The 53,725-nt window shown below is 31.5% G+C and overlaps 4 protein-coding genes across 5 annotated transcripts; 2 read left to right on the top strand and 2 right to left on the bottom strand.

Moving 5' to 3' along the window:
* Nucleotides 1-7,175: 7,175 nt before the first annotated feature.
* On the top strand, nt 7,176-8,003 carry LOC150025768 (uncharacterized). The gene has a single exon (XM_090304725.1). The coding sequence runs from the start codon at nt 7,176-7,178 to the stop codon at nt 8,001-8,003; it is 828 nt and encodes a 275-aa protein (XP_090160851.1).
* Nucleotides 8,004-9,976: 1,973 nt separating this feature from the next.
* Nucleotides 9,977-10,809, bottom strand: LOC137829020 (uncharacterized). Its single transcript, XM_068635816.2, has 2 exons — nt 10,777-10,809; nt 9,977-10,729 (listed from the first exon to the last, which is right to left on the bottom strand). The coding sequence occupies exons 1-2, from the start codon at nt 10,807-10,809 to the stop codon at nt 9,977-9,979; spliced, it is 786 nt and encodes a 261-aa protein (XP_068491917.2).
* An 8,890-nt stretch (nt 10,810-19,699) lies between these two features.
* Nucleotides 19,700-25,423, top strand: PLP6 (PATATIN-like protein 6). 2 transcript variants are annotated; one of them, XM_068637661.2, is made up of 4 exons: nt 19,700-20,623; nt 20,728-22,021; nt 22,886-23,195; nt 24,904-25,423. In XM_068637661.2, the coding sequence occupies exons 2-3, from the start codon at nt 20,915-20,917 to the stop codon at nt 23,153-23,155; spliced, it is 1,377 nt and encodes a 458-aa protein (XP_068493762.1). In that variant the 5' UTR covers nt 19,700-20,623; nt 20,728-20,914; the 3' UTR covers nt 23,156-23,195; nt 24,904-25,423. The 2 variants fall into 2 exon arrangements, 1 of the variants encoding a protein (XP_068493762.1); XR_011084209.2 differs by having other exon boundaries at nt 20,000-20,623; nt 20,728-22,254; nt 24,904-25,273.
* A 19,266-nt stretch (nt 25,424-44,689) lies between these two features.
* Nucleotides 44,690-53,500, bottom strand: EMB1144 (chorismate synthase, putative / 5-enolpyruvylshikimate-3-phosphate phospholyase). The gene is made up of 13 exons (XM_068633923.2): nt 53,079-53,500; nt 52,246-52,396; nt 51,978-52,054; nt 51,835-51,893; nt 51,653-51,736; nt 51,467-51,559; nt 49,501-49,581; nt 48,314-48,445; nt 46,222-46,324; nt 46,024-46,118; nt 45,852-45,917; nt 45,532-45,616; nt 44,690-45,203 (listed from the first exon to the last, which is right to left on the bottom strand). Exons 1-13 carry the CDS (start codon nt 53,212-53,214, stop codon nt 45,058-45,060), a joined length of 1,308 nt encoding a protein of 435 aa, XP_068490024.2. The 5' UTR covers nt 53,215-53,500; the 3' UTR covers nt 44,690-45,057.
* Nucleotides 53,501-53,725: the final 225 nt, after the last annotated feature.

Raw genomic sequence — 53,725 nt, 5'->3', positions numbered from 1 at the left:
AATTTTAAAAACTTAATCCAATTTAAAAAAAAAACAAGAACTTGTTTAAATAATTAATAAAGTTAAAATTATAATAAAAGGTCCATTTTATTTTTTTTGCTTATCTTTAATTTATAATTTGTGATTTAAGTAACAAATTTAAAAAACGTTTCATTTTAAAGTACACATCACTTACTCAATAAAGACAATAAAAAAGCATTTGGTGAAAATCTAATAAATTAGATTTATTAAAATATAATTAAGATTAATATAGTTAGAGATGACTGTATAACACTACAGCAACCCCTATTTTTAGGTACCGCTTGAAATATATAGTTGCATATTTATAGACACTTTTTAATTTTAAATAAGATTTTTTAAAAACTATTCATTAAAAAATATAAACTCAAATAATAAAACTAATCTTAAAGTATAATCTAAACTTGGCTTTTCATAAGAGAATTCTAATAAGTCACACTGAATTTAAATAAAACTAATATTTTTAAAAGTAAATTTAATTTTATAATTATAAATAAAAAATATAAATATATAAAATTAAATTATAAATAATTTTTTAAATCTTAATGACTTATTTACCAATATAATTTTACTTTGATCACTTTATTTTTTTTAAAAAAAATTCAAATAAAAATTATTGAGAACTAATAGTGAGTATTGTAACATCATAATCAACACATGCTCTCAAAACAATCTAGCAATCTAGTTTCCTATTTATAGGTACTTATATACATCACAAAAAGTGAAACAAAACATATAACTCAAAAAAATCTAATATTTGTTCTCTGTGTATGAGTATTGTAAACAGTAGAGTCAGAATAATTTCTTTAAAGACATCACAAATTTAATGCATATAACACTACTCAAAACAAATTGTTACCTTCTCAGTAGACAAAATGTCCACATTTTATCATCAACCATCAATTTACATTCCACAATTCATCATTCATAATATATTTTCTATACAACAATTAACTTAAAGTAAAATAAACCAATTAACCATACAAGTCAATATTTCCATACAAATATATACAATAAACATATTTATTTAATTTAAAATATATTTTTAAAATCAAATAACTTGTTTTACAAATCCATTGAACAAAATTTGGACCTCAAGCACCAAATTATTGTCCAAATTTTATAAATTTTTTTTGCATCAGACTAATTTCATCATGCAAAATTATCCAGTAAAACTCACTTCTTTTGTCTCAAGATAGTTGCACGTATTATGTGGAAAATTTTGATGTTTATATATTCTCAAACTGATTAAATACTTCAAATTAAAACATTTAACAATCTACAATTATTAAAGAATATGGATACAAGACTTATAAAAGAAAGTTAATATCAATTGTATCTTTTCTAATTCTTATATTTCTCTTTGTAGATGTGTATAACCTTTATTTTGTCTTTTCTGATTCTAGTCTTTATTGATTGAATCTTTGATTTTCATTCTCTCTTTAGCTAGACCTATAATATACTACTTGTATATGTTCAGACCATTTGCTTTGATTTTAATAGAAAAATAGAAGAGATATTCCTTATCATATTTGTTGTCTTCATTTTTCTTTTTTGTTTTTCTTTATTCTATTTTATAATAACAACAAATTTTAAACTATCTATGCATCTAATTCAAATATCATGCGATAAAATATATAACTTCATATGACGAATTCATATCCGAATTAATAAAATTATATTCAACTTAATCAAAATTTATGTTAAGCATTTAAAATTCATTTTGACATAACTTGATCAAACAAAGTTAAATAGACATTTTTTTTTTCATTTTATATTCAAGTTCAACATATTCAACATTTTCAAAGTACAACATTCCAATAATGCAACAATATAAATCAACATTTTTTACTAACCTTTACAAAACCGAAACATAATTGTCCAACAATTTCATATAAATACAAACTTCTTATAATCTTTATATTATTAATGTACTATAAATCTTAATTAACTTTTCTAACTTGAAAAATGTAGTCACTCCAAGCCAAAATCTTAGCAAATGCTGAATTCCCACAAGAAGATCAAACATAACCACAAAAAATCATAAACATCAAATCACAGGTACAAGTATGATCATAAGCTAGCATAGATTCATCTTTACCCATCAAAACCTATATGCAAACACATAACCTTAGACATGCAAACTCCTGACATGTGAACAACCTAAAGAAAAAATTACTTTAAACATAATTTTGATCGCAATGATACCTTATACTCTTTGTTAGCATGACTAACATAAACTCAAATTTTGAAGAAAGAGCAACGGTCAATTCACAATCTTATAGTGGAGATAGATACACAAAAAATCATAAACATCAAATCATAGATACAAGTACGATCTTAAGCTAGTAGAGATTCATCTTTACCCATCAAAACCTATATGCAAACACATAATCTTAGGCCTACAAACTCCCGACATGCGAACAACCCAAAGAAAAAATTACTTAAAACAAAATTTTGATCGTAAGGATACCTTATACTCTTTGTTAGAATCACTAACGTAGACTCAAATTTTGAAAAAATATGAACGATCAATTTACAATCTTACAGTGGAGACAGATACAAAAAAAATCATAAACATCAAATCATAGGTACAAGTACGATCCTAAGCTAGCATAGATTCATCTTTACCCATCAAAACCTATATGCAAACACGTAACCATAGGCGTGCAAACTCGCGACAATTATTTTAAACAAAATTTTGATCGCAAGAATACCTTATACTCTTTGTTAGTGTCACTAACGTAAACTAATTTAACCGTCAATTCACAATCTTATAATGTAAACTAATTTAACCGTCAATTCACAATCTTATAACGTAAACTAATTTAACCGTCAATTCACAATCTTACAATGAAGACAAAGAAGTTTGATTTTAAAGATGATTTTTGTGAAATAAAATTTGAATAACTAAATTTATCTATTTATAAACTATTTAACTTACCTAATATATGTATTTCATTACATTTAACTACCAACTTTATAATCTAAATAATTGATAGTTAAAACCTTGATATTTAATTATATATCAATTTAAAAATTATTTATTAATAATAGAAACTAACTTATATACTAATAATTTTTTTAATTTATAAAATAATATCTAATTTAGTCAATATAACCATTAATTATTATTGGTCTTTAAAATTAATTTTTATTTAATAATTTTCTAGTTAAGTGTTAGATTAATAGAAGTTATGAGAAATTGAGATCTCGAACTTAATACTCCTTTACCCAACTGAACAAGTATCTAAGGTAATTAGATACTTACCTTAACCAACCGAATCAATATGTAAGATAATTACCACTTAATACATGGAAGATAAGTGAGTCACAAATTCAATACTCTTATTAAATACTAGTTAAATTTAATTGAGAGAATCCATACCCATATGCATAAACAAGGTAACAACGAAATCCTTTCCCAATATTTTATCATATAAGGTGGAGGTTTTAACAACACAGTTTACATGGGATATATTGGTCACTACCCCAACTTAATTGATTATGATTTGAATTAGTCATAACCATTTCATGAGCCACGCATTGCACGCCAAATTTTATACTATTGCTTTTGTTTGTGAACATGCACTATCTCATCTTATAGAATATTACTTGCAGTGGTGATCCACACGTAAGTCACCTTTAAACAAAAGAGAGAGAGAGAGGAGTTAAATGATGGGTGATGAGAAGATATTGATTAAAAATTATAGTTAATTATAAGAGTTAATTACTTAAGAGTTAAGTTATAATAAAAATGACTTTAAAAAAGTTGTAAGAAAAGTAATTTCAAGTTAAGTTCTGAAAATAACAGCTTTTATTCTAATGTTTTCTATTGTCATCAATCAAAAACTTCAAATAAATTGGTTATTCAAGAAACTCCTAAGAAGTAAGGCAATGCCACGTTGAAAGAAAACAACAAAGGTCGGAATAATTTTCATTAATACAGTTTTTTGAAGAGGTGATATTTACTATTAGATATAGCCTTATTATTATAAATTAAATTTTAAGATTGAATTAAGTACAGACTCAGTTTTAAGGCAATACTTATTCAGTAAAAAAAGATATAATTAATATACACATTGTTAATTTATATTGACAATGCAATATATACTAATACACAATTTTGTGGTACATAGTATTGATACATTTTTGGTGTTAAAATAAATAGTAATAAATTTCTTGCAAAAAGTATTAATTTATATTACAAATTTTGTAAAATATTAATATAATATATGATAATATTATTGTAAATCACAAATGCCTATTTTAATAATTTATTTTTTAATAATATATAGTACATATTATTAAGATAAAACTTTAAACTTTATTAAATAATAATACTAAGAGTAAAACTCCAAATTTGATTCAGGAATAAACACTAACAGTATACACTACTGTGTATAAGTTTTGTCCTAAAAAATACCCAAAAAAATGTACCTTTTATGTGCGAAGTATATAAAAGACCAGAAAACAATGCAATAACACTTTCTATTTTCCAATAAAAAAAGTGAAAGTCAATTATTTTTGTTTCTTCTTCCCCTACTTTTAATCAACTAAACTAACGCTCTTTTATTGTAATAATTAATACACACAGAGATTAATAATTCAAAGCTTTTATATTTGTACACTTCTTAGGAATCTATAAGTATTTTTCATCTTTAAATCAATTTTTTTGTCTCCATTAATTGGGATTTATACAGGTTGAAACGCTTAGTAAAGTTATTCCCCTCTATACAAAAACGGTAGAAATATGGTGGATATTTACAAGACACTTTTTCAGTAAGTTCAAATTGTGTATAAATGGAGAATCTCTAGAATATCATAAGTTTTTATAAATATTTTAAAATGGATTATAATAAAGTATATTATTTGAATAAATAATTTTAAAAGAAGTTGAAATATTAAAATATAATTAAATATTTTTTTTAATTTATAAACTCTACTTATTGTAGTTAGGAAATCTTCGATTTAATGTTAATTAATATTTGCTTTATGTGCCAAGAGTTTGTTTTTAGAATAATATAACTATTTTTCAATCGCTATAATTAATATTTTTAAATCGATATAAAGTATTATTTCTTAAATTTTTTTTTATAAAGTTTTCAATGTTAAGTATTATTATGTAACTTGACATCTCAGTTAAGCTGACACCTGCAAGTAACAACAATCATTTATTATCACATGAAAAAACTATTATTAAAAGAAAAAAAGAAAAAGAAAAAGAAAATATAGGAGATTAGACCAAAACCTATATGTTAACAAAAAAAATATATAGGTAAATTATACCTATTCATAGAAAACTCTAAGAATAAACTATATGAAGCCTATTATACCCAATGAAATGAATCTCTATGAATAAATCTTAAGTTACTCACCTTATCCGCTTTCTTCACTAAAAATAAGTAACTTTATTTTTCCACAATAATTAAGACAAGTGTTTCTCCCATTACGAAGCATCCATGGAACCTTAGTCCTAATAGTAAATAATATTATTTCTTAGTTAACATTGACTATTGTTATTTTAATATTATCTTTTTCTGTTAACATTAATATAAATTGGCAATTAAGATTAATAAAGAATTTTCTCTATTAATAATGATAAAACTATTTTTTTATGTATGAAAGTATTTTTTACTTATATAAATTATTATTTTTTTCAATCAACTATTGATATAAACTAATTTTAATTAACATGATCAAGATTATTCATGTATTGATGCATATAATAATTATTTTTTAATTGATATTTGTTAAAAAAAATTAACTAATATAGTTGTCAACAAGGTTTATTTTTGGAGTCTGTAATAATTATTTTTAATTTAAAATAAAATTTTGTATTTGATAATAATTAAAATATCTTATTCGAGCAATAAAATAAAATTCAATAAATGGTTTTTGTCTAAGGTATTTAAAAATTTAAACTAACAAAAGTTAAACTTCAATATATTTAAATGTGAGAAAGATAAGAAGAGAAGGAAAGATATTGAATGCAAATAATGTATATTATTTATATAAGAAGATTATACATTATCAACACATAAGAGGGCATATCCCTTACATGCATACGTAAAATAACATTCTACCTAACATTCCCCATCTCCCAATCAACTATTGATTGATTGGATTGTGTACAACCATTATTTTATACTTGAACAAGTGAAAAATGAATCAAATAATAATTTTGTGAGAATCTCAGACAAATTATAAATCTAGATTAAAGTGTTTTGTATTGGAATGCATTATGGGATTAGAGGCAAGGACCACAACACCTAAGTTATTATATAAGATTGTTTGTTTTGAGGAATAAAATCATAGTTCATAAAGAAGATTCATTCTCTACTTGATTTCAACAAGAACCAACTACAACATTGTGATACTCAATCTCTGTTGAACTCCTTGATACAACCTTTTGTTTGTTTGATGTTCAAGGTGTTGAAATAAGCTAAATAAAAAGAGTTAGGTTGTTAACTCTAACTATCCAAAACTTAAAGCTAGATATTTCTGTTATCAGAATGTTCTTAATTCATTCTGTTTTTAACAGCTATAAATAGCATTGCTTGTATTGTATCAATACAGTTTTCTAATAAAGAGATTTTAGTTTCAATTCCAATTATCAATTAATTCCCAACAGATTGGTATCAAGAGCATAGGGAGGGGACTTGTGTGGTTTCCTGGCAGTGAGGGTAAGACTGCTGTTGGAACTTTGAGTAGAGGAGGATCTGCTGTTTTGCAAGCCAAGAGTTAGAGGTTGATTGCTGTAGGTGATAGCTGTCATGGTTGCATTTGGTGTGGTTTCAGGGAGTCTTCCGGTGTTTGATGGGAAGGATTATGATGATTGGATTGTGAAGATGGAAGCCATTCTTGGTTTTCAAGAATTAGAAGAAGCTGTCAAGATTGGGTTTCAAGATTCAACCAAGCTTGAAACAGAGGAGAAGAAGAAAAAGTCTGAGAAGCAACCAAAAGAAAATAAAAAGATTGATTGCAAGGCACGGATGTTACTGCATCAGTGTGTCTCAGCTGCCATTTTCCAGAAAATCTCAAAAACTGAATCTGCCAAGCATATTTGGGACATACTGGAAAAAACCTATGGAAATACTGGTAGGGTTAAGAAGGTGAGGCTTCAATAACTCAGAAGACAATTTGAATTGCTGTCCATGACTGATCAAGAATCAGTGTGTGATTACTTTGGTAAAATCCAAGCAATTGCAAATTCCATGCGAGGCTGTGATGAGCAGTTGCCTGATTCAAAGGTGGTTGAGAAGATTCTTAGAACTTTGACTCTTGCTTTTGATCACATTGTAGTGGCAATTGAAGAATCCAAGGATCTTGATGAAATGACAGTAGAAGAACTCCAAAATTCTCTTGAAGCACATGAGCAACGGTTACTTTCAAGAAAAGGTAAAGAAAAGGTAGTAGAGCAAGTTTTCCAGGCTCAAACTGCTAGTAGAGGCAGAAGAAGAAGTGGCTGGAAAAAGAAAGGAAGAGGAAGAGGAAGAGGAGGTCAATCAAGTGACTGGCCTGCTTCAAGCAGTCAGAACCAGAGTCAAAATAGTGTGCAGAAGCAGAAATTGGCTGCTGGTAGAGGGAGTCAAGATCATGGATCTAAGAAATTCCAGGATAAAAGAAAACTGCAGTGTTATAATTGTGGAAAGTATGGTCATTTTGCAGCTGAATGTTGGGGAGCTGATAACAGTAACAACATTGGACAATTTTTCAAGAAAGATGAGGCACATCTAGCTCAAGAAGATGAAGATTCTGATTTAGATCAAGTGTTATTAATGGCCACTACAAATCAGGATGAAGATGCTTCAAGTTGGTACTTAGACACAGGCTGTTCCAATCATATGACTGGCAACAGGGAGTGGATTATTGATTTTGATTTTAATGTCAAAAACAGTGTGAGATTTGCAGATAATAGTATGATCTCTGCTGAAGGAATTGGCAAGGTCAGATTCACTTGTAAAGATGGAAGAGTTGGCTGATGAATGATGTCCTATATGTGCCATCAATGAAGAATAATCTTCTCAGCTTAGGCCAACTACTGAAAAAGGGATTCAAAATGTCAATGGAGCAAAATTCTATCAAGATCTATGATCGGAAATCAAGGTTAGTTCTTAAGGCACCTTTGTCTAAAAATAGGACTTTTAAGACTAACCTTAATACATCAACTACACAATGCTTGTCTTCAATTGGGGATAAGGAGGAAACAAATCTGGTGTGGCACTACAGATTTGGCCATTTGAATTTCAAGAGTTTGAACAAACTGAGCAGTAAACAAATGGTCACAGGGTTGCCACCAATCAACCTATCTCATAAGACTTGTGAAGGTTGCCTATTTGGGAAGCAATCAAGGAAGAATTTCAAGAAATCAGTACTGCAAAGAGCAAAGAAGCCTTTGGAGGTTGTATATTCAGATGTATGTGGCCCTCTTGATAGCAATTCACTTGGAGGTAATAGGTATTTTCTTACTTTTGTGGATGAATTTACCAGAAAAATCTGGATTTACCTATTAAAGGAGAAAGGTGAGGTGTTTGGAAGATTTGTAAAATTTTGTGCTAAGGTTGAAAGGCAATCAGGCTATGCCTTAACCATTTTCAGAACTGATAGAGGTGGAGAATTTAATTCCAAAGAGCTGGAAGAATTTTGTGCTGCAAAAGGAATTGAACATGAAGTTACAGCTCCTTACACTCCACAACATAATGGAATTGCATAGAGAATAAATAGAACTTTGCTTGATATGACAAGGTGCATGCTCAAAGGCAAGAGGTTGCCTCATAGCTTTTGGGGAGAGGTTGTCACCACTGCAGCCTATATTCTCAATAGGTGTCCTACAAAAAAATTAGAGGTAGCTGTACCAGAAACAGTTTGGTCTGGACTTAAACCAACTGTTAGTCATTTGAAAATATTTGGTTCCTTGTGCTATAGGCATATTCAAGATGAGAAGAGGAAGAAGTTGGAAGATAAGAGTGAAGCTCTTATCTTAATTGGATACATCCAACAGGTGCTTACAGGTTGTTCAACCCAGTAAAGCAGCAAATTGTCGTCAGCAAAGATGTTGTTGTAGATGAGAATGCATCCTGGAATTGGAGTAAATCTGTAAAACAGATTCATTGTTTTTTAGAAGACAACGGACAACAACAAGATGAAGAACATGAAAATATAGTTGAGCCAGAATCTAGAAGATCACAAAGGCAAAGATTTCCTTCATCTAGATTAACAGGTCATGAAGTTTACAATGATAATTTGATCACTGATGATGGAGAGTTGGTTCACTTAGCATTTGGGGCAGACATTGAGCCAATCACTTGGAAGGAGGCAATAGTTGATAGAAAGTGGAAGAGTGCAGTGATTGAAGAGCTGGAATCACTGGAGAGAAATGAAACCTGGGAATTAGTGGCTTTGCCAAAGGGAAAAAGACCAATTGATGTCAAATGGGTTTTCAAGATAAAACTCAAGTCTGATTGCGGCATAGCCAAGCATAAAGCAAGATTAGTTGCTAAGGGTTTTCTGCAGAAACATGGAATAGACTACATTGAAGTCTATGCACCAGTGGCCAGATTGGAAACCATTAGATTGGTGATTGTTGTGGCCAATTCTAGAAACTGGAAAATCTATCAAATGGATGTTAAATCTGCATTCTTGAATGGAATTTTAGAAGAGGAGGTTTATGTGACTCAGCCACCAGGTTTTGAAGCAAAGGATGCCAGCCACAAAGTGTTCAAACTTAAGAAAGCACTTTATGGACTTAAACAAGCTCCTTTTTTTTTATCGGCAATAAAAAATAAATAAATGGGAACTACTTCAGGGATGGTTCAACCCTTATACATAAAGAGCAAAACACCTTACCATACTCCTACCACGAAACGCCTACCTGATTATCTAAGGAACAACCAAACTAACCATAGGAAAACATTAAAATACCATCCTCATACAATCCACTGGGTTCAAAACCCAATTAGAGTCCCCGAAGGAAGCACAATGGGACTTTGCGTAAATCCACGACCAAATCTTTACCTGTACTAAGGCGAATACTTCGAGCGCATCTACCACCCCTATCGAAGGACACGCAATTCCTATGATTCCAAATACCACTCACAACTCCAACCCAAATTGCACCCCAAACGTCATTAACTGAATTTGAAACCTGATTTAACCTGAATTGTAGAAAGTTTGCCAAAGGATCCTTATGAATAACGAAGGACACGCCTAGCCACTTAAAATAAAGACACCAAACACGCCAAGCGAAGTCACAGACGGAAAACAGATGATTGGACGACTCTTCCACCATCCCACACAAGGGATTCTCAATCACCACCCCACGTCTTTCCAGATTTACCTTAGTAGCAACCTTATTCTCTATCACCCTCCACGATGTCAACAAAGCAGAAGGCAAGGCTTTGCACCTCCACAACTTACTGTAAACTGGAGGGACCTCCCCAACTGTATCCTTCCTAACTTGAACATAGGCTGAGTTAACCGTAAAAGTTTGGAACCCCTCAGCCTTCCAAATCCAACAATCTTCCTTCCTCGGTTCCAACTTCGTCCCTTGCAACAGCTGAACCAACTGCTCCTCCAGAGGCTTCTTCCATTCGAAAAAGGATCTACGCAAAACAAAGTGCCACACCCAAACACCATCAATCCAATTCCTAAGCTCAACCACCTTTGCATCTTTAGCCAAACTAAGGGAAAACAGTCTCGGGAAAACAACCTTCAAAGATCCACAACTCAACCAACTGTCCTCCCAGAAAGAGATACCCTTCCCATCACCAACATCCCACTAAAAACCATCCCACTCAAACAAGCTCCTAGAGTGTGGAATAAATTGATAGATTCGTTTTTGCTCAAGCTAGGCTTCACATAGTGTTCAGTAGAATATGGAGTGTATGTAAGAGAGTCACAAAGTCAAAGCTTAATCTATTTATTTCTATATGTGGATGATTTGTTAATCACAGGGAGTTCAATGACAGAGATTGAGCAATTCAAAAATAGATTGAAGGCTGTTTTTGAAATGACAGATTTGGGAATGCTTAGCTATTTTCTGGGAATGGAATTTGTATACACAGATCAAGGTATTATCCTGCATCAAAGGAAGTATATTAATGAAGTGCTCAACAGATTCAATATGAATCAATGCAATGGAGTTAGGGTGCCTGCTGCTGGAAATTTGAAACTGACAGAAGCCTTGGAGGAGATTGCAGTAGATAGTACTTTGTTTAAACAGATTGTTGGAAGTTTGAGGTTCATCTGCAACAGCAGGCCTGACATAAGCTATGCAGTTGGACTAATAAACAGATTCATGTGTAATCCAAGAGCCCCTCATATGGCAGCAGCAAAGCACATATTGAGGTTTCTTAAGGAGACAACAGGGTATGGCTTACTGTTTCCAGTAAGCTTGAATGAAGTTGAAGACTGTTTGGAGGCTTGGAGTGATTCAGATTGGTGTGGTGATAAAGTGGGAAGGAAGAGCACCTATGGATATTTTTTCAAATATCTGAAAGCACCAATTTCTTGGTGTTCTAAGAAGCAAATTGTAGTTGCTCTCTCATCTTGTGAGGCAGAGTATATAGCTGCAGCAGAGGCAGCTTGTCAATGTGTTTGGCTTAAGTCTATGCTTGATGATTTGAAGCTGGATCATGTGAAGCCTGTGCAACTTTATGTGGACAACCAATCAGCCATCAACCTTGCAAAGAAGCCAATCTCACATGGGAGGAGTAAACACATAGAGACCAAGTTCCATTTCTTAAGGGAACAAGTTGGAAAAGGAAAGCTAGAAGTGAAGCATTGCAACACCAAGGAGCAAGTGGCTGATATTTTCACCAAACCACTTAGACTAGACAGATTTGAAGAACTAAGAGAGTGGTTAGGAGTTAGAAGTGTTGCAAAATTTAGCTTAAGGAAGAGTGTTGAAATAAGCTAAATAAAAAGAGTTAGGTTGTTAACTCTAACTATCTAAAACTTAAAGCTAGATATTTATGTTATCAGAATGTTTTTAATTCATTCTGTTTTTAATAGCTATAAATAGCATTGCTTGTATTGTATCAATACAGTTTTCTAATAAAGAGATTTTAGTTTCAATTCCAATTATCAATTAATTCCCAACACAAGGTACGTGCCAAGAAAAATAGTTTAGCTAGTTTTAGACTTGTAGTCATCAGGATTTGAGCCCCAACCCACATTAGAAAAAACAGTGATGTTGAAAGGAAATGCACTTGCGCAGAAGAAGGCCATAAGATTGGGTACTAGTAAGATAACATAGTATGCATTTGATAAATTTCCAATGATGTTGTTCTGGATTATGCATGAACCAACACACTTTGTTGACATTGTAAGACAATTCTGATCTTGTGATGAGAAAATATTAAAGAGAGCCAACAATAGAACGATAGAGAGATTGATCACCACTGGTGTCATCACATATAAGCCATAAAGAATAAATCATTGGTGTTGGTTATGGTTTGGTGGTGAACATATTAAATTTCTGCAAGAGATCTTTTATATACTTTGTTTGAGATAGATGAAGATGACCATCATCTGTCAATGAGGTTTCTATTCCAAGAAAATAACGAAGTCGTCCAAAATTCTTTAATCCAAAATGTTGACGAAGGGAGTTGATAAAAGATTAAATAGCAAGTGAAGAGCTTCTTGTGATAATGATATTGTCAACATAAATAAGGATAAATAAAACAATGTTTGTATAAAATTTTACAAATAATGATGAATCACTCTTAGTAGATGAAAAATCAAATGAGATTAAGGTTGTATTTAGCTTTTGAAACCATAACCTGAGGACTTGTTTAAGCTTGTATATAACCTTGTGAAGTTGACAAATGAGATTAGGAGCATCAGTTCCCAAACCTGGAGGTTGCATCATGTAAATAGTCTCCTTGAGGTCCCCATACAATAACATGTTATTGAGGTTAATTAGGTTAATATGCCATTGATGAAATAGGGCAAGAGTGAGAATGATGCAAATATTCGTTGGTTTAATTATTGGATTGAGCGTTTATGAGTAATCAAAACCTTCTTGTTGATGTCCTTTGGCCACAAGTCTTGATTGGTTCCTTTGAAAATAACCATCAACGTTGTATTTATTTTTGAAAACCCACTTGCAGCCAATTGGTTTAGGAAAGTTGTAAGAAACCATGTATGATTTTCTCGTAAAGCACTGAGTTCATCTTGCATGGTAGCTAATCAATGAGGATTTTGCAGAGCCTCTCTGGTGGAATTTGGAACGGTAGAAATATCAATGGAAATAGTGAAAATGCGTGGTTTGAAAATACCAAGTTTGCCTTGAGTGATCATTGGATACTCATTATGAACATGGTTAAATAAAATTGGATCTGCTGAAGAACTTACAAGAGAACTAGTAGAGGAGTGACATATATTTTGATTATTAGGAAATGGAGTATTGATAATAACAATATCATGTTGAGGTGATTGTATAAGAGTTAACTTACTAGAGAGTGAGGGAGGTGTAGTATAATTATGTGAGTCAGAAATAAAAGGATTTGAATTTGAAGAAAATGGAAAACAAATTCATTGAAAACTACATGACGAAATATATATCCCTTACAAGTTGTGGACATACATACGTAGCCTCTGTGAGTGGAACTATAACCAAGAAACAAACAAATTGAGGAACAAAAATATAGTTTGTGTTTGTTATATGGTCTTAACAGCAGATAACATGCACACCCAACCGTTCTATAAAAATTTTACTCTAGCGATTTGTGAAAGATCAAATTATATGGTATGTCATGATTTAAGACTTTAGAGGGTAAGACATTAATAATAGAAACAACCAAGGCGAATGTTTCTCCCCAAAATGACATATGAAGAGATGCACTTGTAAGAAGAGAAAGTCCTACGTATACTATATGTTTGTGTTTACACTCAATGGACCCATTTTGTTCATGGGTACAGGGACGTGTTAAATGGTACTGAATTCCATTTTCATTCAAAAAGGATTTGAGACACAAAAACTCGTGAACGTTGTCAATTTGAATGCTCTTAAGAGAGAACTCATTTTTGTTTTGCAGCATATGTTTTAAAATATTTAAAAAGAAAAGGTGCTTGTGATTTGTTGTGAATAGGATAAAACCATACATATTTGGAATATGCATCAAGAAACTCAATATAATAATAAGAACCATTAAATGCACGTATTGGATATGGATCCCAAATATCTATAAAATAAAGCTACAATGGTTCAGAATATACAACAATAGAATCTTTGAAATGCAACTGATGTATTTTTCCTATAACACAAGATTAACATAAACTTGATTTAGCAGTATATGTCACATTCCATTGGTGCATTACTTAATGAATTACATTAGCATTAACATGTCCAACACGAGAGTGCCATAGGTTATATGAAGTTAGCATTGGTATAAAAGAGGAATTGTTAACAGAGAAAGCAAAAACAGTAACAACTTTTGGAAAAATGTATAAATCATTCATAAGATTTCCTTGTAGAATGATCTCATTTGTTGTCTACTTTTTAACATAACATTTGTCAGGATGAAATTAAAAAAAAAATATACATGATTATCCTTAGCAAATTTAGACACATTTAATATGTTTATAGTAATGTTGGGCACAAACAACACTTGATTCAAAGCAAAAAAATTAGGAGAATGAGAATAAGTGAACGTGGGCATAACCTATATGGTGATTCGTACACCATAATCATTACCTAATTTTACCATTTCAGATTTTGTGTAAAAGGCTTTTGAAGAAAGATTGGATTCATCATGTGTAAGGTGGTGTGATGCACTACTATCTGGATACCACAAGTGGATCATCAAGGGTGGATGGTGTACCAAGAATAGAAGGCACATCATCATCACCAACTGAGAAAACAAAATGAGAAGAATTAGCACTGATAATAAATTGAGGACAATCATACCTATGTCAGCAGTTTACAACAAAATGTCCATTCTATCCTCAAATTGAAAACGAGGATAATGGCTTGGTGTAATAGAAGAAGATGAAAGATTTTTGTTATTATATTTGGCACCAGAAAAATGGTTTTGTTGTTTTGGAAATGGTGGACGTGGTTGGCCATGATCATTTTTTTTGGAGTTCAAAAATAGGCACGAACGTGAGAGAGATGAAACAAATGAAGATGATCGAACAAATATATTTGCTTGAATAAGATGATCAACAAAAGATCTAATCTTTTCAAATGTTTCTTCTTGAGCCAACAAAATAGTTTCTATCTCTTCGACCGTGTATGGATCTAGTCATGATGTTACATAAGTGACAAAAAGATCATAATTCTCAAACAAGCATCAAGAATGGCTTCAATGTGATATTTTGAAGTAATAGGACATCCGACGACAACTAATGAGTCGACGATCTTCTTGTTAAGAAGAAAAGTAGTGACAATGAGTTCACATTTTGGAATGCAAAGTTGGAGCTTGAACTTCTTGACGCGAGCCCATATGTGAGAGACATAATATGTATGAAGAGTAGCCATGTTTGATTAGAAGACGAGAGTCCTACCATTTTAGTGAGATCCAAAGGAGACATAGAAGCAAGAAATCATACAACAATTGCTTGATCTTATCGTTCATACAAAAGAAATTAAAGTTTAAGTGCATATACGTTCATCATCAACAAACACAGATCTGGAAGGAGTAGATGATCCATACAAGAAACACGAGGTTGAGGCTGCGAAGGGTGACATGAAATTGTTGTTTTTCAAATAAGGTAATTGTCGTCGTCCAATTCAAAATTGATTGGAGTGGTGAAGATGTGAGGAATGAAAGAGGCGAAAGCAAAAACAATTTTGGTGTGGATTGCAATAGAAGAAGATGAATGCATGATGACTCTAAATATTATGTAAGAAGATAAGAAAGAAAACACAAAAATAGGTATAAAAAGAGTTTAAGAAACAATAAATATATATATATATATATATATATATATATATATATATTGTTCCGTCCGATTGACCTGGGACGTCTTCGTGCGCGGCCTCAACCGTCAGCTAGGGACTCCTTCCCACTGGTTACCTGTGAAATCCTGCAAAGAAGGACAAAGGGCGCCCTAGCGGCCGTTTGCACTCCAACGCTCAAGTCAGCCAGCAAGAAACACCAAAAACTATGCACCTCCGTATCGGAGCACCGCGTATGGCACTCTGAAGGTGGTAAAAAGGAAACTGTGTCTAGTGTATATTTCTCCTTCTAGCAAAATTCTTTCCCTAGTCCCTTGTGCGTAACCTCAAGGCTCGAGCAAGCAACTAGAGAGTTTCTGGGAAATTTGCCAAAAGTTCGAACCCCGTTCCCAACATTCAAAGCACTATTTAAGCTCTTCACACATTCAAAGCGCCTTAAAGCGCATTTAATTATAAAAACGCTCAGCGCATTTAAGACGTTCGAAACGTTCGGGAGCATTTATAGTACCTTAAACGCTCGAAACGGAAAACTGTATTAAATGACTTTAATTACCTGGTACCTGACTAGATGATGTTTCTATTCTGACCTGGCTGTGGTACACGTGGAGGGCCTCACAGCGCCATGACCCCATCTGGGGACGTTTCTGCGTGTGAGTCCTCCTGCTTGGGAGTGCTACTGCGCAAGGGGTGACTTTTTTGGGTGCCAACTCATGCCCCCAGTCATCTAGTCACTCACTTTGAGAGCGTATCTGCCTTCCTCTCGTACCCTGCGCCTGGCTACCCTGGGCGTGACCCCCCCCCTTGAGTCGTATCTGTCCCAAAGGCGTCTCTGGGGCGGCAGGGGTACTTCACGAGTCAGGCTGCCCTACACTGGTGCTATCACTATGGCCTTGAAGCCACCTTTTCCTTCTCTTTATCACTATTCCCTGGTTATCAGGGGTCTAAGGCCTTCCCACGGCGTCGCCCCCTCCATGGTCTTTCCTACCCATGGGTGTCGGGGAGCGGCGCTGTGGTCACCTTGCTTTTGTGTCATTCCACCTTGGCGACACCCTGCTAGGCGACGCCTTATCTTGGCGATGCTTCCTCTTGGCGACGCTTCCTCTTGGCGACGCCTGCGCTTGGCGTCACCTTGCTTTTGGGCGACGCCTTACGTTGATTTTGACCTCGATGTTGACTTTGACCTTGACTTCGTCAACGCCCGGGTATGGGACGGTATATATATATATATATATATATATATATATATATATCATATAAAAAGATTACACATTATCAACATCTAATAGGTATATAAAGCATGTCCAGTACATATATCTAACATTAATTTTTTTAAAATATAAAAAATTATCTATTCAAATACATGTAAAATTGAATTTTCGTGACAAAATAAACAATGAGAGAATAAAGAAGCCTTATAAATATAATTACGAAGATCAAATAAAAAGAAGATCAATGTGAGTTAAAATTTACACTTAAATCGGTTATTTTCCTGAATTTTGATGATTATATTTTAAATTAATTTTGAGAACAACGATTTAAAGAGCCCGATGCGTATAACCAAGCTGCACTCATGGCTTGTAATTGCTCCATCTCGTGTATTGGACCTTAATGAATACGGAGTAATAAACAAGTCGAAATTTCTTATTTTTATTTTAATTTTTGTAGGAGTTTCATAAATAAATTTTAATGTCACCTTTTATTTTCCACAGTCCTTTATTTTAGGATTTCCAGGAAATACATATTGCGTTTTTTTATCATGGGTTTGTCAGCAAATTCCCTAACCACATAATAAGTACTATCTAATAACACCTCTATAATTATAATAAATTTAAGACTAAGTAATTAGAATGCATTTAGCTTAAAAATAGAACCTCGGGTAATTTAGAAGGGAGTTTTTGGATGATTAATGAAAATTTGAGCATTCTCCAATATTTCTGAGTTAAGAATGTTTTTTTTACGTTGTTAGTTCTAGTGGTAATGTTGTAATTAGAGTTGCACTTTAATTGATATTTTTGGTTCCACTAGCATATAAGGTCAACTTCATCTTATCTTTTGCATGCTTTCAAAATAAATCCCGAGTGCTATTGTACTAAATATTCCTAAAATTAGTGGAAATTTCTCTAAAATTTCATTCTCATGAAAGTTATGTATACTTAAATTCTTTTTTGTTGTTGATAAGCATGTATACTTAGACTGATTAAGATATCAAGATGTACAAGATTAGAGTCCCGGTGATTATAGGGAGATGACATGCATTAAATTTTATAATATTTTTAGTTGTTTAGAAGATGCAAGAGAGTCTTCAATAAAGTCCTTAATGGAAATTAGTAATACATTTTAAATTTGTTGATAAAATATACAATATATTTTTCATTTTTTTTTGCAACCGTCAGATTATAAAAATGTTAAGATGAAATATTAATTATTTTGAAAATATATTCTTTCTAAAAATATTTAAAACTTATTAAAAAAAGAGTTACAACTCTTATTTTATGTATAATTTATATGTAAGAATTTTTTTTATTATAACTGTTTTTTTATACAAATTTCTTTATATTTTATCCTTATATCAATATCTTATTTTATTATTTAATTTTGATTATTTTTTTATTTTTTAATTATTTAAATTTAAAACTGTTAAATTTAAAACTAAGAAAAGAGAGTCAATATTAAATTTGTAAGAAAACTTGCATTACATTTATTATTTGAAAGGAATGAGTGAAATTGAATTTTGAATTGAAATGTGGTTTCCACACTAAATTTCACATATCAAATAAAATAGTTTTCATTTTCAATCACTCTTTTCACTTCATTTCAAGTAACTATATTCTTTGGTAAAATCATTATTATTTTGTATTTACCATCAAGTTAATCTTAGCTTTAATGTGAACATTATCATACTCTGCACGATCCCAAAACTTCCAAAGAAAGAAGAGAATTTTTTTTTGAAGAAGTCAAACCGGAGTAAAAGAAAAAAGAGGTTAATTCATCATTTTTTTACATGTTATTTTTGTTTTTCAATTTTGAATCATCCAAAATTACTTCTATACATATGTTAAATTTTTATCATCGTAAAAGTTGAGTAAAAGAGAAAAATGTGTATACTATGTTTTCACTAGTAATAATAAATTAGATAAGAAATTACTAAAATAAATTAGATAAGAAATTACTAAAACTTACTCTGATGACAAGAAATATTGAAATTGTGTTTGATTAGCTTTGAAAATCTATTTATCTAAAATAGAATAAATTCTTGTAGTCACATTTGCTCTTTAGAAACGAGTGCAATACATGGCCAAATATTAATCAAAGTACATGCTAAGAAAACACTCTCATAAATACTCTTTTATTATTATTATTTGAAATTTATTAAAAATATTTTTTTTAAATCATAAATTAATTATAATTATAGTATATAAAAGAATAGTTTAATTGAGTTTAGTGATGAATGGATATGAAATTTGATGAATAATCTTAAGAAAATTGTAAATTGGAGCTAAATAAGCGAATATGCATAAGATAAGATTAAAGAGAAGTTGAGAAGATTGAAATTAAGAAAAGGAAATGTTTTTTGATTTATTTGTTGGTAGTGCAATTTTTGCACCTGATGACCAGAAACTGTCCCCCTGTCCCTGCTGTCTTTGGTCCATTGTCCTTCCTCTCCTCTCCTGTATGCCCAAAACAAAGCGAAGTGGTCCCCATATCCCTTCCCAAGGGCAATGCCCTAATGCAAAATTTATTATTTAATACAAAATTAGTTGAGTAATTTCTTTTGTAGATAATGGATCATTAAGTTTTTAATTAATAATAAGAAAGATGTTAGTAAATGGTGAAAGTGCATAGTGAGAATGAAGGTGAAGAGTAGACGTTAGAAATTGGGGGGAATTGCAACGTTGATCACGGAGCAATAGTGTTGGTGCAATCTGAGCCATGGATGGCGAGTAGCAAGATTGACGGTGTACAAGTGTCGGTGGCTCATTGGTGGTGACGCTGAATTGCTCCAACACAATTCCTACTGTGGGACCCATCACCTGTCCCACTTCTCTAATTCTCTGTAGTTGAGTTGAGGAGGCCACAAACACCAACATTACATTACACCTCTCTCTCTATCTCTACCTTTCTCTTTCTGGTTTCTTATTATTTGTATTTGTTTTTTACATGATCAGAAAGACTAAACTGTGGAAGCCTGGAGAACAGTGAATAGGTGGTGTAGTGGTAAAAGAATAAAAAAGGTAAAAGAATGAATGGGTATATATATGTGTGGGAGTATACAGATATAGATATAGATATGGTGGTGCAGCTGTGGTGATTTGGCATTTTCTGGTTTTTGTTCGGTGCTTGTTGGTTGGATGGTTTGTTGGTTCCATTTGATGTTTACATAGAGGAGCTAGCTTAGCTACTTTGGGCAAAAGAAACCCAGAGAAACGCAGACCCAACTGCACCCTGCTGCTCATAAACTCAGAAAGAAGAACCCCCTTTACGCTTTAGACACCAAACCCCTGCTTTTTCTACTACGGAATCATTACTCTCACTTGGAGTTTCTGTTTCAGTTTCTCACTCATAGCGAGAGTGTTGCAGACAAATAATATAATTTGCGTTTGGGGTGATTGGAGAAGGAACACGAGAAGGGCGATTGCCAAATCAGAATGTTGTTTTCCAATTCTCATCTTGGTTGGTTGATCATTCTTCTCAAATGAGGTATGTGTTTTCGAATGTTCTAATTCGTAGCACGCCTTCGACTTTTCAACTCCCAAACCCCTTCTAAAAGGAAATTCATTTTTCCCTCTGTATTTCTTTTACAGGCTTCCAAGGTGATTTTTTTTCGACGCGCAGATTAAATTGCATGCAATAGACGCACGAGATGTTTTAAATAGCATGCCGGCGAACCTCCCTGTGTTGGTTTGAAAGAGAAAACAAGAGAAAAAGCGTTGCGTTCTTGTTTCATAAAAAAAATCCTGTAAAATTTTTGAAGGAAAAAGAAGAGGGAAAATGGACTGCGCTAATGAGCTTGAAATGCAGGAGCCGAGCATTGAGACAGATAAGCTAAGCTACGAAATCTTCTCCATTCTCGAAAGCAAGTTCCTCTTCGGCTACGACGATCCCAAGCTGTGGTTCCCCAAACAAATACCTCCCAAGCCGGAATCTGAGACCCCGCCCAACGTCACCGCTGTGGACGGCGTCTCCTCCGTCAAGAACCAGCGCGGCAAGATATGCATTCTTGCCATCGACGGCGGCGGCATGCGCGGGATTCTCGCCGGTAAAGCCCTCGCCTACCTGGAATCAGCTCTCAAGAAGAAATCCGGCGACCAGAACGCCACCATCGCGGACTACTTCGACGTTGCTGCCGGTGCCGGTGTAGGTGGCATCTTCACGGCGATGCTCTTCGCAACGAAGGACCACCAACGGCCGATTTTCGCCGCCGAAGACACCTGGCGGTTTCTCGCGGAGAAAGGAAGCAAGTTCTACCGCACGGGCGGCAGTGGGGGCTTTCTGAAGAGGTTGCTTTCAGGCGGGTCCGGTCCGGTGGCGGCGGCGACGGCCGGTTTGGAGAAGGCTGTGAAAGAAGCGTTTACGGCGGAGCAGGGTGGGAGTTTGACGCTGAAGGACACGATAAAACCGGTATTGATTCCGTGCTACGACTTATCGAGTACGGCGCCGTTTTTGTTCTCACGTGCGGATGCGTTGGAAACGGATAGCTTCGATTTCCGGTTGTGGGAGGTGTGTCGAGCGACTTCGGCGGAACCGGGTTTGTTTGAACCGGTTCAGATGCGTTCCGTGGACGGTCAGACAAAGTGCTTGGCGGTGGACGGAGGGTTGGCGATGAGCAACCCAACAGGCGCCGCAATCACGCACGTGCTGCACAACAAGCAAGAGTTTCCGTTTGTGCGAGGCGTGGAGGACCTTCTGGTTCTGTCTCTCGGAACGGGTCAACTCTTGGAGGTGAGTTACGACTTTGACCGCGTCAAACGCTGGAAGGCCAAGGATTGGGCCCGACCCATGGCCCGCATTTCTGGCGACGGTTCATCGGAACTGGTCGACCAGGCCGTCGCCATGGCCTTTGGTCATAGCCGCAGCACCAATTATGTCCGCATTCAGGTATTTTTAATTTTTAATTTTTTCTGGTGGGGTCAGTTACTGAATTTTGTGCTTAGTCAAATTGTCAATTGTCAGAATGTCACAATTAGGCTTTGAATAATTTGAGTAAACGGAAATGAAAACTGTTAATGGGTGTCAATTTTTTTTTCTCTTTTCCGGTACCTGGTTGAGTTTGTGAACTCCATAAACGTCAAGGGGGTATTAAATGGAGTCAATTTCACACCAGCCGGAGGGTAAGGGGTGTGGGGTTTCCGTAGGGATCTGTTGTGTGTTGTCTGGATGTAGCAAGTTGATGAGTGTGTATGGGATAGCATAGCTGGATTTGGACTTGTTATGGGATATCTATTGATGGATGGGTGTTAATTAATGCTGTGCTTTTTGTTCGTTTTTATCTGTGTTTCCATGTTAAGGAAACCTTCCCATTCTTGAGCAACTTGGATTTGATCATGAAATGGATACACATACACATACAAGTTGGTATTTTTGATAATTGAATTGCATTTTGTCAGTTGGATTCATTGAAGGAAAGCCCAATTCAGACTCTTCCTTAAATAGAGCCGTGTCGTGTGAAGTAGAAAACCTTTTTAATTGTAGTTATAACTATTAATAAACCATTCCTTATTAGTTGGGATTGTGATCACCAAAAGTTTTTTATTTTAATTTGAATTTATGTGTGTATCTCGTCATTTAATTTCCTTTTTATGGTCGTTCATTCTGTCCTTTTCATTTGAGTGTATGATGCTGGTGGCTGGCATTGAAATCTTACTGACACCGTCCATGATGTAGAGATGAATGAATGTAATATTTAGCAGGGTATTTTTCGGTTTTACATGATGGATGTTCTGAGGGATTCTTATGTGACAGGCAAATGGATCCAGTATGGGGCGTTGTGGACCCAACGTGGATACAGATTCAAGTCCCGGCAACGTAAAGATGCTGGTTGGAATAGCAGAGGAGATGTTGAAGCAGGAGAATGTAGAGTCAGTGCTGTTTGGAGGAAAGAGAATAGGGGAGCACAGTAACTTCGAGAAACTTGACTGGTTTGCCGGAGAACTTGTCCAGGAGCATCAGAGGAGGAGCTGCAGAATAGCTCCCACTGTTGCTTTCAAGCAAGCTACCCCAAAAGCGACTTAGGCCATGGCCAAAACTACAAAGAATCAACCTAAAGAAAAAGGTAACCGCTGCTTGTCTTGTTTTGTTTTGTTTTGTGTTTACCTCAATAATTTATAAACATCCTTTCAAAGAAAGGGTTTTAGGGGACCCGCCGAATAAATTACCAAAGGGAAGGCATCCTAATTAAATTAATATGGTGCCAATTAATCTCTATTCGGGTGTTTTTGTTTTCACTTTTAATAAAACAAACATACCCAACATTGCATTGTCCAACTAATCCATTTAATCAAATCAAACAAGCATTTATGTGGATGTTATGACAGAATAACATTGTTAAGTTCTTTTTCCTGTTGAGTCATTTTGTTAGGTACTTGAAAGCTTGTTTACCGAATGAACCCTCCCCTTCCTATTTTTTTTTAATCTTTTATCTCGCTGATCTCTTGGGAAACGGTAGTGATGGGTGAACTGTTGTACATAGTATTTGTAAAATGAATTGGTGGGGGATGATGACCTACTTGTGGATGTCTTGTAGCGAAGTATATATGACACAGGTTCATCCTAACTACCCCTATTGAATTTCATTGACTAACATTGAATTGTTATCAAGAACAGGTGCTGAATTTGTCAGCTTCTGTATAGGCGTGGACGTGAACTTGTCTAAGTTGTGTCCTTATTAGCTCAGTATATTATGAAATCTTATAACAGGCAATATGTCGTATAGAAGGAAGATGAAAGAACACAGGTGATGTCGGGCCACCGACACTTGTTGTTAGTATTGGGAAAGGGCATTATGGTCAATTTAATTCAAAAGGGAGAAAAGCAGGATGGGAAGTTGGAAGATGTTAATAGGGTATTTTGATCATAAAGAATGAGATCATGGCGGGACACCCTTAAAAGTATTTCCGTAGTCCTGAAAAGGTGCTTCTCATGTCATGATGCCAAGGCCGGTTGGGTGGGGTGGTTGACTATTAACCTTGCGCTTCAGGGTAAATCAAATTAACTATGGACATTCTAAACTAATTAGAGAGGGCATAGAGGTCATTTTATTCAAATTCTGATATTCACTAGTAGTAGGTCATACCCTAATTAAGTAGGCTCCTTTTTTTCCTGTGCTTTGTCGTTTCTTGTTTCCTCCTTCTATCCGTATATTATTTGGTTGCATATCTTCAATATCTTTTCCAGCAAAAGATGGTAGTGTTCTATGCCATGGAATAAACGACCGGGCCTAATACATTTTTGTAAATTACTGTATTATTCTGAGATTTCACAGAAACCAATTTTCATACTTTAATGGAGTAGGGGCTCTCTTTTCATAAGTATGTTTCTGGGGTTCATATGGGAAATTAACTTTATTACATAATTTTGACCAAATAAAGAACATTTGGGCAGTCAGAGAGAAATTGGTTGGTTTGCGAGATTCGGGGAATTATGACTATTAAGGGAGCAATGAAAATGGAGACAACATTACCAGGCATGAGCACTTGATCAGATTTTCTTTTAAAAAAAGAAAATAACTGAACAAAAGGTATTCACTATTCGCTCACTGCTCACTGCTCACATGTCCCCTATAAAGGGAGAATGTTCAATAGATGCTCAAAAATCCAAACGTTTTCTGTTTTTTCTTTTCCTTTCAAACTCTGGAATGATTATGTTTGCCAAACAAGCAATATGATTACTTTCATTTCACCCCTGTCTAATTCTTGAAGAGTAAAGAATTTGATGTTGTGAATTGCAAAATCCTTGTTGACGTGGGGTTTGATTTGTTGCAGGGAAAAACCGAAATAGGAGGAAGCAGGAGGAAGGGAAAAAATGAAAAATGAAAAATGAAAAAAGAAAAGAAAAGAAAAAAGGCAGATAGTAGTAGTAGTATAGCAGCTTTACTTTTGAGGATTAGACAAAGAAGGTTAGGGAGTCGAGTGAAAAGGACAAGTGGTGTAAAAAGGGTGGAAAATCTTTGTGGGATACTTTGCTCTCTGGAGGACAGACATTGTGGTGTCCACTCTACCTTTCTATTTGGGTAAGAAACCAAGAAAGAAAAGGCCAAGTGTCTGAGTTTAAGCTTTTTAGGGTCAAACATGAATCAAGTGTGATTTTTTTTTTAATTTTAAAAATCAAAATTCAGGGTGCTAAATTGCCTCACATTCTTCCATTCTAGTTTACTTTTTTTATTCAAGCTTGTTTTGTAAATCTCTTTTATATTTTCATCCCTGCTTCAAAGAAACTATGAAGGTTCACCGGCTACATTCTCATTTTTAATTTTAAATATGTGGCCATACTTGTCTCCGACCACAGATTGATTTTTTTGTTCTTAAGCTTTTTTAGTTTCTTACCATGTTTATTTTCATTATCATCAGCCTCGCCAGTCATGTTCATAGCTTCGTACTATTGGATTTAATATTGATTATGAAATTAAAAGTAATAAAGTTATCTCATCTTTTATAGATTTATTTAATATTGATTTGTCTACATCGAATCTGTTATTCATTTCGTTGCTTAATTAAATAAGATAATGTAACTTGAAAACAAGAGACTATCCTGTCAATAAATAAGATATGGACCAACCAACATAAATAAACTTAACAACTAAAGGTATAATTAATTAGCTCATCATGAAATTTAAATCGTGGCTTCTACATTCTGCAATTGTAAATGCATACATTGCAATTTCATCTTGTTAGAATATAAATATGAATGTGAATAGTAAGTGTTCTGTGGGGGCAGTTTGCATTGGGTGTTATGAATCTCCTTTCCTTTGTGGAACCTAACCCAAGCGCATGCTCAACTCATACAACATCATCGTCAAAATATCGCATGCTAAGTTAAAATAACAATATTATAAACAGAAATATATTCAATGTTTACTTGTATTATGATTAAAAAAATCATGTTTTAATAGGTTGTGGTAATAATAATAAAATAATGGTTACTATGATGAAAATATAATACACAATTCTCGATAATAATGAGGACAATTTTTTTTAAAATAATTATAATAGTAGTAATTGTTATAGTAATATGGGTGAGAGAAACAACTACACAAACTATATGGTAATAGCTGTTATAATAAAAATGAGGATAAAATGTAGTGCAGGTTGTTTATATAAGTGAAGACAACAACAAAAAGATAAAAGTAATAATAATAATAATTTTAGAGGAGGTTAAGATGAAAGAATAAAAACAATGAGATTACTCTATCCTAATGACACTTAACTCAACTTAAAGAAATATTATAGTAGGATATGTAATGAAGCTTTGACACTTTACTTAAAAGGTGGGTATGTCCGTATCGAACACATGTATTAGATACCGATACTCGTAGGATACATATTGGTGAAATGTCGTTGAATTTCTGACAATTCTAGCATGGGTCTAACACAATTTTAAGTAAGAGAAATACATTAATTTTCTAAAAACTCAAACTTATTGTATAAATTTTTATTATGATTATAAAAATAAGGAGTAAATCCTTTTGAACCAGCCATGAAAAACATATGTCTGTTCCAAACAAAAACTGAAACATACTTAGTGCACATAAATCTTTATTGTCAAATTATATAATTCATAATTATATAATATATAAATCCATGTTCCCGTGTCCTACATTTTAAAGATTACACTACAAGAAAATCATGAAATAAAAACCAATTATTAGAGACCAAAATAATTAGTTGCAATAGTAACTAAATTAGAGACCATTTTAGAAACTAAAAAAAATTGGTTTCTAAATTAGTTTATATTATTGTTAAATAGTTTCTAAATTGGTATCTAATTAGCAACCAAAGTTTTTGCTACCAAATTTAAAAACTAAATAATTGGTAGTTAAAACCTTGGTTGCAGATACCAATTTAGAAACTATTTAAGAATAATAGAAACTAATTTAGAAACCAAAATTGTTTTTAGTTTCTAAAATAGTCTCTAATTTAGTTACTATTGTAACTAATTATTTTTGTATCTAAAAATTAGTTTCTATTTTATGATTTTCTTGTAGTGTTATACATATCTCTATGTTCGTGTCGTATCAATGTCCAAATGAGTGTTTCACATATTGTTTATTGTCCGCACTACTTTTAATGTTTATAAATTAAAAATAAAAATATTATTGTAATAAACTTAAATTGATATCAAGGTTAATGATTACATGAAAAAGGTCTAATTTTAAAGCTAATAGTTTTATTTTAGCAACATTCTCTTGAAATTAATGAATAATTACGTGTGTATTTAATATAAAACTGAAATATTTTTAATTATAGTGATAGTTAAAAAAATTACAGGAAAAATATTTTTTTAAAATTGTGATAATTTTTAAATGCTAATGTATTTACATTATTAATTTTGTTAATTTTAAATTATTGCTTGAATTTTTTTGACTTATTTTTAAAATATTAAGTACTAAAATAGTATTTTACAGATAATTAATCAAACTTAAATAAATCTAAACAATGTTTATAGTATTTCGATGTACACCAAATTAGTTTTACATCAATTTTTTTTTTTTTTAAAAAAACTGTAAGGAAAGTTATCTTAAATTGTCCTATTGGGATAAGAAATTGCTAACCCATTGGTAATTTCTTAATTGTTATTTCATCAAATTCATTAAAATTATATATTTTTATGCCTTTATTTAAAAAGAGATACATGCTTTTGATGTTAAGTTTGAAAGGATTAAAAAAAATATATATTTAAATTGTTATTAACCTTAATTTCTAACTAAAAAAAGTAAATAATTTCTTATTCTAATTATATAAGAGCATTATTTTCTTAGTCGTATATTGACAAAATTCAATAATCATAACATGGCAGTCGGCACAAACTTTTTGAATTACTATTCAATCTTTTTGTCAAATCCTCTAGATTTTCTGATGCTTTCCTTTCATTTTCACTTGTATAAACACAGCATGAAAATTGTAAATTCAGGAAAATTTTTAAAATAATATATATATTTATTTATATATATAATGGTGAAAATTCTAGAAGTGTATAAATATCTAATTTAGATGAAGAATTTTTTTTTTTTTTTATAAATACGAATCACTTTAGAGTTTAGAGGTACAACAACTTATATGTAAAGAAAACATAATCTAACGTCAATTAAAAACATTAAATAACCAAACGCATAGATTCTACAAACTCCAAACATTAAATAGAAATGAGACCGAATTAGTGCTGGATTTTACATCATATTACATGTAAAGTTAAAAAATGTAAAAAAATAATTTAATATAATTTTGAGCAATAGTGTTGAAAGCCTAACTAGCAGATAAGAAAGGAAGAAGTGAAAGCATGAGAGACTGAGAAGATGATCTGGTGGGCATTACTTTCCATTCCCCGTAATTGAGGGTAACCTACCCTACCTTTTAACTTTTAGGGACTTCTTGGCCATTTTCATTCTTTTCCATACAATTTTTGCTTTATACTTTGGGAGGCTTTTAATTTACAAACCATGTAGAGACTTGATTTTGAGATAATGATCCATGAACCACAGATTACAAAATATACTTTAATTCAATGCCATTTGTAGATATGTTGGATCATCCTAGTCAATTAGTTGAACCACCAATTCTACATACCCTAACTAAGTAAACTCAATTCAAAATCCTTCCAAAGAAAATGACAATAACCAATTTACCTCATGCATGTGTCATCATCATCATCCAAGAGAATCATAATTTCTCTCAAGATATCAATGACGTGGTAACACATGATTCATCATTTACCTCTAAGATGAACTACTCTCTAAGATTCAATTTGGACCAATATGAATCCATCTAATAAGATGGTGTAAAAGACTAAAGCATGACCCTACCATTGTTTCACATGCATGAGCAGACAACAAATATGTTCAACTGTTCCAGTGAAAAAGTTAACGTTGACAGTGTTTATACCAACTATTCAACAGTTTTTTTTGCAGTTCTTAAGTAATCATGCAGCAAAATCCTACACCCCTACTGTTTCATCCTTTACCTCCAATCTTTCAGAAAGATACTTTTCCCACCTAATTAAATTCCCTTCTGCTAATCAAACAGACATAAAGATAAATTCATGGATTTTTGTCAATTGTTGCTTTTTTTGACATTTTTGTCTTGCTTTGATCGCATTTAGCATCTCATAATTAAGAGGATGCTTTCTCCATCTCCTCCACTATTCAACGTCAAAGATACCTTGTATTGGGCTAAAGCACCTTCTCTACACAACCATAGATTTCAAGAAAGACAGCCTCAACAATATTTTTCATACATCATTACAACAAGGTCACCATCTTATTAATCAATCGGTGGAGCTATAAGTCTTAAAAAATAAATGGTTAAATACTATTATATAAAGTTTTCCATGATCTAAATCTTAAACCTAAATTTGATTCAGACAAAACTCCTTTCTTGTTTGATATGAAACAGTATCAAACTACCCAACAAGCATGAGCTCTTTCTAAAAAGGAGGTGATCCAGACGCACCTTCCAGTATGGCTACCTTGTTACGACTTTACTCCAGACACTAGCCCGACCTTCGACATCCCCTCCTTGATACTTGTAATAAGAAATCTCTCAATATTTGTAATAAGAAAATTATTAAAATAAATTCTTACTAATATTTTTTTCTAAATTACAAAGTATGAATTGTATTATATAATTATAACATCTACAAACATATCCTAATTCATACTGAAAATCTGTTTATTTCTCATAACACATTTTAATAATTTTCTTACTATAAATATTCAAAAATTTCTGAAATTTAGATTAAGAATGAAAACTATTTTGGCATACGGATAAAAAACATATTTAACACATAAATAAATTATCAATTGGTGGCAGTTCGTACTTAATTTCCCGTTTGGAAATAGCTTAAAGGAGTTCAATGTATTGATAAAATAAGGGAGTTTTAAAGTGATTGTAGCTGGTGCAGAGTCGTTGTTTCAAGAAAAATAAAAGTGGGTACGTTGCTTTTTGTCATGTTCATTGGGGCTATTCATCTTTTTCGTGTATATCCCATTTGTCTTCATAATCTACTAATATCATCTGCATATATGTATTTATTTATTAATATTGATGCTTTTTTGTTTCGTAGTGGCTTCAACCACAGGGCTACTTATCTTTAATATGGCTAATTTGGCATAAGGTATCGTATAAATTTAATACTATTCTGGTCTTTATGTTATGGATCACCAAACTTCTTAATGGAATCTTTCTTATATAATTGAAAATTATTGGTTTATCCTCTTCCATTTGCCCATTTTCCCTATCTTTGTTCCCACCCCTTTTCATAGGGCCCCAAACACGACTTCCTACTAAACTCCATTAATATAATTAGATTACAATAACACACAGAATGATGACAACGATAACGACAAATTCCACTAAATGATAAAGCTAATATATAATTTACGTCACTAATTGCTTGGTCTCGCTTTTTTTTTCTCTTGAGTTATCATGTGTGAGCTGAAATACCATGAAAAAACTCAATCAATCATATATATATATATATGGCTCTAGTTGTTGCTATTGGATTAGAAGGATTGCTAACTTAAAGTGATAAAGTGATTACACCAAAAACAGTTGGAAATTTCTTATCGACTAGAGATGAGAATATTTCATTGTATATAAATGGGTGTAAACTTCATTCCATGAGTCGGTTTTATGAGGTTGAGTTAAGTTTAAAGTTCACTTCGTAATATGATATCAGAGTCATTTAAAGTCTATCATAGCAAATGTTTATTGGGTTTATTCTCACTCTCAACTTGAGAAGTTATTTCATTGTATATAAATGTGTGTAAATCTCACCTATAAGCTGATTTTATGGGGTTGAATTAGGTTTAAAGTTTATATTGTAATAAAAATAACAATACACAAATACACAAATAAATGATGCAAATGAGAGAGATTAAGACCCTATTTAGGTGCCGTGCTTACAATAACTTGTTATTTTTGGTTTATTATTAGAGAGTTCAACTTCAACATCAATTTTGCCTCTGTACCATCTATCTTTTTCCTGTATTCTATAAAATATGATACAGTGATATTTCGTTTTCGTAACACATACCACCATGAATTGAAATGAGAATGATGTGTACCTCCATTTCGTAAGGTGCTTGATTAATTTACCAATAATTGATGGAGCCTCTTAATTCCGATTAACAGACAAGGACCAAACTGATTAAGTACTAATTGAAGGACTTGCATGAGACCATTGTGGTTTAGAATTTAAACTTTATGATTAGTTGTACATGCGTTTATTCATTTTATATATGAAACTCTTTCTTCAATTTCTTGCTTTTATGTGCTAATTAAGATGTGTATAACATCTGGTTGTTGTGTTAATTAGGCTCGTAATATGTTAGAGGTCCACTTTTCTTGAAAATAAAATATTTTAGAATATATAAGTAATTACAAATCTTACTTTATGAATTAATTTTTATAAAACTAAATTAAATTTAAAGTTCATGAAGAAAATTTCAACATACACCACATAAATAATATTAACGTTAATACATGTTTGTGTATAATATAACCTTAATATATATAGTATTAGTCGTTTTAAAAAATATAAAAAAAAATCCAGAATTTTTAGATTTATGAGCAGAATTACAATTTATAAATTTAAGTGGCATGAGAGATTCATTAGTTTGGTTGTTGATCAAGTCAACATATTGGTCAAATTGAATATTCACACAGTTCTTTCTTTACCGTTGTTCGATATGTTAATTATTAGATTATGACTAAGAATTACTTTTTTACTAAAATATTATTTTACTCTCATCCCATTTTTTATATATATACTCACAAATATTCTTGATTGTGATTAAAAATACAAAATAATATCTACTCGAAAATATTTGAAGATAAAAATATTTGTGGATGATATATACGAATATTTTACTCATCCGTTTGTTAAAAATATGTTATGAGTACTACGCAATCTTACCAGCAAATATTTACGTGAGTGGTTTTTATTACATATTTTATTAAGAATCAAATTATCAAAATTAAAAAAAAAATTATGTTTTTTATTAAGATCTATTAAACTAAATGGAAATTGTTTTTACTTAAATTACTTTTTTGAACAAATTATTTGAAATAACTATTTAGAAAAACAAATTTTAATTATATTAATATTTTATTATAAGTATTATCATTTTTAATGATGACATTATGATTAGTTATATATTATAGTAAATAAAATAAATTTATAATTTAATAGATCGAAAAGACATGTAAAGAGATAGACAAAAAATATTATATTATAACTAATAATAAATAGATCTCTTAACAAAAGAGTAAAATTGTTGACAATTAATAGACTCGTAATAATACACCATTGGTTGCCCCTAAAATTTGTCTCTCAATTTAGACATAACTAATTGTATTCTTATCCTAAACTTTGTATATTATTGGAGAGTTATTTTTGTTTTATAAGCTATTAAAAGCTTATTTATTAATTACACTTATTTTTTTAAAGTAAGTTGTTTTATTAATAAAAATATTTTAAAATATATAAATGAATATAAATCTTATTTTATAAATTAATTTTATAAAGTTGAGTTACACTTAAAAAAAATTAATATATTTTATTCAATTTTAATTTTAATGAAAGAAAGGTCCCATTAACTTAACTATTAAGAAAGGAATGGTTTATTTATATATAATTGCCATAAATAAAATAAATTGACCACATAATTTCAATAAATAAAAAATAAAATATTGATTAGGGATATCTAATCATATATTCCATGGAGATCCCTCAGTTTGAACAACCGGATTAGTTAAAAAGATAAACATTAATTGTTGTAATGTGACATGTGATTAAATTTAATGAAGAATTTGATAAAGAGAATATATAGTGAATATAAGTATCTAAAACAGACCAAGCATGGAACTAAAAGAAATTCAACAACTATATTATTAAAGATTATGAAAAAGTATGTTATAAAGTCAAATCATGCAAATACGACATATCACAAACTATAAGCTGTCGTATAAATGGATCATCATTGTGGATACCAACAAAAACTACAATTTCAATTCAATTTAATTTATTTTGCTAAACATTATTGGTCGTTAGTTATCATTAATTCTTGAATGTGATACAAAGATAGTGATGACTCATACATTGGATAGATTTTGAAAATATTCTTTTAAGATTAGTTATGTTTTAAGTATTTATAATTCTAATGTTAGGAATTTTACCCAAAAATTAAAATTTGTGGATCTCAATCAATTACAGGAGATTAGATCCCAAATCTCTAGAGAAATAATTAATTATAAATGAATAATTTAAGACGGAAGAAAAAACAAGGTAATAATAGTTAATATTTGAGTCCTTAACTCCTTGATAAAATAATAACATATTTGGTTTATATGATTTTAATCTATATAAAAAAAATACCCATTTTGGTTTGTATAAAATTTTGTTTGACAGTTTTAGTGATGTCGTGAGAATCTTCTTATTAGAGGACAAACATTATGTTTTAAGTAATAAATATTAAAATAATATATTTAATGGAATTTTTTTACGGTTAGTTTTATGCATAAATCTGTATGAGAATGGTTCCGTGATGTATTTTTTTTAGATGTAGGCTTAGACGCCTTAAGTGATTATCTCTGAGTTCAGCTAGAGTATTCTATTAAGCATATTTAGAAGTTTGTCTAGTAAGAAAAATCAAAGGTTCTGTTTATGTATAAATGTTAGGTCATCCTCAAGTAGTTCATATTTAATTTATTTTTTATTACCGATAAAAAAAATATGCACACATGTTAAAGAATTTTTTTATTATATAATTTGTTTATTTAAGTTTGTAAAGAAAATTTTATAATTTTTAAAAGCTTTAAATATGTAGAATTTAAATTGATTTTTCGTTAAGAGTTTAGATAAAGATTCAGTACTAATGTGTGATTTTCTTGATTCAGAGTTTTTTTTATTATTTCTTTTAATATTCTAATTAGATTTCTTTAATTGAGGTTCATAATTGTCTTATATTTTTTTTACTGATTTTAAGTTTTTAAGGGGCATTGATAATAGTATATATTCAATTCTTAAAGGGTTTTTACAATACTTTGATAATTGATATTTAATTAATATTTAAAAATAAATAAGGATTTGTTTGATTGTAGAAAAGTTCCAATATCACTCTAGATTTTTACATTACTTCTTGGTTGAAAAGGTTTTAAGGATTTGAATTATGTGAAAACAAGTAAAAAATATATGATTATTGAATTATTATTTATTTAATTTTTTTTGAAAAATCAATGTTTGAAAAAAGTGATCAAAATTGAAAGATGCTCTCTCAAGAAATTTTGGTAAAAATAATCTATAATGAAGACAGTCAAACGCAACTTTAAGTTAAGAGTATGTGGTCCGAAAATTTCATAAAGCTCATTTTAACAAAAAATTTATTTTTTAGTTAGATGTAAATTAATAATATACAATAGAAAGATATTAAATTAGAGAAAAAAAATACATTAAGGTTTTTACTTTGATTTATCTAAAAATTTAAACTATGTACAATTCTTAATCAACACAATCAAATTCAGCTGATAGACTAACACTACAAAGTACAAGATGAATATTCTTTAGGCTTCAATCACTTCTTGCATAAAAATGAGTTTTATTTGGAGTGCAATGACTCTTGATTAAGACAAAGTATTATCTGAAATAAAGTCACTCCTAATAAAGATCGAATATTGTTTGGAACACAATCACTCATAGTTAAAACTAAATATTTTTTGAAACACAATCACTTTTAACTAAGATTGATTAATCTTTTGAACACAACCACTCTTAGTTAAGACAATCTTGTTTTTACAAAAAATGACATCTAAACGATCAACCACATTGCTAATTAAAATAGGGCAATGTCCTAAAATAAATACTCCTTTAGGCTACTAAGTTCTTTAGTTAAGATACAACAATTGTTTGAAGATTGCAAGAGAGTATTTCGTAGTTATCAACCTTTCTTTTTCAAGGGATATTTTATACATAGAGGTTGAAAAGAAAGAATCATTTGCAAATTCTTCCTAGCCATTGAGATATCCACAAAAGGTCTTCTACTTCTTCAAGTTTGTGTTTGTCCACATTCAAATATATAGATGCATTAAATGTCGTTCGTGTAACATTAAATACATATCTCTTCTTCAAGAAATAGTTTGATACACAACACGACTTATTAGACATATTTCAGATAGCTTCTACCCAAACTAGAGTAAAAAGCATTACCATACAAGGTTGATAGTCTTCACAAACTTGACATTTAGTCCTTTTTAGAAAAATTATTGGTGTGAAGTAGTTTTAGTACTTTTTTTAAGAGATCTTGATGTTGACATGTCTTCATGAGATCCTCTTGAAAGATAGACATAAAAAATATTCTCTATAATATAAAATAAGCATTTATAATATTATAATCATACCATGTTGTGCTTAAGATCATGTGTTTCTATTATTTATCAAATCTTATTAGAAGATTTACACGTGTTGAAATCTAATGCTTAAAAATAATGTCTTTTACTTTCTTATAAAAAAAATCATATAAATATTGATCGAATGCAAACATTAAATCCTAAAGATCTAATGCAAAAAAAATAGTCATATTAATATTGGTTGAGGAAACCCTAATTAATGTTAGTGATTAAAGAATCCCAACTTATGTTCTCATTAATCTTGGTCAAAAACAATCTTGACATCAACTAAAAAAAAAATAAAAATAACCTTGGTAAAAATGACCAAAAATAATCATATTTGAATCTTAAAAACATCAATCAATAAATGATATCAAATTAGTGATGTATGATAGATAATGAGTGATGCCTAAACCTTAATAAGTTGATAATATTTCAATTGAAGTTGAATTCACATGTCTAATCAAAGTTGACCCAAAAAAGAATATCAAAAGAAAATAAATAAATTGAGATAGAAAAGAATATTTATAATTCCATATTCTTACTTTTTATTTAGATGAAACTTAAAATAATCTAATTTTAAATAGTAAAATTACACTCATAAATTTTAATATTTTAATTTCTTTTAAAATATTTTTTCAAAGAATATAGTTTATGGTAGAGCATTTTAAATTATTTTTAAAAATAAATTATTTTCTTAAAATTATCCATCAGAAACTTAGTTATTTTATTTTTGATAAAAATGTAAAAATATCTATTTTATGCCTTTACAAATTATTTAGTTATGAAATTTAGAAATATTTAAAATTTAAAATTACCAAAGTAGACATCACTTTGCGGGAAAAGGATTAAATATCATAATATCTAATTAAAGGCAAACCAACTAAGATACTTTAACAACCTATACTATATTAGATTGGCTTACTTAGTCTTAATCAAATTTTAACCCAAATGATTATGCTAATTATTTAATATTTGACTAAGACACTTGTAATATCATCTCAGAGATTCACATATGCCACTAACTGGGAAAGGGATTTGTTTCCTCGTTTCTGAAATTCCGATATTCTCCATTGTTTGTCTCCTTTTCCACCTTAATTAGGGTAATTTATATTCCGATCCATATTTCCAAATTCCACGAATCTATGAAGCATTTCAGAATTGAGATAAGAATAAATAATATATATGTATTGATAAGCTAAAAATAATTCACCCCACCAACCAACTATAAACGGTCATATATTTGTTGATTTTTATTTTTTACAGTTATTTATCTTAAAGATATCATTAAACTATTTTATTAGCTAATAGTACACCAGTTTTATAATAACTAGCGGGGAGAGTGTTGACGTATCAGTATTTTTTATTTTTATCATTGTAACCCATGTGACATTATTAAGCAATAAACCAAAAATTCATTCTCAATGGTTCAATCAACATTAATCATGAAAAATATTATATGCAAAAAAATAAAATATAATGAAATATGTTTCTCTTTTCTTTATCTTGGACTCGCAGAAAGACTTAGTCAAATCGTTCTTATCCTTTATCACCATCGTCAACCACTTCCCCTCCATATCCTCCATCACCATCACCTTTTTATTCTTAATCATCTCAATCAAATCTCAAAACTTAAGTGTTTCGCTTGTTTGTTCTAACCTCTCGCAATTCATTTTCTCACTCCTTTCGCTAATAGACTAACGCGTCTCTCCTTTTCTCCCTAAGTCCTCTTTTTCTCATAGACTAACCCCTCTCACTCCCATCGGCGCACTTTTATCTTATACATTTTTTTCTCTTTCAATTTTGTATTCAATGAACAAAATCTTACTATTCTGTTTTGTTTTTGTTTTCTTTAATAGTTATGTTATAAATTTGATTAAATTGTTATCTTCGTGTGTGTATTTTATGGCGTTATTTGTGTCAGCAGAATAATAACAATATTGTCATACAATGCCAAAAACATGCATAAATGAATAAAAAAGAAAAGGTAAATTCAGACATTGCATTTTCATATTCTACTTTATAATTGAAAAACAACACTTACTGGTTGGTTTCTACGACTTCTCATATTTTGAATTTTGAATATGAAAATAGAAAACGGAAAAGATGTTTGCTAGGAGAAAAATATACAATTATGCAATGCTGCTTAGCAAACCTCACTTTGCAATGTTTAGTTTTGAATTTAAAAACAGTGTTATCTCTTTTGTTATCCTTTTGAGATATGAAATTAATGTTGGTTATTATTCAGATTTTATTATTATTAATTCAGATTTTATTACCCTTAAACTATTTTACCGTTATATTGCATTAATGGTCAATTTACAGGTAGTATTCCTAGTTTATAGCTTCCAGTAATTGTAATTATTATACATATGATTGAGTGAATCAAAATGAATAACATTAGTTTGCAATTTTGTGTAATTACTTTCAATCAGTTGCTACAACCTTTTGTCTTCTCTTATTTCCTCCAATTAGTTTCTACAACTGGTATCAAGAGCTAGTCTGTTATTATGAACTCTACCCAATTATCAGTCTCTATCCTTGATGGAAAAAATTACAATCGGTGGTGTGTGCAAATGAGAGTTTTGTTTGATTATCATGAGTTATGGGATGTCGTTGAAAGTGGAGTGTCTGCATTAGTTGTTAATGCAACTGAGGCGCAACGAGTAGCGCATCGTGACCAGAAAAAGAAGGACAATAAGGCTTTGTATCTCATTCATCAAGGAATGAATGACGAGACGTTTGAGCAGATAGAAAGAGCAACAACTGTCAGTGAGGCTTGGACAATTTTGTCAACCAATTATAAAGGTGATGATAAGATTAAGAGGGTGCATCTTCAAACCCTAAGACGTCAATATGAACTGTTTTGCAGATGGAAACCACAGAGACTATTCATGTCTATATAAATAAAGTTATTGCCTTGACAAATCAAATGAAGACCAATGGTGAAACACTTTCGGAGCAGACAAAGGTGGAAAAGATTTTGAGGTCTTTAACTCCCAGATTTGAACATGTTGTTGCCGCAATTGAAGAGGCCAATGACATTTCAAAAATGACAGTAAGGTTATTGTCTGGTTCTCTACGAGCGCATGAGCAGCGGATGAATGACAATAAGATTGAAAAACCAATTGAACAGGCTTTACAAGCACAAGCCTCAATTGGTAGCTCCTATCATAAACATGGTAGCTATTTCAGCAAAGATCGTGGTGGCAAGAATCATGGAGGCGCTTGGCTCGGGGAATGTGGTCGCGGAGGACGAGAAGGCATTTATAATAAATCAAATATTGAGTGTTATAATTGTCATAAACGTGGCCATTATGCAAATGAGTGCAGATCAAAAGGTGATAATCAAGCTGCCAATTGTGCTCAAGACAATAATCACGTACAAGATGAAGAGGATCATACAGTACTAATGATAGCCACATCAAATGAAACCCCAAACAATCAGACTTGGTATTTGGATACAGGTTGCACAAATCATATGTGTGGTCAGAAGGAGTTGTTTGCAGATTTGGATGACTCATTTCGCACAAAAGTGAAATTCGGTGATGGCAGGTTCGTTCCGGTGACTGGAAAAGGGCGAATTCTTATCACATTGAAGAATGGTGATCACAGGTACATCTATGATGTTTTCTATGTACCTGATATGAAAAGTAATTTGTTGAGTATGGGACAACTAGCTGAGAAGGGTTATGAGATGCACATAGTTGAAAATAAATTATCAATTTTTGATAAAAAAAGGTAATTTGATTCTTAAAACCTTTTTATCAAAAAACTGCATGTTTCCGGTAGATATTCAAATGGGTGATTTCAAGTGCTTGAATGCAATAGTGAATAATGAATCGTGGTTATGGCATTTACGCTTTGGGCACTTAAATTTTCAGAGTTTGGAAAATCTTTCCAAAAGAAACTTAGTGAATGGTTTACCCCATATTCATCACCCTGATCAATTGTGTGAGGCTTGCATTTTTGGAAAGAATAACAGGACACCATTTGTTAAGGAGCCTTGGCGTGCAAAATTTCCTTTGGAGCTTGTTCATACAGATGTTTGTGGCCCGATGAACATATTATCAGTTGGAGGTAATAAGTATTTTTTAACCTTTATTGATGATTTTTCAAGGAAAACTTGGATTTATGTATTGAAAAGCAAGGATGAGGTATTCCACTGCTTTAAAATATTTAAAGCATTTGTTGAAAGAGAGAGTGGTAGACAAATTAAGATGGTGCGTAGTGATGGAGGAGGTGAATACAAGTCTAATGAATTCAAGAGACACTGTGAAGAACTTGGGTTGCAACATAACATAACTTGCCCCTACACACCTCAACACAACGGAGTTGCTGAGAGAAAGAATAGAACAATCATGGACATGGCGAGGAGCATGCTTAAAGCGAAAGGTATGCAAAATTATTTTTGGGCTGAGGCCGTAACATGTGCGGTATATTTGATAAACAGATCACCCACTCGGAGTGTTCCTAACACAACTCCGATTGAGGCATGGAGTGGAATCAAACCCAATGTGCAACACTTGAAGGTATTTGGGTCAATTACTTATGCTCATGTTCCCAATGCAACAAGATCAAAGTTGGATGATAAGGCAGTGAAGACCATTTTCATTGGATATAAGCATGGGGGATACAAATTGTACAATCCAATGACAAAGAAGGTGATTGTTAGTCGTGATGTTACATTTGTCGAAGATGAGGAATGGCAATGGAATGCAACAACTGAAATGGATTCGAAAAAACGATATATTTACATTTTGAACGATGATGTGGAAGATAGAGTCACTCTTGAAGCACCTACAGTTCAACCTGAAGTTGTAATTCAACCTGAAGTTGCAACTCCAATTGCAACTGTGATGGAGCGACCAAGAAGGCAACAACGACAACCTGTACATCTTCAAGATTGCGAAGTAAATTTTGATGATGAAGTTGATGACAATGGAGATTTGGTTCACTTTGCTTTTCTTGCAGAATCAGAACCGTTATATTGCATTAATGGTCAATTTACAGGCCATGTTAGTATTCCTAGTTTATAGCTTCCAGTAATTGTAATTATTATATATATGATTGAGTGAATCAAAATGAATAAGATTAGTTTTGCAAGTTTGTGTAATTACTTTCAATCAGTTGCTACAACCTTTTGTCTTCTCTTATTTCCTCCAATTAGTTCCTACAATTAAAACTGCTCAAAATATTACAAATATCTCCTCTGATATATTTTTAAAATAATAAAATAAAATATAAAGATAAAATTGGAATAAAATAAAATTTCCTTTATATATAGGTATAAATAATAATAATAATAGGGCATAACTATTATTTTTTAAAAATATAATATTATCAATTTTTCAAACAGTAAAAATAAACGTATATTTAGTTAAACTTAAGTCTATAATAAATTTATATTTACAGTATTAATACATACAATTATGTTGTTAAGGGAATCTAGCTTAATTGGTTTAGCATGGTGTGTAAGTTATTTAAAACTCTTTTATTTGTGTTCAATTTCCACGAATCAACAAAAATATTAAGAAAAATTATAAAAATACATATGTATATGTAACCATTGGCATTGTAAATTGCACATAGCATATTTTTTATATATATAATTAGAAAATAATTTTTAACTCATAAATTATATTATAGAATATATATAAATTATATTTTAAATTTACAATGAATGATTTAAATTGTGATGTAAAATTATTTTAAAATTTTAACCAATTCTTTAAAAAAAATATCATTGAGATTTAATTTAGAATAAGGTTCAAAAATGGAAAACGATAAATAGTTAAAAGAACAGTTACAGAAAATAATGGTAAAAGAAAAGTAGTTTAAGGTAGTTGAGAGATTTTTTTTTAACTTGTTGCAGAGATAGTCATAGACATTAAAATGAAAGAAGATAGCAAACTGTTGAAAATGTTTAAGAAGTAATTGACAAGAGTGAGATACCCAGAGTCTCACTCTCTAAATTGGGTATCCTAGTTTAATGTGTTTGTTTAAACTTTTTGAAGAAAAGTCAAAATCCACTGTTTAACCAATATTTCTGATTATTTGGAGAAGCTATTTTGTTTTTGTTTAGGTTAAAGAAGCAGAAACTACAACTACTTTTTTTGAAATAAAAAGTGTTTTTTGGAATTGTTACCAAATAAAATATTGTTTTTAATTTTCATAAAATATGTAAAATGTAAACCACATTTTGTACATCTTAAAATTATTATTATTTTGTTTAATAAAGCTGCCCTAAGACTTAAGTTGGAGTGAACGGTAAAACCCGTCAAGGGAGGACTTTAAAATTAAAATAAGTTGGGTTGTATTCTAAATTTACCTTTACTAACCATTTTTGGATTTTTAATATTGCTCCTACTCCTCTGTTAAGAAACAAATTGGATTCGGCTCGGCTCGGCTTAAAATAAATCTGCCTGTAAAGTATTAAAGTAAAACTGAATATACTTAGATCATTCATTTAATTTAAAAATATCATAATGTTTAAGGGTAAATTAACTTTATTTCTAAAAGATGTATTAAATTATCCTTTCATATATTAAAAATACATGTTCCCTCTCTCTGGACAAAACTACACTATACCTTATTTCACTTTTAATTTCCCGTTGAAGTCATGTTAACTACTATTTAAATAAAAAATACTAAGAATATCTTGTAAATTTTTTTACGAAAAAGATGTGAGCATCACCCTACCCCTCTTGATTGCAGTAGTTAGTAAAATTTGGAAGCACAGGAACAATATTATTTTCAAATGGAAAGCGGTCGATAATGTGAAAATGTTTGTTGTGATTTAGTTAAATGTATGGTATTGACTAACTTACAAGTTACACTCTGTTTTCTTCTCGTATTCAGATTGGTGTATTGACCATTTGGTTTGTATGAAGATGGTTTGATTAAACTGCCTTGTTGGGTAGCTATGTGAGTGGTTTCTGAGATTTGTTAGGGATTCGTGTGTTGTTAGATGAAGGGTTTTTTGGAGTTCATGTTTTTGGGAGATTAAGGTTTCTTTCTCTCTATAAAGACTGAATCACTTCTAAAGTGATTCACATTTATTTATTTTTTATTGCTACTAAAAAAACCTACTCCTATGGGATAAATTCTCTATCTAGCACCATTTAGACTTTTATTTCCCTAACTAGCACCCTTTTGTTTTTATTTCCCTATTTAACACCCTTTTGTTTTTATTTCCCTATCTAGCACCCTTTTATTTTTTATTTCCCTATCTAGCACTATTTCAAAAATAAATAAATAAATAATAATTTATTTATTTTTTGATAATTTTAATTTTGAATGCATTAAAAAATAAATATTTTTAATGTTTAAAATAGTTAGAAATATAATTAATGAATAAAGAAATGAGTTTTTATAAAATAAAATAAAAAAATTAAAATGTTTAGTTTAAAATTATTTTTGTTAAGAATGAAGAAAATAAAAAATTAAACCCTACAACAACATAAAAGTTGAATCTATAAACATAAATTACTATTTATTTTTATTATTATTGATGATGTAATCATGTTAATTTCAAGTAAAAAATACATGACATAATTACAAAAAAACCAAAGTCAATTAGTATTAATTAATAGTGGATACACAAGTAATATTGAAGTGTCTATCCTAAATGCAAAATTTTAAAAAAAAACTAATGCAAATGTTACACTTAATGCTTAAAAATGAGAAGCAAAAAATGAAAAAAAAAGTCTAGAAAATAAAAACAGCAACAATAAAAAAAAAGGAATGGTAGAAAAAAAATAATTACTAAAAACATAAAAGATATAAAACAAAGGCAAAACAAATTAAGATAAAGATAAAAGATATAAAAATAAATCCAAATAAGATAAATATAAGAGATATAAGGCGATACTAAATAAGTATATGTTGATCATAAAAATGAAAATAAATGAAAGATGATAATTCATTTAATATTTTCTTCAATGGTACATTAAATAGTTTGTGCGAAATGAAACATAATTAATGACGAGAAGTGCACAATCCAGTAATGTTGGGACATATTCTTTATGTGTGTTTTGGTGTTTGACAATATGAACATTCTTTTTTGGATCATGTTGTTCTTTTATGTTCATATCAGTCCTTATTTAACTTTGTTTTTTTATAATTATGTCCTGTATTTTTTACTTGAAATTAACATAATTACATCATCAATAATAATAAAAATAAATACTAATTTATGTTTATATATTCAACTTTTATGTTGTTGTAGAGTTTAATTTTTTATTTTATTCATTCTTAGAAAAATAATTTTTAAACTAAACATTTTAAATTTTTTTTTTTTTTTTGTAAAAACACATTTCTTTATTCATTAATTATATTTCTAACTATTTTAAACATTAAAATATTTATTTTTTAATGCATTCAAAATTAAAATTATAAAAAAAAATTAATTTATTATTTTTAATTTATTTTTGAAATGGTGCTAGATAGGGAAATAAAAACAAAAGAGTGCTAGATAGGGAAATAAAAACAAAAGAGTGCTAGTTAGGGAAATAAAAGTATAAATGATGCTAGATAGAGAATTTACCCACCCCTATGAAAGATATCTCAACCTCCAATTTTCTTGTTGAAATAATTTATGGCTAAAATGTCATCATTATTCTTCTCTTTTAAAAAAGCATGGAATTTTGATCACAAAAAACCATTTTGCCTTCATTTCAGAATGATTATTTAGAAATATTAAGTAATCTCCCTCCTACAATGACCATTATTTCATTTTATGAAGTTATTCCTAGTGAAATAAAAATAATTAAAAGAGACCTTCAATTTGAAAACATTTGCATGGATACAACAAGAATCACCGAAACCTTCTGTTGCCACTATTGATGTCCATAATTCAGACAACGTGAAAGAAAAAGGGAGCGTTTTGTAAATTTGAGTAAACTATATTTTGTTATATTTTATGATTTAGTGAGGTAATTTGTGGTACGCACTTACAGTATTACTATTTCTACATGCCAAATAAATTAAAGTATTGTGTCCCGAGTATATTTTAACAGTTAAGGAATCTGTCACACCCCTACTCTAAAACTTCGCCAAAAAATTGGTGAAGTTAAGAACATGTAAACAAGCAAAAAGAAAGGCATAAAAGTAAAACATTGACATTGTAGTTCGTAATCACAATGCATAATATATATTATTGAGAGCCAGCTAAACATCCCAACGCTTTCATTTATTGAAATGCATAGCAACACTTGCTAGACCAAAAACTATTATATATTTCTCACAGCATATAATTCCAGTTCACTTTAAGGATACATCGCGGTGCTTTTGCGACCAGGTTTTCTATAAACAATGTTCACCCTCGAAATGAAAAAGGAGAAAATAAAAAGAAACACAGATTAACTTAACACTAATACAAGAAGATAAATTGCATCCGCAAAAATATCTGCCACAAGGCGAACATGACTAGGAGACGGATCCTCGCCAGAGGGAAACTAGAACTTTCATCAAAATGAATTAACCGTCAACTAGCCAGAAGGCAGACAAATACTGATTTACGTACCCTCTTCATATTCTTCAGAAAGGTACTTCTTCTGGCGATAATGCGGCCACCATGGGTTCTTGAAAATCTAAGTTTACGGGAAACAGATTACACTGTGCATATTGTGCCATCAACTGGTCCACAAGAACCAAAGCTACCACTGCCTCTACCATGGGTACAGCTGCAAGCCCAGTCCAACAAAATATTCAGAGATTTTATTTTCTAGTGATTTAAATTCTAGCAAGAGTCAAAAACTTGAAATGTTGTCATGATTGAAAACCATGCACACACGCATAATACTCAATTCTCCTTTCTTTCTGACATTAGATTTAGATGTCGTTTAAGGAAAAGTTGTCGTGTAACGAATTATCTTGCCCATCAGTTCAATGTTAACATTTCTAAAGATTGTCCTCTCAGCAACTTAGATGAATTATATTAGAGATGAAGTGAAAAAAGTGAACTAAAGATAATACAAACAGCATTCTAACAAAAAAAGCACGGTTATTAACCTCTTGGAACAACACAAGGATCATGGCGACCACGGGCTATCAGCTCTGTTTCCTTTTTATCCCGTGTCACAGTATGTTGCTTCTTCTGCAAAAGTGTAACACCATGTTCACTTAATGTAAAATACATATGGTAATACAAAAATAATGAAATACAAAAATCAATCTCAAGAGACTACTAAAGTTACTCTAAAATATCCTAGATAGTCTAACAAGAATAAGCATTGTGAAAGATATCGTGAACATGTTAGATTGGCTAGTATGTGTGTTTAATGGATGAATGGGACAGTGATGAAGATAGAAAGAGAAGAGATTAAACTTACTGCAATAGTCGATGTTGGCTTGAAAGCTATTCTCATATTAATGATTTCCCCATTGGAAATTCCACCCTGATTGTCAATACAGATAATTTAAGTAAAACAAATATAGACACATGACCATCATCGTGAACATCTAGAAACAACTAATTAGTAATTATAGAACAAGTATAAATACCTGTATCCCACCAGAGCGATTTGTTCTTGTTCTTGTCTTTCCATGTTCATCTATATAGAACTCATCATTGTGTTCACTCCCAGTCAAAAAGGTGCCTATAATGATTTCATTAAGCCATCAGAACACACCTCAGACTCAAGTTATCAAAGAAAATGACGTTGTTTAATTGGTATCAGTAAGACAAGTATGCTTCAGTACCTGCAAACCCAGAACCAAACTGAAAGCCCTTGGTTGCAGGCAAAGACATAACAGCTTTAGCCAACTCAGCCTCAAGTTTGTCAAACACTGGTGAACCAAGACCCTGAGAAATAATAAGATCATTTTTATTATAAGTGGAAAATTAATATAAAAAACTGAATAATATAAATAAAAATTAGCTGGAGTTAGGATGAGAACTAAGAGGTGCCTTTACAAGATATTAAGGGAGATTCAAAATTGCAAAACAGCAAGCATGGTTTCAAAGCAGAGTGTTTTCTCTCTCATGCTAATTATTAAAGAGCAATCTGATATTTATGGGCATGGGCTACAACTTAATTTTTTTAAAAGTAAATTATGCTATGCAAGGAAGGGAAGTTCTAAAACTCGTAGATGACTAAAGAGTACAGCTTTCAGAGTCTAGTTATGGCCAAATTTCCACCATTTTCTGCACAAGATTCATTAAGCAAGCACTATTACAGGCAGGGTCAAAGATAAAAAGTTAGAAATATTCTTAGAACAGAAAAAAAAGAGCTTAAATATGTTTTATCTTCCCATAAAAATTAGCAAACTTTGATTTTGCTACCTAAAAAATTGTTTCCATTTTGACTTCAGATTTTATTGCATTTAGCCCCTATGATTAGATTTACTCCCTTAAAGTGATGATATGACAAACGGATCAATGACATATGGCACAATTTGATTATGCCTCCGCATCACTTTACAAAGCAAATCTAGTGACAGGGACTAAAAACATGTTATTTTTAACAAAATCAGGGATTGCATCAAAGAAAAGAAAAGAACCAAAATGGATTAATCTGTTGAGATGAAAAACACATTTAAGCAGAGTTGTCAATAGAAAATTGCAAAAAGCTTAAAAGCCATTGTGTCATACAGTGGATAGCGTCACGGGAAAATAGCAGAAGCCACATAGTAAGCACATTTTTATTGTACAAGAGAGAATAAGAAGAAAAAAACAACTTCAAATTTGGAAGAAGACGGGTTTAAAAAAAAGAGAAAAGCAAAAGGAGGAAGATATTATAGAAACAAGAAGGGGAAGATTTAAGAAAGGAGAAAGCAAAATGTAAAAGAAGGGTATTTTACATGTAAAAACGCAGGTGTTGCTAGACTGGAAGAAAATGTATGAGTGTTTTGAGTATTGGAAGAGAAGGGTTGATGTCTAAGTTTAAAAGGAGGAAAAGAAATTTAGGTCATAGAATGGTGCTACTCAAAGGTTAATGGCCTGGAAATGAAAAGGCTAATGTCGGGTTTATTTTAAAAGTAAGGAAGCCCAAGTTAATCAGTAGAATGTAAAAAATGAAGGCAAATTATACTTCTTTTTATTTCCAACAATATCCTTCTTAGTATGATGGAGAGTGTGGTGTCTTCTTCATTTTTGAAGTGGTGCTTGTTGCTTGTGGTGGCTGGTGGTAAATGTTGGTGGTTGAAGTAAGCTTTGTGGTGTTTTTACTAGTGGTGGTTGTGTTTTCGTTTTCATAAAACCCAAAAAGAAAACCAGCGAGGTGCAAAAATGGAGTACAAAACTAAAAAAAATTAATTTCACACTAATAAATGTCAAATACAACGAATCTTCTCATCAACCCTCTCACACACGTCAATAATGGAACTGCTCACTCAAATGCTGCTGCAGCTGGAGAAGAATGGAAGTGTTGTAGCTGGAAGAAAGGTATGGGGTGCGGGGATGCAATTGAGGTTACTTAAAAATGTGAGTTTATACTTCATTTAGGATTATTTAAAAATTTTAAAAAGGTTAAAATTAACTATTCAAAATTAATATGGAGGTGCAGGGGAAAGATATGGGGGTGGAGGGAGAATTTGCCAAAATGAATGACATAAAAAACAAAGAGACCATTAGCAACACTAAGACACTTATGTTACATCACTATAACCCGATATTGAGCAACATTGTATTTGAGCCGAAAAAAATAATGTAGTTGTATTTCTATTTAAAGCCAACTAACCATGTGATAGCTGAGTTTACTAATAAAAACCTGTACAGTTGTTATCGCTTTTATCTCTACTTGCTATTTTGCCAAATTATTTCAGCTTGATAGAGACAGGTGGAAAGACTTACACGAGGACAGTTCCTAACAATGCATGTTACAACACCACCAACAGAATCACCTCGCACTCGCACAGCATCAATTGCAGCTATCATCTTCTCTGCATATTCAGAGTCTGGACATCGAACAATATTACTCTCAATCTGGAAAATTTCCAAAAAATATTGGCAAACCAGGAATTTAGCTTCATAATTAATGATAATAACATCAATAAAAAGTAATCTCAATAGTTATAACAATAAGCAATTAAATTGGAGGACAGCATTCTGAACAGGATAGTATGATGGCACCTGTTCAATAAAAGTGGCAAACCACGAATTTGGCTTCGGAATTGCAAGAATATAATAATGATAACATCAATAAAAAGTATTGTCGATATAAGTTATAACAATAAGCAATCAATTTGGAAGACCACATCCTTACACGACAGTATGATAGCACCGGTTCAATAAAATAAATAATAGGATATTCATACATTGATTATTTTAAATTAGTATTAGTTTACTTATTTTCCCTGCAAGTGCATAACACATTGGATAGGTCACTGTATGAATTCTAGGAGAAGTTAGCAGCAGATAGACAGTTATTTGGTAAATAACAGAAGTCTAGTGCAGATTCACATCATATATATTCCAGTTAAATGCATTAGACCATGTTTTCAAGATAATGAAAATTTATCCATTTTATAGGAATGGTCCTCCCCCCCTTTTAACTCGTTATAGTTAAAAATAAATAGATTTCACATGTAAGTATCAATAACTTATCAAGCACTAATTATACAATTGTATTCTATAATCTGTTGTAAGATCAAAATTTACGAGACCAATATATGTGCTAGTGCATATTGACCTGAAATTCAGCTTTGGCCTTGAGATGGTAAAAGTATTTATCACCCATTTCCTTAGTAATGGTAAAAGTCATTTCCTAAGTAATATTTATGGGTAATGCTCAGAATGTTGAAGTTTCAGTTTAAATCAAACAAGAAGCATAAATTGTAAAATGTATTCCATTGCCAATAAGCAGACTCAATCAAAATATTTAATACTTGGCTATATTCAAAAACCATTAAAGAAAACATAAAAAATAAAACAGATAGTCACTTCCATGTTTAAAATACACGAAATTTACTTCAAACAACTTTACAAAGGAAGCACTATGCCACCAGTGCACGCACAAATATGAATATTAACTTTAATACCTGATGAAGCATCAGAGCGTCATGATTGATAAGGTCCTCGGGAAGAATAACCTTATGGACTTGAGACACATATGCAAGAATCTGAAAAATAAGGAACCTTTAGCCAGGATGTTTCTTAAGGAATTGGCAAATAAAACTTGTGACAGGTATGTACGTTATTATATCTATATCAACCATCCAGTGGTGACTAAAGATTTGCATTTTGTAAAAAGAATGTCAGCACAGAGAGAGATTGATCTGGCAAAGTTAGGCCCTAACAGACAAGTACAAGCTGACCTTACATATGATCAGTAGGGATAGGATGCCAACCCAGTGTCAATGCAATCTATGGTAGTCTTTGAAAGTTCAATTCTTGGGGTAATAATCTTTGAAATCTTCAAACTCAGGCAAGTATATGTGTTTTAAATGAAAATGACATCAAGATCAATATGGATATGATGTTGACTCAGTGATCACTGCAACTCATACTAGTAATTTATTTCTTAGGATAATGTTTCTTAGTCATCATTTCCTTTAATTTAGGAGATAACAGTAATATAGCATTATAGAAGGAATTTAGGGTAAGGAATGTTTTCTTCGTTTTGTTAGAAGCTTTTGACACCTTTCTCATCTGTTTTCCATACATAAATAACCATTGAGAACTTTTGTTTCATTCAGGGTCCAAATTTACTTGGAAGTTGGAACTTTCATTTGAGCAGAAACTCGTGTGATAGCTAGGCTTGAGAAATAAATCTCTTATACTTCTACGTGAATCTACAACTGATCCAGAGGGAAGGTATAGCACTTTGGATTCTTCTGGTGTTATTTAAAATCTCTTAGGTTTCTAGCTCAAAATCATTAAAACTTCCTTCTTGACAAATGTATTTGCATCTCAAGAGGTCCTTTAAAGCCAAGTCTTTCACTTTAATAGCAGTGTTTAACAGGATTAGCACACATGACATCTGCAGCTAATAGGCCTCATCGAGAAACATGCTATGTGTAGATCTAATTTAGAATTAGAATGCTTCTTTGCATAGAAGGTTAAATTCATATGTTGGTGGTCACTGTGCGCATCCTCTAACTTTAGAGCAATTATATCATGATTAATTTCACGGCTAAAACTTATAGCAATCTGTGGTTTATGCAGTTCTAGATGCAAACAAAAGAACCAAAAACCAAGAAGCAAAAATATGAATATGTAAAATTACAAGTGTATTTGCATCTCAAGAGGTCCTTTAAAGCCAAGTCTTTCACTTTAATAGCAGTGTTTAACAGGATTAGTACACATGACATCTGCAGCTAATAGGCCTCACCGAGAGACATGCTATGTGTAGAACTAATTTAGAATTAGAATGCTTCTTATTTTTGCATAGAAGGTTAAATTCATATGTTGGTGGTCACTGAGCGCATACTCTAACTTTGGAGCAATTATATCATGATTAGTTTTAATGGCTAAAACTTATAGCAATCTGTGGTTTATGCAGTTCTAGATGCAAACAAAAGAACCAAAAACCAAGAAGCAAAAATATGAATTGTAAAACTACAAGTGTATTTGCATCTCAAGAGGTCCTTTAAAGCCAAGTTTTTCACTTTAATAGCAGTGTTTAATAGGATTACCACACATGACATCTGCAGCTAATAGGCCTCACCGAGAGACAAGCTATGTGTAGATCTAATTTAGAATTAAAATGCTTCTTATTTTTGCATAGAAGGTTAAATTCATATGTTGGTGGTCACTGTGCGCATCCTCTAACTTTGGAGCAATTATATAATGATTAATTTTAACGGCTAAAACTTATAGCAATCTGTGGTTTATGCAGTTCTAGATGCAAACAAAAGAAGCAAAATATGAATATGTAAAATTAGAATATAAACAGGGATATAGAAAGGCTATGATGTTCTTAAAATATTCTTCTTGGCCAGTTATAAAACAGAAAAACACAAAGGAATACCACAAAGAAAAATAAACTCAAGAGACAAGTAACACCTCAGTTCCAGAAAAGTCTTTAAGGATTTTCTTAGCAACAGCACCAGAAGCAACCCTTCCAATTGTTTCTCTTGCAGAAGATCTACCACCACCCTTAAACATAATAGAGTTCAGATGTATGAGCTTATTACATATAAATATCCCATTGAAAAAATGTTGGACTCATTACAATAAAAAAGTCAGTACCTGAACTGATCTAACACCATACTTCATGTCATAGGTAGCATCTGCATGGGAAGGCCTATAAGCTAATGACATCTCACTATAGTCCTGAAAAAGTTCCCCAGAGTACAATATTTTATCAGCATCCCTGAATTATGATAATAGTTTTTGTTTGTCATAAACAAGCTCTAGAATTAGATACTCACATTTCCTCTTTGATCCGTATTGGGCACAAATATATGAATTGGAGTTCCAGTAGTACGTCCTGCAATTAACAGATTATACTTCAAACATCTTTTCATGAAACATACAATTTTCCAAGCTAATAATAGTCAGAAGAAATAGTGACCTTCGGAGACTCCTGAAAATATTTTACATGTATCAGTCTCCTTTCTAGGAGTTGTAATTCGGCTCTGACCTGGCCTCCTATACATGAGAAATCACGCAGTTATTTTTTGAAGACATGGTGCATCAGAAGCAATCACTACCTATCATTCATAAATGTCATATTCCCTAACTAGCAGTTTAGCACAGATTTCAATCCAAACACCAGAGTGTTTTGTCACACAGTGCAAGTGGTTCAATGAAGATAAATAGATGATCTCAGAGGCAAGTACCTTCTGTCAAGATCCATCTGCATGTCAGCTTCACAGAGAGGTATACGAGGTGGACATCCATCGATGACACAACCAACACCTCCTCCATGGGATTCTCCGTATGTAGTCACACGAAAGTGATTCCCATAAGTACTTCCAGCCGCCTGTATCTCTGTAATATGTCAACACTCTAAGAAAATTAAAAACCATCCATCCCAATTCCATTAGTTTAAAATTCTTAACATGTAATGTAACTGGCATCGGAACCATATATTTTCCTTAATTCGTTGCATTTATCATAGACACTAATCCTACGTGTTTATTGAATTTGAAATCATAATGAAAACCAAAAAAAAACACGGTTTATGAAATTTTAGTTCCTAGCACCTAAAAGAAGACATGCAACAACAAAAAAACACGGTTTTCAGACCACACCTACATCAACCTGTGAGCATAGAAGCTAGATAGCAGCGTCGCCAAAAGATATGCAATACAAACGACGGAGGTTTGAGAAGAGACATCCAATTTCATTTAACACGATTTGCTTCAGAGATTCTTACACGAATTGCTTAATAACAATGTCACAACACATTCCTTACAACAAAGTACAACCGATTCCGGAAACCTAGATACACGAATTCAGCGAACGAATTGAAATATTTAGCAGATAAAATCAACTCAGCTAAGCAAAGGATCGAACAGAAAAAGAAAATCACGGAAAATAACGAGGAGCAGATTCTAGTAGCTGATCACGTAAAAACAATAAGAATTAAAATATAAGCGATGAAGAAGAAACACGTAAAACAAAGAATTAGCTGAAAATGAAACTATTAACGAACAGAGAGAGGACTGACGGAGTCTCTTGGGAAGACGAGGACGGAGCGAGAGTCGGAGATAACCGGGAGAGAGAGATCGAAGATCGGAATTGATAGAAGCGAAGGCAGAGAGAGCGTCGGTTGAGAATGGTTTGGTAGAGAGAGAAGACGCCATTGGAATTGGAATTGGAATTGGTAACACGCCAGAGAATTAGATTGAATGGGGAACAAAAGCAAACACAGTGATATGATGTGATACTAAGTTTGGTTGTTGAGTTGAGAGAGAAAAAGAAGAATAGAGGGAGGTTGGTGTATGGTTTGGTTTGGTGGCAATGGGTGTAATAATGAATGGTGAGAAACACAAGTGGCACCACCTACCCACCACCCTTCGCCCTTCGATATCGTGTTTGGTGTGCGGGCACGGACCAGCCTACGTCCATCTCGTGTTTGGTACAAATTCTAGTATTACTACTTACTTCGCCATTCCTAATTATTATTATTATTATTAATACAACTCTATCAGTTATGCTATTAATTACTACATGCTTGGATAAGGAATTTTTTAAGAAAATATTTGGATATATATAATATATAATATAATACGTTCACTTCAAGAATATAAATATTAATCATTTAACTTTTAATTATTATATTTATATTTGTCAAATAATATTTAGAAATATTAT

The sequence above is a fragment of the Phaseolus vulgaris genome, chromosome 7 (genome assembly GCF_051622355.1).
Source record: "Phaseolus vulgaris cultivar YP4 chromosome 7, ASM5162235v1, whole genome shotgun sequence".
NCBI lineage: Eukaryota > Viridiplantae > Streptophyta > Magnoliopsida > Fabales > Fabaceae > Phaseolus > Phaseolus vulgaris.
This window is presented reverse-complemented; position numbering and strand designations above follow the sequence as displayed.

Excerpts from the sequence above, each read along its gene's own strand:
- LOC150025768 (XM_090304725.1), top strand. The coding sequence starts at position 7,176 with ATGACTGATCAAGAATCAGTGTGTGATTACTTTGGTAAAATCCAAGCA.
- LOC137829020 (XM_068635816.2), bottom strand. The coding sequence starts at position 10,809 with ATGGTTTTTAGTGGGATGTTGGTGATGGGAAGG. Across the intron at positions 10,730-10,776 it reads GGATGTTGGTGATGGGAAGG|GTTGTTTTCCCGAGACTGTT; the intron begins GTATCTCTTTCT and ends GGATCTTTGAAG.
- PLP6 (XM_068637661.2), top strand. The coding sequence starts at position 20,915 with ATGGACTGCGCTAATGAGCTTGAAATGCAGGAGCCGAGCATTGAGACA. Across the intron at positions 22,022-22,885 it reads CCAATTATGTCCGCATTCAG|GCAAATGGATCCAGTATGGG; the intron begins GTATTTTTAATT and ends CTTATGTGACAG.
- EMB1144 (XM_068633923.2), bottom strand. The coding sequence starts at position 53,214 with ATGGCGTCTTCTCTCTCTACCAAACCATTCTCAACCGACGCTCTCTCT. Across the intron at positions 52,397-53,078 it reads TCGTCTTCCCAAGAGACTCC|AGATACAGGCGGCTGGAAGT; the intron begins GTCAGTCCTCTC and ends GACATATTACAG. Across the intron at positions 45,918-46,023 it reads ATCGCTCTGGTGGGATACAG|GGTGGAATTTCCAATGGGGA; the intron begins GTATTTATACTT and ends ATTGACAATCAG.